This window comes from Leptosomus discolor, chromosome 11 (assembly GCF_034619465.1).
Source record: "Leptosomus discolor isolate bLepDis1 chromosome 11, bLepDis1.hap2, whole genome shotgun sequence".
NCBI classification, from domain to species: domain Eukaryota; kingdom Metazoa; phylum Chordata; class Aves; order Leptosomiformes; family Leptosomidae; genus Leptosomus; species Leptosomus discolor.
In genome coordinates, this window is record NC_141401.1 from 17880217 (window position 1) to 17949403 (window position 69187).

The 69187-nt window shown below is 51.1% G+C and overlaps 2 protein-coding genes and 3 non-coding genes across 7 annotated transcripts; 3 read left to right on the plus strand and 2 right to left on the minus strand.

The window, feature by feature from the left end:
- Window positions 1-290: 290 nt before the first annotated feature.
- Window positions 291-19029, plus strand: SHF (Src homology 2 domain containing F). Of its 2 annotated transcripts, XM_086471464.1 has the most exons (7): window positions 291-773; window positions 8167-8296; window positions 9362-9580; window positions 11226-11363; window positions 14481-14652; window positions 15031-15150; window positions 18630-19029. In XM_086471464.1, exons 1-7 carry the CDS (start codon window positions 291-293, stop codon window positions 18814-18816), a joined length of 1449 nt encoding a protein of 482 aa, XP_086327590.1. In that variant the 3' UTR covers window positions 18817-19029. The 2 variants fall into 2 exon arrangements, with proteins under 2 accessions (XP_086327590.1, XP_086327591.1); XM_086471465.1 differs by lacking the exons at window positions 291-773; window positions 11226-11363; window positions 14481-14652; window positions 15031-15150 and having other exon boundaries at window positions 8263-8296; window positions 18630-18688.
- Window positions 19030-28725: 9696 nt separating this feature from the next.
- On the plus strand, window positions 28726-42083 carry LOC147414706 (mitotic-spindle organizing protein 2-like). Of its 2 annotated transcripts, none has more exons than XM_086471350.1 (3): window positions 28726-28877; window positions 28947-29092; window positions 41808-42083. In XM_086471350.1, exons 1-3 carry the CDS (start codon window positions 28726-28728, stop codon window positions 41966-41968), a joined length of 459 nt encoding a protein of 152 aa, XP_086327476.1. In that variant the 3' UTR covers window positions 41969-42083. The 2 variants fall into 2 exon arrangements, with proteins under 2 accessions (XP_086327476.1, XP_086327477.1); XM_086471351.1 differs by lacking the exon at window positions 41808-42083 and adding an exon at window positions 29185-29426 and having other exon boundaries at window positions 28741-28877.
- A 6423-nt stretch (window positions 42084-48506) lies between these two features.
- TRNAM-CAU (transfer RNA methionine (anticodon CAU)) lies at window positions 48507-48578 on the plus strand. The gene has a single exon. It is a non-coding gene; the product is annotated as a tRNA-Met (tRNA).
- A 376-nt stretch (window positions 48579-48954) lies between these two features.
- Window positions 48955-49026, minus strand: TRNAM-CAU (transfer RNA methionine (anticodon CAU)). The gene has a single exon. It is a non-coding gene; the product is annotated as a tRNA-Met (tRNA).
- Window positions 49027-66738: 17712 nt separating this feature from the next.
- TRNAS-AGA (transfer RNA serine (anticodon AGA)) lies at window positions 66739-66820 on the minus strand. Its single transcript has one exon. It is a non-coding gene; the product is annotated as a tRNA-Ser (tRNA).
- Between the last annotated feature and the right edge of the window lie 2367 nt (window positions 66821-69187).

Sequence of the window (69187 nt, forward strand, 5' to 3'; positions counted from 1 at the left end):
GCGGCGGAAGGCGGGCCGGGCGGCGGGGGAGCGGGGCGGGCCCCGGGGGAGGCGGGCCGGGCCGGGCCGGGCCGCGCGGCGGGGAGGCCGTGCTGTGCCGTGCCGTGCCGTGCCGGGGGAAGCGAGTCCAGGGAAGCGGGGCGGGCGGAGCGGGGGGGGGGAAGCCCCGCTCGGAGCAGCCGGCGCGGCGGCTCCGGCAGGTGGCACTGGCCGCCTCCCCCGGCCGCCTCCCCCGCTCCCCCCCCGGCCCGGGCTCCGCCGCCGCCGCCGCGCTCAGTCCGCCAGCGCCGATGCTGCTGAGCGGAGCGGCGGCCGGCTCGGAGCGCGGCGGCGGCGGGGCGGGAGCCGGGGCGGGGGCCGGCGGGGCTCCGCAGTGCGTGGGCACCATGGCCCGCTGGCTCCGCGAGCACCTGGGCTTCCGCAGCGCCAAGCCCGCTCCCCCCGCGCCGCCCAAGCCCGACTACCGCGCCGGGCCGCCGCCGCAGCCGCCCCCGCCGCCCGGGGGCGCCGCCGAGCCGCTGGCCGCCGCCCAGCCCGACATCGTGGCGGCCTACCGGCTGCAGAAGGAGCGCGACTTCGAGGACCCCTACAGCGGGACGCCGCCCCCCGCCGCCCCCGACGGGCCCCGGTACGTCTCGCCCAAGCACCGGCTCATCAAGGTGGAGGCGGTCGAGAAGGTGCCCGCCAGCCCCCCCCCGCCGCCGCTGCTGACGCCCGCCGCCCCCAGCTCGCCCCCGGCCGGCCCTGAGCTGCCCGACGAGCCGCCGCAGGAGGTGAGTGTCCTGGCACGGGCACCCCGCCGCCCTCCCCGGGGTGCCCCATGCCCGTGCCCTGGGTCGCCCCACCGGACCCGCTGCGAGGAGCACGGCCGGGAGCCCTGGGGCAGGTGGAGCCCCGGCGCCGAGGGCTTGCCGCGGCAGAAGCCACGGCCGGGCTCCGCGGGGGCTCCTGCTTGGCGGCCCCTCGCGCCCCGGCAGCACCGACATGCCGGTCACACGTCAGCAGCAGCGGGGGTGGCCCCGGCTTCTCCTCCAGCTCCCGCGGGAGGCAGGTACAGTCCCCAGCAGGAAGCGTCGCTCGCCGAGGTGCGAGAGCGCAGGGCCTGCTGGCCGCCTTCCCCCCTCCCTTCTTGCCATTTCTTTGCAGTCAAGCGCTTGGTGCTCTACAGAGGTGAAGACCTTCTAGCCTGGGAAGGCCCCGTGCGGCACGGGACTGTCTCCGCTGGCCTCCAACGCTATCGTGCTGCTTTGTCAGGGAGCCTCAGCACCTCTTTGTCTGCTGCCTCCGAGCCGGCTTCTCTGGGGGGGTGAGAGCGGAGCCTGGCACTGCCGGTGCCCGAAAGGAGCGAGAAACATCCCCAGTGAGAGGCAGGAGCTGGGGAGAAGCTCCGCGTGGGGAGACAGGCTCTGAGCAGCACAAGAACCCTGTAGAGGAATAAACCGGCCGGGGCTGCGGCTGTCAGTGCCGGGCCTCTTGGCAGAGAGGTTGGTGCGGGGACTGCGCAAATAAAGGCAGGAGGGTTAATTAGTGCCCGCCAGCACTGCCGCCTGCAAGACAGGGCTTGTCGAGCGAACTCGACGGGATTGCAGATCAGGCTGGTGGAGGGAATGGTGGATACAATGATCCCGTCTGTGATCCTGGCGTCACTGGGCAGCATGACGAAATGAGCGCCAGGCAAAATCTGCTCAGGAGTATTTGAAGCAGATAGAAAAACTTGTCACTAATGGATCTTGGAAAGTTGCTCGTACTGACTGTTTTCAGGCGGTTTCTGGAGAGGCCTGGCAGAAACCCCCTTTTGAGCTGAGATCTTGTAAACTGGCCACTGTGGGCAGCAGAGGAGGAGGAGGAGGGCACTGGCAGTGGGGACCAGAGGTGTCGTTGTGGTGATGTGGTTTGCTGAGGCAGGCTGGATGCTTTTTCCTCTGGAACGCGCATGGGATCAGAGGGACCAGGAGTGGGTGGTGGCTATAGGAAGGACTCGGGCTGTGATGTGCCAAGGGGTTAGCAGGAGCTGCAGGAAGCGGGGACTGCCGACAGGTACAGCCAGGGCTGTGTGGGCATCCAAGGGCTGGGGAGAAGCCAGGAAGTTTAGAGGAAAGCCAAAAGCTGGGATACAGTTGGGGAAACCCTGCTAGAATTAGGCCAAAGAAGACCCTTCATCTTATCCAAGGTAGGTGGTGATTAGATTATCTGCTGACCTCCTGCATGCCTCTGTGGGGAGAAGTTTTCTAATTCTTCAGGGCTCCAGTACGTGATGGACACAGGCAGAGCTCTGGAGGCTGGATGACGCTGGAGATAAAGTGGGTGTATTTGATAGTGCGTGCAACTGTCCATTAAAATAGTTTCCCTGGAGGAGCCGGGGAGCATCCACCACGTGGAGCATCTCTTTTGGGCTTGAGTGCCCTTTGCAGTTCCCATCTGCTGGCCTTGACGTTGGGCTGAGTGGTGGGTGGGTTCCCCGGTTGCTGCAAGGTCATGGTGGTTCTTTCTGGAGGTTGTCCAGGAGGGTGGAGGCACCTGCTGAGGGTTGCTGATGCTTGTGGCCCTTGCTCTTAGTGACAATGCCAAGGTGTCCTGGAGCAGGGAAGGCACTCCGGGGCTGGGCTGGAGCCTCTGCTGAGCTCTTCAAGCCAAGATGATGGTTGTGGCAGGGGCGTTCAGTGCTCCCATGCTTAGGAGAGGTGGTGGGCACTGTTCCATACCCGCTGTGGCAACTGGGACTCCAGAAAGCCCACGGGTGTGGGCCTTGAGTTGTGGTGATGCTGGAGATGAAGGGAGAAGTACAATTCTAGGTACAGGCAAGGCTGCTAGAGTAGAGAGCTTTTCTGCTAATGATTGACAGTGAAAGACACTCTAACGTGCAGTCCTTCTGAGCAGGGAGGACAAAGATGGACAGAAGTGGAAGGAGCAGCCACCAGTTCCTGGTTGTCTGGTTTGGCCGAGGCTGTGTGGTTTGCGGTGTGGGTGCTGTGTTGAGGTGGGGACTGACCATGTTCCATGGGAGCCCTGTGCTTGCTGTAGCTGTCCTGCCTGTTCCAGAGAATTGAAGATGAGGCAGGAACATCTTGGCAAAGGCATCCTTCCTGCCTGGGCCACGCAGTGCTTTGCCGTTGTAACGTGAGTTGTCACCTCTTTCTGCCTTGCGTGGGATCTGCAGCTTCTTGTGGGGACGCATTTAGAGTGAGCTCCGCAGTGCCTGCTGCTCTGTTACAAACACTTGCTGGACATAGGGACCAGCACAGATCCTTCTCCATCTGCTTGGTCTGGGCACTCGTTTCCCTACAGCAGTGGACAACGGACTGGGCCCTATACGGCTTGCCTGAGCAAGGTGGATGCCCTGGAGATGTCTCCTCTACCGTGTTCGGGTTAGGCATGAGGAGCAATACCACCAGGATGCCGTGGGGAGAGAGGCAGTGAGGGACCTTTCCACGTGGGGATGCCTGCACTCAGGGCACAGTGTGCTTGGGGATGGGTTGGGGATCTGCCTTGGGACATCTTTGTCTCGTGCCTGCTGGGACTGGTTGCTGGTGTTTTTGCTGGGAGCACAGGGTCAGTGCCGCGGGGTGGGGGAACGGCTGGCCAGGAAGCTCTTGGGCGTGTGTCTTTCCTGCGAGAGCCTCCCCGAACTGAGTCATCCTGCACGATGCTGTGCTGTCCGCCCCGTGCTCCCTTCTCCTGTGCCACGGGTGCAGCTGTAGGCTCCTCCTCTGGCCCGGGCATCCCCCGTGGGCTGTGGGCTGGACCCTTCTTGGAAGGCCAGCATTTGGTTTGCTTTTGGGTTTGGCTTTGGCATCCACCAAAAGCCAAGCTGGAAGATGCGTAAAACTGGGGAAATTTTGCACATGACAGAGAAAATGAACTGAGTTTGGTTACAACTCAGAGTGGCTCCAGTGTTAAACCCAGCAATCTTCTGAGGGGACCCCAAACACTCTTTATCTCCAGGGCAAGAAACTTTATAAATAAGTGAAGGATCTCCCCAGGTATCCTCTGGGGACCATCTTGCTGCAGCAAAAGGTGGTGGCAGGTAGGATGTTTGTAGGTAAGATGGGGTGAAGAGCCCCAGCTCTGCCTTGGGATCTCTGTGTCTGAACTGTGAATGCTCTTGGAGAGCCACCATTTGTTGCCTTCTCTGGTGAGCAGCATAAAAACTATTTTACAGTGAGAACACAGTGATGATCTGGTCCTTCACCTTAATTTTCTTTTGATTTTCTTCTTTTCTTACAGTTGGCATATATAATAGAGCGAGACCAGCCTCAGGACTGTGGCAGGGATGTGGGTGTGCATTGCCACATCAGATAAACACGTGAAAAACACTCACGTGCAAAAGAGCATGTGTGTCCAAGTGCCATCAGTGCCTGGCTGCTCTCTGAAGGACTGGGCTGCACTGAGAGCTGCCCTGGGACAGTGGCTTTGCATGTCAGGTTTTTGCTTTGCACCTGAATTATTTCAAATCCAGCAAAGCTTGTGCCGTATAAGAACGTGCGATGCCTTGGTACCCAGGCATCTGAGCGGTGCGCTGGGATCGGCCGAGTGGTGAGCAGCTCCCTCTGCAACGTGGGAGGTGAGCGAAGCATGGAAATGCCTGGCCTTTGACCAAACTGGTGTCGGGGGGTGTCTGGGGCACCCCTAGGAGCTGCCCTGCCAGCAGCTGTAACCTCCGCCCCTGCACTGGGGGAGCGGTTGCATGCACCGTGGCTGCTGCAAAGAGCCCTGTGTGGCTTGTAAAGTCTAGTGCTGGGATTAGGAAATGTCAGAGATACAGTTTCCCAGGCAACCTTAATTCGGCCTCACGTGCAAGGGCATTAGGATGCAATCAGTAATTGTGTGATCCCCACCGTTTGCCCTCTAAGAGTTCTGTCCCATTCCCAGCACTGGCTGGAGCCTCCAGCCCCTCCAGCCTCTAGGCTCAGGGTACCCTTCTCGTTTGCTGGATTGTGCATCCTGATGTTGCAGTGCTCCTGGAGGCAGGTAGGAGTTGCCTTCCCAGTTTTTCCGTGGCTCTGCACTGTAATGTCTGACCATTTAAAAACCAAATGGGTTTACTTTCTCAGCACCCTATGGTGGGGAGACTTCACTCCTATGAAGAGGCATCCTTGAGATAGTGGAGGAGTAAAGCCAGTGTGGTAAAAAACCCAGCAAACCTAGGAGGCTCAGAGACACAAGTCCCTGATCTGAGCCATTTGCTCTGGGTCTGAGCTAAGCTCAGCAAATCATGTCTTGCCTGCATAGAGCCTGTCTAATTGCTGCTGAGTGCCTCTGCCCCCCTCTGCAAGCAAAATACCTAGTGTTAGGGGTCTCAGCAGAGATGTGTTAGGATTCTTCACCATGCTCTGCTTTCTGGACCTGGAACTGGAGGCATCTCAGCAGGGGCCACTCTATGAGCTTGCTGAAGCCTTTGTGTCCCTCCCTGGGAGACCAAGACCCAAGCGATGAGGAAATATGGAGAGGGCTTTCTTCCAGTTGGGAAGTGTGATCGCCGCATGCAGAGGAGCCTTTTGGCTGCTGAGCTGCTGTGCTGGTGCCCTGTCTTGTCTGAAGCTGCTCTGTGATTATGGGGTGAGCGAGGGAGGCTCCAGGACTGGTGCCAGCAGCAAGCTGGCTCTATGTCTGTTTAGCAAAATGCATCTAGGAAATGGTGTTTGTGGCAGGTTTGAATGCGGGTAGGTTGGGCTTGGGGCAGGAGGAACCAGCAGGCAACCCCTTTCGGAGCCCAGGAGGGTCAGCAAACTGCGTTTCACAGCCCCGCAGCACACTTGGAGCCACGAGAGCTCTTTGCAAAGGGTGAGCATCGGGCACGGCGCTGCCCGTCCGACTGCCTCACAGGCGCTCGCTTGTCGAGCCTGTGCACTTGTGCATGTCGGGGTGCCTGCCCGCCTGCTCCTGCCTCCCCTGGTACTAGCGCAAGGGCGAATGAGGTGTCGCTGGCGTGGGGCTGTGCTCTGCGCTTGTCCTTGCAGCAGAGCAAAAGCCTCTTTGCGGCTTTCTGAGGCATGGGTGCAGCCCATGGGATCTCCTGGCTGTTCGGAGCGGCGGGCGCTGATCTGCCCTCGGGATCTCGCAGGCAGCCGGTGGGAAGTGCCCGCCTGCTGCAGGCTGAACGCCTCTTTGCCTTGGAGAGGAACAGGGTGTTTAGAAAACAGAGGGGCTTCCCGCAGTGAATTTGCAGTCACTGTCGCTCATCTCCCTGCCCTGTGGATGTTATGTCAGGTCCCAGCGGCCGAGCAGCTGCAAAAGTCACCGGTGACTTGGATTTCCCGGAGGGGTTTTGCCCCAGCAGTGGCAAGTGAAGGGCTGCAGCCCCTGAGCTCAGCGTTGCCCCTTGGTGTCCCTGGTGCGCAGCGGGGCCTGAGTGATGCCACATCTCCCTCGGATGATGGAGGCGAGAGCAAATTTCCTGTCTCCCGCTGCAAAGCCAGGGGCTGGCTGCTCCTCCGGCCCTGTCCCGGCTTGCTGGCACCAGGCCCTGCCTGCAGAGCCAGTGGGAGGTTTCACTCTTTCCCTCTCATCCGGCAGAGGCCCATACCCCGAGCAGCCATCTGTCCTGCTGCTGCCTTGCTGAGGGGTGAGACTGTCTGCCTTGCTCCCATGTTTGAACCACCCTTGTGCTCACCCGGGGTGGCTGCGTGCCCTGTGGCTGGCAGGGTTTGCTCCAGGGATGATGCTCTGCTGCTCGCTCGTGCCCCGGTACGGAGGGGCTGGGCTTGGAGAGCTGCCCTGGATCCCCACTGCATCAGCAGCCCTGGAAGCCCAGAGCTGGGACGTTTACAGAGGAGGTGGTGAGCCAGGGCATGGGAAGCGGCATTCCTCCCGCAACTCAGAGGGATGCGAAGGCAAGGGGCGCGCAGAGGTGTTTACAGCTCCAGTTCCTGTTCCCTTTTCCTGCTGGGTTTTGCTGCTCGAGGCTATTGTCGGGGCATTTTGCACAGGAAGGAGGAAGAAGTGTTTTGTTTTAAGCCGATTATTTGATCCGGAGAGGAATGTGTGAGCAGCCCTGGTCCCCAAGGCTGGCCAGGAGCGGGGACTGTGTGGCAGTGAGGACAGAGCCTGGTGCCGGGTGGGATTAGGCTGTTGCCACACTGTGCTTGGGCTGTTTGGTCCTTGCTGTGGGCGCTCTGCAGAGCTGGAGTTGTGGTGTCAAAACCCATCTTGCCGGATGGTTTAGTCTGGGATTTGCAGCCTGGTGGGTGAGCAGATGCCAGCAAAGGTGATTGGATGCACTCAGACCCTGCTGGAAATACTGCCTGGCCCCATTTTGGGACCAGGCTTTGGGGCTGGAGGTGGGATGTACAGCTCCAGGCTTGCAAGGGACTGCGGCATCGTGCCATGGGATGCTCCAGCCAGGAAGCTGCTGAGGTGCTGGCACAGGTGTGTGGCTCCAGCGCTGGAGGGGATTGAGCTCTGGAACATGCCCCATATCCTACTACAGGATCATCTCCTTTTTGCTAGTAAGGGCGAACCTTGGGTATTTTGTGCTGTCTCTGTGACACGGCACTTGAGAGGCTTCTGGTCCTGCTTCCCGGTGACTCCTGATTGCATGGAGGAGCCCTGTCTTGTGTTACTTGGGGTGCACATGGGAATGCTCTGCGGGCCTGTGAGTGGAGAGGAAGCCATAGGCTGTTCTTAGCCCTGTTGTTAAGAAACATCTTCAAACAAGCCTGCAGGAACGCTGGAAAATAACCAGTGAGTTACCAGTTCTGCCAGTGCCAGCTGACACCCCTGTACTGTGATCTGCACCCCTTCTCCACCTTGGGCGAGGAAATGTGGCTACGTGCAGGGAGAGCATCTGCGTGCCGTGAGGTGGATGGCGCCGCCGTCAGCCCTGCGCCGCGGTGGGAGCCTTGCTGGGGCATCTGCGTGGGCTCTGGCAGCGCTGAGCCCATGGTGAGGGAGGAGGCCGGGCCGCCTTCTGCTCTGCTTGGCTCTGTCCCAGCTTTCGGGACAAAGGCTGGAGCGTTTCCACGGCTGAGCGCTGGTGCCTGGAAAGCCGTCGGCTGCCAGCACCTGCTCTGCGGGGCTGCCGTGATGCAGGCTTGGGGTCCCGGCTGCCACTCTGGCTGCTGCTAGTAGAGCTCATGGTGAGGTTTCAAGGGGCTTCAACTGGTCCCTGACTGCCCCCAAAAAGGCAGGGAGTACCCTAAACCTTCTCCTACCCTTCCCCTCTTCCAGCTGGCTGTCCTGGAGGACTACGCAGATCCCTTCGATGCGGCGCAGGTGGCTGGTAGCCAGGCAGGGCTGGAGAAGGTGATGGAGAACGATGGATACATGGAGCCCTATGAAGCCCAGAAGATGATGGCTGGTAAGGTGGAAGGCTCTGTGCAAAGGCCACTCTTTGTGCCTCTGGTTTCAATTTGGTGGCCACTCTACTCTGTCCCTTGCAGCCTGTGACAGCACCGGTTCCTTCAGACGAGGAAAACCTGGGCAATCACTGGTGGTGTACAGCCACTTTGCAGCCAAATTTTCACAGCTTTAGCCGTGTGCGATGGGCTTGCTGTAGCCAGAGCACTCACAAACGCTGCCTGAGCAATAAAGGCACCTTGATATTTCTCCCTGTGATGCTGCCCCCCAGGACCACAGTGCCTGCTTCCCAGGCTGAGCCAGGAGAGACTTGACATTCGATGCATCTGGTGTAAAACTAAGACGGATGTGGGAGCTATTTAATTTGGTTAGGACTGGGGCAGAGCATGCCGTTGTCTGCTGCAGCAGTGCGGTCCCCAGTGGGCTTGTTTATGGCTGGAAAGCAGGCGAGGTGAAAGCGCGTGCTCCCGAAGGCATCGCTCCTACCGCTGCAGCACACACAGGGTCACCATGTCTGCTTGCGCGCTCCAGGCGCTGGCTCTGCTTTGCAGTTCCATGGTTTTCCTGGAGCGAGTGGTTTCTGGAAAGCTCATGCAGCTTTTTGGACTAGACCATTGCATTTCTTGGAAAAATCAGCAAGCAGCAAATAGGCTGCTTGTGTCTGTTGGAGAGACTTTTGCTTTGCTCGATGGACAGGGATTTTATTAAACTAGCCACACTGGATGTCTGGGGAAGAAACCCCGCCTTGCTGCTTGCAGAGAATCAGGCTCTGGGATGCTCTGTCCCTATGGACCCCGCTTTGCTGAGCTGCCCGAGAGTGGGGATATTGTACTCTGAGGAGAGAAGGCATCTTGGTGCTGTGGACTGCTCAGGACCCAGCTGCCCAGCAGCTCCCCCGCTTCTGGCAAGTGCTTGCTGGAGGTTTAGGGGGTCTCCGTTGCTGATGCTCCTTACCCCACAATGCCCTCGGGTGAAATTGAGCCCTTTCATCGAGCAGGGCTTTGGGGATCATGGCTGGGCTGTGTTGGGCAAAAAGCTCATGTTATTTTTCCTCTTCTCCTGCTAGAGATCCGCCAGAAGGGCTTACGGGAGGCACCTGCCCGGCCGCTGCACCTCTATGACACTCCCTACGAGCCTGTGCTTGGAGGGCTGGACATGGACGGTGACCGCCTGGTTTGCCCCAGGCCCAGGGAGTCCCGGCTGCCTGAGGACGACGAGCGGCCGCCGGAGGAGTATGACCAGCCCTGGGAGTGGAAGAAGGAGCGGATCTCCAAAGCCTTTGCAGGTGAGTGATGAGATCAGCCATAACGGACCGATAGCCACCATAGAGCAACTGAGGCTGCATTGCATTTTACAGGGAGGGGAAGCTGGCTCCTTGAGGTTCCTTTGTCTTTTGGGGGTCAGTAGTGTTGGCCACTGCATTTCCGTGGCCTGGGAAGCTCTTGTGCACTTGCAGAGGTTATTTCTCTTCAGCAGGGAGCCAGGCTTAGTGGAGTGGTGGATGGACCTGCCTTGGCAACCCATCCAGTGCCCGTCTCTCGTTGCCTCTTCCCCGCTCTGACTGATCACAGCCTCTGGTGCAACCCCCCCCGACCTCAAATTGCAGCGGAGGGGCTCAACCCTGCGCTCAAGCAGATCCCTCCTTCCTTGGGGCAGGAGGAAAGCTGGGTGCTCCCCCAGGAGCCTTTGGCCAGGCAATTGTCCAGCCCCCTGACCTATTTATCTGTGCTGCGGGATCGATTGTGTTTGTGTTTGTTAATGAGGAAATCTATGCTGGGCATTAGCGCTGGCTCCTCCGCCGGTGCTGGCTAATTGCCATGCTCTTATCTAGGATGCATTTTAATTGCAGCATTGTGCGTCTGCGCTGCAGCTGGCGTGCAAAAGGCGCTCGAGCCGGCGGTTGTCGGCGCTGCGCAGGGATGCTGGCAGAGAGAGGCATGGAGATTTGGGCTTAGAAGTTGTTTACCTTGGTTTGGGCTCTGTGAGCTGGAGATGTGTGTGCGGGGCTCGACGCCACGGCGTCTGCTCATGCCTGGGGTTGCACTCGTGACATTGGGACTCGGCTGGGCGCGGGGCTGGTGCCTGCAGCACACTGTGCAGAGGATTCGGTTTGTTGGGCTCCGTCATGAAATGCGGTGTACTGCTGGGCTGGGTTTGTGCTGAGGCGTCTGTGGTCCGGATCGGGGCGGACGAGATGCCTTGCTCGATGTCCCTCGGTGGAGGTGGCGTGTTTACAGGTCTGGCTTGTGCACGGATGCACACAGGCACTCACCAGGGTGCTTCAGGCTTGCTCTGAGTCCAGAGGGAGTCATGTTGCCATGCCCTGGGCCATGTTAGGACCTACTGCCTGTTTTCTTCCAGAGCCAGAGCAGGGCCTGTGTGGCTCACAGGGCGTTTCTCCTCTCCTGCGATGGTGGAATCTCTCTGCTGGCTCATTCCCCCTTCAAGGGTCTTGTGAGACCCCTGCTGATAGGCAGCTGGTACTGTCATGAGGCAGCTACCCACTGGTGCCTGGCAGGGGAATGTGGATGGGGTGGCTGCGAAGCGCCCAGGGCAAGACGGATGCACGGGCAGGACAGATGGCAATGGGACACGGCCAAAGTCCCCCGGACAGACGTGCACATGGGACAGGAGCGATCGCAGGCTCTCCCTCACCCCAGAGAGGGTTGGCTGGGAAAGCTGATGGAGGAGCAGGGTTTCTCCATCAGGACTGTGCCCCACATCAGGCCTGTTTCCACTTGGTGCTGGGGAGGGGATGAGATGGCCAAGCTGGCATAGGGCTTCTGGGAATTTAATCCTCAGGTCTTTCTCCCCACAACTACTCTCCTTCTTCATGGGCATGGTGTTGCTGACGGTGTTTTCTAAGCCCTTTCTTTCTCTCTTTCTCTTTCTCTTTCTCTCTCTCCCCCACCCCCCCGCCCCCCATCCAGTTGAAATCAAGGTCATTAAAGACCTGCCATGGCCACCGCCGGTGGGACAGCTCGACAGCAGTGAAAGCCCCCCGGACGGTGAGGCCGGTGCCTCCGTCCCTCCGCAGCACAGCCAACCCGGCTACGAAGACGCCAACGGTGGGTCTTGCGTGACAGCGGGGTGTCCAGGGGGACTGCGGCAGGTGCTTGCCGTGACCCTGCCTTGCTGCCCCACCAGCACGGAGGTGCTGCCACGCCTCAGGCCTGGCAGGGCTCTGCCAGACATCCACCCTCCTCCTCTGCCTTCCTCCAGCTCCTCCTGGCCCCTTCAGTTGTCCTGCGCTGGACACCAGACGTTCATCCTTGCCTTTTCTGCATCTTCTCTAGCTCCACGATGCCTCTTTGCATGCAGCAGTTGAGCTGCACCAGGGGATTATTCGGTGGCAGAGTTATTACCTTTTCTTTTGTTCTCTCCTCTTTGCCTCCAAATTCGCGATGTTTGATGGCTGCTTTTATGGTCTTCTCGACAACTGCTCTGAGCATTTAGCTGATGTTTTCTTGTGACTCTTAATACCCAGGTCCCTTACAGGTGTGGTAGCAGCTAATTCAGATCCCACCGCTGAAGTTGGCGTTGTTCTTTCCCCATGCGCCTCGCTTCGTTATTTAGCACTGCTCTGTTTCCTCCACTACTTTATTACCTTGCTGCTCAGTGGCGGGAGGTCCCTCTGGATTCTTCGCTCTCATTTTTGCTATCCTGAATAGCTAAATCTCCCAGGTAAACTTTGTCATCTCAGGTTTGCCTTGTTGTGAAGTCTTTTGTGTGTGTGCCGAGCAGCAGAGCCCCTGTGTAAATCCCCCTTGGACTCTGCTGGCAGTCTCGCTTATGAAAGCCAAATATTGCTGCTTCTCTTTTAACCCATTAGTAATACTTTAAGGACTTTGCTCTTACGCTGTGGTGGATTAGGGTTTTGCCAAGAGCATCAGGTGGGTGGGGGGTTGTTGAAAGCCACCCAGGCTTTCGGGGTTGGACTGTCGCTCTTGCGGAGAACAGGGACGGATCTGCGAGGTGTGACTTTTTCTCTGCAAAGCGGCAGCTGCGTCGGGCCCGGCGTGCCGCGTCTGCCCGTGCGTCGCTTAGCGCTGCTCCTGGTAGACGCTGCGATGTGCCAGGTGCAGATGTCTGATTTCCTTATCTGCAGTTACCCAGATCCCTGCAGAGCTTCGTAAAGAAAAACCAATATGGCTTTTGTTGCCTCCCAGGTGGGTTTGAGCATGAGGTTGATGACAGCAGCTGATTTTACTGCCTGTTGTAGGGGCGCTCCAGTGCAACGCGGCTGCTCTGCCGGGGCTGTGTCGGGGTTCTGTCCCAAACCCATAGGGATACTACAGGCTGAGATCAGTCCTGAAAAAGAAACGAGATGGCAAGGGAAACTTCCTGGTCCTCTTCCTACAATGAATGCAGGTGTCAAGAAAAATTAATTTCTTTGCTATGCAGCCTCTTCTCTTCCCCCATCATTTTTTTATCCTTGCAGTCGCTCTGACATGCATTCTGCTCCTGATGAACACGTTGGTTCGTCATTTTTCCTGGTTTTAGCAACACAGTCTCTTTTTTTTCATGACTTGCTTTGTTGTGTTAAGTTTATCTTGCCAGAATTTAGTCTCTTTTTCTACTTCTGCTGTCTAGGGGTGACTTGAACTTCTTGGAAGGATGTCTTCTTGCTCCTAGGGGCTTGTTTTTAATATCCTGTTTAATCATGCATATGCCTCTGCCTTTCTCTGACAGGTGCAATGCATTTCTTCTGAGCCTCTAACACTATGACTTTGTGCCGCCAGCAAACACTTTGGTGTTTTGATTGCCTGGCTTTTTAACGATCAACCCATTTTTTTAAGGTGATGAGCTGAAATTGAAGCCTGGATGTTATGTTCAAGGGCAAGCCTGGCCGGTGCAAAGCCAGACTGCTGCAGAGGCAGGACTTGTCAAGCCCTAACACTGAGCACCTCCTCCCCAAGCTCTTTCTCAGGGGGGTTTTAAGCCAAGCTAAGCTGCAGATGATTTTGGTTGGGTTTCATTTTGGCTACCTTCCTTTCTTCCCAGTGGTGGGGGGGCTGGAGACCGGCTCGCCTGTGTAGGTCCCAGACATGGTGTCCCTCAAATAGCCCCCTTAGGGGATGCCCTGCTAGAGAGAAAACATCCCTCTCTGGGTATTTTTGCCTCTGCCCCGCAGCAGCATGGCCTCAGCATTGCCCTGCTTTTGCCTTCCCCTCCAGCAGCCAGGGAGTATGGGAAGCGGGGAAGCTGCCCAGCCTGGGACATCCCACTCGTCCTGGGAGCTGCCGTGTCCCAGGCTTGGCCATCTCCGGGGCAACTGTGCCTCCGCGGGTGTCCCGGGCTTGGCCACCTCCGGGGCAACTGTGCCTCCGCGGCATCAGCCACCGGCAGCCTCGTGTCAAGGCAGCTCTGCCCGATCGATAAGTAATTTGTGCGAGGGGGCTCGTGTTGCAGGGGAGCAATAATGAACTCGCTGGAGGAGGGAGAAACAGTATTGTTAATGCTGAAATCATCCCGCACAGAAATAACAGTCGGCGGGAGGCTGGCTCCCTGGGGCACGTCTCGGTTAATGCCCTGCCGCTCGCTGGGTGGGACGTATCGGGCTGCCGTGCTTTGTCGGTGCGCGGGGGCCTGTGGCTGGGCTGGTGCCAGGCAGGCGGCTGTGTTGGGGAGGCACCTTGTTGTCAAAATGTCCCCTTCCCACCTCGGGGAGTTATTTTTTTCACCCCAGGAGGTTTATTTGTGCCAGCAGAAATGTGTCCGTCATTTCCAAATTGACTGCTCCCTTTAGCTCCATCTAATACCTCCTCTTTTTATTTGAATTAAAATTTTATTTGTTTTTTCAGGATTGGAGAGCCTGTCCTTACTGCTTTTCGCTTAACTATATGCTGCAACCGCTGAATCTCTGGTTGCATTAGCAAAACCTCTCTGAGGTTTTGAAACCTCCCTGGAAAATATTTCCAGAGTCTTGGGTGCTAAGAGGACCCCAGTCCTGGCACAGTGGGGGCCCAACCTTGTCTATCCTGGGGCGCTGCAGTGAGCAGCAGTCCAAGAGCTGCCCTGCCCTGCCCTTGCTTAGAGCAGGGGGATGGGGCAGTGTGAGGGGACCCAGCATGATGTGTCATGGCTCTGGCCCGTTCTGTGGGCTCCCTCCGCAGCGGGAAAGCTGGGAGCCCAGGCTGTCCGCCTGTCCCTGCCACCGGCTACGACCTGTGTCTGTCTTGCAGGTCCTTCAGAGGGGCTGGGGTATGGCCGCACCTCGCCCTGCAGGGAGGAGAAGACCAGGGCTGCCCTCAGGCATGGCTCCAGCAGCCTCAAGAGCACGAAGACGCTGATCGCCGAGCCTGGCCCCTTCGTTGGGGAAAGGATTGACCCTGCCCTGCCTCTGGAGAGCCAGTGGTGAGTCCTGCCTGGCCCGAGTGGCTGCCCGACCCCTCTGCCAGCGCCAGGATCCCTGTGGCCCCGCCACAAGGAGCCCTGGTGCAGACCTGCTTCTTCCTCTTTTCCCTGGCCCCACATTTCTGCTTGCTTGGCCCTGCCACCCGTCTCTTGGTTGTGGTGTCCCCGTATGCCCTCTGCACCCCCCTGAGCAGCCTGGTGGAAGCCCTGTCCTTTGTCCCCCAACCCCAGCGGTGCCACCCACATCCTTCTCCCTGAACGTGGCTGCTGTCCCTGGGGAGGTGCCAGGGGTGCTGGCATTGCTGCTGCCCCAGGGCAGACTCCTTCCTGGGGTGTCCGCGCTCTGCCTGGCACAGCCAGTCCCTCTCCCGCCTCCAGCTGGTACCACGGGGCCATCAGCCGGACGGACGCGGAGACGCTGCTGCGGCTGTGCAAGGAGGCCAGCTACTTGGTGCGCAACAGCGAGACCAGCAAGAACGACTTCTCCCTCTCCTTGAAGTGAGTGAGCCTGGACGGGGGCGGGGGGGGGGGTGACCCAATGCCATGGGTGGGTGCACTATGTGAATGTGTGCCAGTGCCGATGGGGTAACTGAGATGACCACAGGGGTGGTGAGAAATGGCTGGAATACAAAGTCTGCCCTTCTCTGTGATGTGGCACAGGCTTCTGGCTTGTTGTCTGGCAAAAGCATCTCTCGGGAAGGCTCATCTGTCTGGAAGCACGCTGCTCTTCCCTTGGCAGTGCTAGTAATCCCTCAGATGGATAAAACTATGTGCCTCACTGCTCACTTGAATGCGTCTGGTTACAGCTTCCAGCTCTGGCTTCTTGTTACCCCGTTTTTTTGTAGATTAGTTTCATGGGAAAAGAAAGTTTGTGCAATCCCGTTGTTGATGGAAATGCGGGTGCCCACTCCTGCCTCCCCAGCCTGTGTAATCATTGAAGCCGTTGCTCAGCTGCACTGTAGGGAGGCCATTACCATCCTTTGGTTTCCCAGCAGGGCAACCTCACTGCCCACAGCACGGCTTGGTTTCTGCTTGGGTTTTTGGGGGGCATCTTTGCAGCCTCCCCAAGTTTTCCAGATTGCCTGAACGCCAAAACTGCATGAAGCATAGCCGCACGCGTCCTGCCAGGGAGGAGCTGCCCATAGCTCCTCATCAAGCTCCTTCATGACTCTTGGGGCAGCCTGAACCCATGAAATCAAAGGTGTTACTGTCCTGAAGATGATGATGGATTAGCAAATACCTTCTTGCCTTTATGTTGGACCATTGTATTAGCTCTGTTCCTGGCAGATGTGAAAAAAGTATTTATTGAGCACTTCAGTCATCTCTACCCAACAACAGGCCATACACTTTTCTCAACATATTTTACGTTTCCCCAGTGGTCTCTGTACCTGCATTGCTCCCTGGTGGTTTCAGTCTCCCTTGTTTATTTCCAAGTGACACAACTGTGAATTAAATTGCTCTGTCTCTCTCTCTTTTTTTTTCCCTTCACTTTTTTGCTGCCTTCAGCACCAAACCAGGGCAGAATTTTGGCTGAAAATATTCTTTCTTCCTTCTGCACTCGTAGCTTTCAGCTCAGACAACAAACCTTTCTGGAAAGACTCCCTCCTTTTGTTTTTGGGGGGTTTTTTTTGGTCAATTCTTACTGATCTTTGTTTTTCTCAGTATTTTTTCCTCTCCCTGGCTTACGAGCAATTTTGAAGCAACAGCTTCTGCTGGTTGATGAGTCATATTCAAGGCTGTGAGAGGTGCTCTCAGCCATCACCTTGTGGGTGGCATTAGCCAGCATGTGTGTTGGAGAGCCTAGGATGTGGCGTTGGGGTTGCTGATGGGGTTTCCTCCCTCGCCAGCATGGGTGCCCCTTTCCATCACCTCTCTGCGAGCCAGTCACCCATCTCTGGGTTTTTCCCCTTAATTCTTACTGCCCATCCTTAGCCTCGTAGCCATAATGGCCAAATCCTCTTCTCAAACAGGATGTGTGGTTAGGCCGTGGCCTTGCAGCAGCGTGCCACTGCCCAGAGGAGACCGCAGCCCATCCAGGAGCTGCTCGGGCATTGCCTGTCCACCGGCTGTGCTTGCAGAGAGCCCACAGCCTCCGGAGCACGATTTTTACTCCTTTCTCTGTAAAGCCTTTTCAAGGAAAATCCCCTGGGATGCTTTTTATATAGCTGTAAGCTGGCTGTCTGCATCTCTCTCTCTATTTTTTCCCCTTCTTTTTTTTTTTTTTTTTTTTTCTTGAGGAAGGAGGTGCAGCTGAGGACATGGTCTGAAGAGAGCTCCTGGTCTGAAAGAGAGCTCCCTTGCTGACCTAAAGCCCTTTTGTGCTGCTTTAAAAGAAAATATGCCCAACAGAGAGCAGCAGGAGCAGCTGTACCCATAGCATGTCAGGTAGCCGGAAGGATTTAACCCTGTCGTGGCAGTCCTGCCTGGTCCAGGCTAGGCAGCCCCAGGGTGCCTGTTGTGGACAGGGTTGTAGTGTCATTACCTCAAACGCTCCCTCAGATAATGAGTCCCTCCTGGCTTGAACCTCTGTGAGAGTGCCTGAGGCCACGCTGCGAAGGTTTGTGTCCTTCCTCACCTCTGTAAGGTGCTTGGCAGGAGCAGCACCTGCCTCTTGTCCTTGTCCTGTCCCTGCTGTTGGGTTTGCAGCATGCTCCCTCGGGTGTCTCTCTGGGGGTCCAATCTCCGTCATGTCCCTGAGCTTGTGACAAAGACCGGTGGAGCGATTTGGGCAAAACCGATCTCTGTGGACCCATGTGGCAGCACTCCGGCTCTGGACTGGCATTGATCCTGCACAGGGCTCCTGCGCATCTGTCCTCTGCCAGCACCAGGGAAGGGCTGGGTCTGTCAGCAGACAGGGTGCAGTGCTGAGGCCAGCACCCGTGGGCAGCTCTGCACGTGAGCAGTGCGACCATGTGTGTGTGTGCAGGATAAACCCGTGCACCTTCACGGGGTGCCATGCCTGGTTCAGCCCCCGCAGCTCTTCCCTGCGCCCTGCCATTGGGACACAGGATGCAGCCAGATAGCGTTTTTCCTCGGCCCCTGGTAGGGGGCCGCAGCTCTCCCCCCTGCCCTCCCCTGGGGCAGCCAGCTCCTTGCCTCTAAATGGATTGCAAACCCATTCTGCTAATGCAGCCGGGCTGTCCATTATGGGCACCGTCTCCAGCCGGGGGGATGGGACCGGCCTGCGTAGCGCTGGAAGCGGCTCAGCATTGCTGATGAGGTCCTGTCTGCTTTTAAGTCATCAATATTTTGCTGTAATGTGCATTCCAGACACTGCAGACAGGCTGTGGCTCTCCTCAGAGACACAAATTAATAGCAACAGGGCCATTAGCCTGTCACTTGGAATCAGTGCTCGTGGCAGGATCTGCCTGCGCAGCCTTGCGTGGCTTGCTGCCCGTGCTGTGCCGGGAAATGGCCTCGCTATGCTGAGTAGGTTTTATGGAGCCCACAGCGATGGCACGGGGGAGGGGGGGGCAACACGCTGTAGGCCAAAGGAGAAAATCCTGCTTTGCCACGGTGAGGCTGGAGATACGTGAGCTGAAGTCCTCCCCTGTGAGCCGGGGCAGTTGCAAAAGGGGCTTTGCCACATGCGAGCGGTGAAAGCCACTGCCCCTGTGTCACCCTGCAGTGAGAGCCCGTGCTGCTCCTGCCTGGGATATGCCCTCGCCTCCCTGCCTGCACACACCTACCCCAGCGTTGGCACTGTCCTTGTCCCCAGATAGACCCCTCACACCCCACTGTATGGCCGTGCTCCCCAGGGGAGACACAGCGCAGTGTGGCCGGCCATGTACCTCCCTTTCGCCGTGGGCTTCATCTTGAGTTAGCCAAGAGCGGGACGGTGTGGGCAGGACCTTGGCTGGTGACAGGAGCCAGCAGTGTTCCCTGCAGCTGGACCCCTGTCTCTGGGGCGGGTCAGGAGCCGACAGGAGGCTGGGGCCAGCTGCACCCCCTAACCCTGCCTTCATCTCTCCTTGCAGGAGCAGCCAGGGCTTCATGCACATGAAACTGTCCCGGACCCAAGAGAACAAGTATGTGCTGGGTCAGCACAGCCCACCCTTCGACAGCGTGCCGGAGATCATTCATCACTACGCCAGCCGCAAGCTGCCCATCAAGGGGGCTGAGCACATGTCCTTGCTTTACCCGGTGGCTATCCGTACCCTATAGTACTCACCTCCCATGAGCCAGGGTCGAGGCCGGGTGCACCCGAAACTGGCCCATCTGCAGCGCTGAGCGCCGCCGTGCTGAGGACAGGCTCCAGACTGGCAGCCCACGAGCAGCTTGCTGGGCACGGCTGGCGCTGTTGGGGATTGCTGCAGCTGGACCCCTCGTCCTGCTCTCTTGGGGGGCTCCTGGGTGCTGGTTTGCCCGCTGGGACAGTGCTTGGGGGACCACCTGTGCGAGGAGCTGAGTGGGGCTCGCCGGCTGCCGGCTGCCCTCACCTGCCTCCGGGCAGAGCTCGGGACGTGTGGACTGGAGCTGGGGCCTTGGAGAGGCCGGGGAGGGGGGTGATGTGCAGGAAAATAGGGAGAAATCATCCAGTAGCAGGCCTGAGGTGCCTCTGTGAGGGTGCCTGGTTCTGCCCAAGGGAGATGAAATGGCTGTGCCAGCAGGCAAGGAAGCTGGCAGGGGGCGAGCACGGGCCTGCCTGGGGCTAGCAAGGCGTGGAGGGGCCAGGCAGGCTGCTAGTGGCCCCCACCCACACGGGTGCTCTGTACTCGCTGCTATCCTTTGCCAAATGTAAATAGTGACTGGTCTTGGCTGCGCGTGCAGCACCACTGCCTAATAAAGCGGTGCATGGTCGCTTCCTGCTCCATGGTGACCACCATGCATCCCATCACCTTGAGTGAGGGGGGATCGGTGTGGTAAAACAACAGGGAGGGGGATTTTATTGCACAAAAGCTCTAAGCGAACTGATTTTTCCTTCACTCACGTATACACCGACACCCGTGTGCCCAAACAGTCCAGCCAGCTCACTCGTCTGAGACACGGGGGACAAGAGACGCTGGTGGTCGTGTCCCTGCTATGTCTTTGGGGCCCTTCGTGGGCAGCAATGAGCTGATTTTGGACTTGCCTGTTATTCCCTGTAGAAGTAGGTGCTCTTTGGGAATTTTTGCCTCCTTGTTTTCCTTCACCTCTCATAAGTGATCTCCTTCTATGATCAGGTGACCCTCCCTAGTCGATGAGGGGAAGGCTGTGGATGTGATTTGCCTGGACTTTAGCAAAGCCTTTGACACCGTCTCCCACAGCATTCTCCTAGGAAAGCTGGGGGCTCATGGCCTAGACAGGTGCACATTGAGCTGGGTTAAAAACTGGCTGGACGGCCGAGCGCAGAGAGCGGGGGTGAATGGAGTTCAATCCAGCTGGCGGCCGGTCACAAGTGGTGTCCCCCAGGGCTCGGTATTGGGACCAGTCCTGTTTAACATCTTTATTGATGATCTGGATGAGGGGATTGAGTGCTCCCTCAGTAAGTTTGCAGATGACACGTTGGTCTGCTCGAGGGTAAGGAGGCTCTGAGAGGGATCTGGACAGGCTGGATCAATGGGCCGAGGCCAATGCTATGAGGTTTAATAAGGCCAAGTGCCAGGTCCTGCCCTTGGGTAACACCAACCCCATGCAATGCTACAGGCTTGGGAATGAGTGGCTGGAAAGCTGCCCAGCAGAAAAGGACCTGGGGGTGCTGGTCGACAGCCGGCTGAATATGAGCCAGCAGTGTGCCCAGGTGGCCAAGAAAGCCAACAGCATCCTGGCCTGTGTCAGGAATAGTGTGGCCAGCAGGAGCACGGAGGTGATAGTGCCCCTGTACTTAGCACTGGTGAGGCTGCACCTTGAATCCTGTGTGCAGTTTTGGTCCCCTCACTACAGGAAAGACATTTTGCTGCTGGAGCGTCTCCAGAGAAGGGCAATGAAGCTGGTGAAGGGCCTGGAGAACAGGTCTGTGAGGAGTGGCTGAGGGAACTGGGGGTGTTTAGTCTGGAGAAGAGGAGGCTGAGGCTGAGACACCTTATTGCTGTCTGCAACTACCTGAAAGGAGGCTGTAGTGAGGTGGGGGTTGGTCTCTCCCAAGTAACAAGCAATAGGACAAGAGGAAATGGCCTCAAGTTGCGCCAGGAGAGGTTTAGGTTGGATATTAGGAAAAATTTCTTTATGGAAAGAGTAGTCAAACATTGGAACAGGCTGTCCAAGGAAGTGGTGGAGTCACTGTCCCTGGAGGTGTAAAAAAAAACGTGTAGATATGGCACTTCAGGACATGGTTTAGTGGGCATGGTGGTATTACATCAATGGTTGGACTTGATCTCAAAGGTCTCTTCCAACCTAATGATTCTATGATTCTAAGTCTTAAGCAAAATCCCTAAATTTCACAGATCTCCTCCTCCTCCAAATATTTACTGGCTCCAGTCCTGTTCTTCATCTTCCTGACACCTTGTCTTTGGGCCAGCTTGCTCCTTCTCGTTCTTTGGCTGAAGCTACATCTGGTGTGCTGTAGCATTTAATGCATACCTTGCCTTTTAACCTTGTTCCTGGTGTTGCTTGCCACTGTACCCACACGCGTACGTTTCCTCCATCCATGCTTCAGACTAAGCTCAGTCTCGCTGTTACTCCCCTGCAGCACGTTCCCTTTCCCCTCTGCTCCCTGGATGGTCCTGCTGTCCTCAGCAGAGGGGATGGCAGCAGCAAATTCGCTGCTGGACCAGCAAAACCTTTTGCATCAGCAGAGCAAAGTGCTTGGGGCATTGGTAGGATGTGTTAGCAGTGGCTTGATGAAGGCTTTGTGAAAAAGCATCATCCTCCCGACTGCCTGCTCCCAGGAAGGAGCTGGTCCTGCTGGTTTGCTGGAGGGGATGGAGGTGATTGCTGGAACCCTAGGCACCATGTGTGGCTGAGTGCCCCAGCCACAGGAGGAACCCTGCTCCGGGGCTTTGGGGTGTTCCAGGCTCAATCTGTAGCCAGGGAAATCACTGTCCTGGCTGCCTGTCACGGCTGTGAGCTGCTGTGGGGACCATCGGGCTCGGCCAGCGTGGTCCCTGAGTGCACGCAGTGGTTGGGAGCCAGCAGAAACGGCAGTGGTTTGTTCCAGGATGCCTCAGCCTCTGCCGCTCCTTAAAAGGCAGCAATTTGAGCTCATCGGGCGCCCCGTGTCTCCTTACAGCCCTGCTTGGCTGCTGGCAGCTCCCCTGATGCCTCTCTCCATCCCAAGGAGGCGCCTTGTCCGGCAGGGATGGAGGCGACTGCAGCTGGAGGGTTTTTCTCCTAGCAGTGCCACACCAGAGCCTGCAGAAAAGGCTGAAGATGTAGAGATGCTCTTGGATGCCTTTGCTGCATTTAAAATGTTTCAAGGGCCCTTTGCAGCCCTGCTGTGCCCTTACGGGATACTCTGCCTTCTCCGTGGCCACGGCTGGGAAAGCAGAGGCTTCTTGGGTCTGTGTGGCTGGGGAACAAGGGCACAGGAGAGGGTTTTTTCCTAGAGAAGCTGTGCCAGGGAGCAAACTGCCTGGCAACCAGTGCTGGCTGTATCAGCAAGCTCACAGCCTGATGGTGAAATCTGCCCGAGCAGCCTGGCTCCATCTCAGGGGCAACTCCACTGAGTGCTAAGAGGTGAGAGAGATCTGTGTGCATTGTGTCAGCTCCCCAGAAACAGTCATGGACCAGCTGGACTGCTCTGGAGCTGGGCTTTGTGTCCAAGTGCTTCAGCTAAGCAGCTCTCAATCATCCCTGTGGCAATTACATCCCTCCTCAGCCCTCTCTTCTCTGGGCTAAAAAAATCCCAACTCCTCAAGCATCTCCTTGTACATGTTCTCCAGCCTTGACCATCCTAGCAACCCTCTGCAGCACTTTCTCTTTGTACTTGGGGTCAAAAACGGGACACAGTGTCCAGGCATGGCCTCACCAGTGCCAAATAAAGGGAAATAACCACTTCTTTTGACCTGGCTACACTCATATGGTATCTTGGGTTGAAAGGGACCTCAGGAGGTCTCTAGTCCACTCTTCTGCTCCAAGCAGTGTTAGTGCTGACAAGAGTCCAGAAGAGCTTTTTTTTGGAGGGAAGGTGAACTGCCCTAAGCCCAGCGAGGTTTTTTTCCCCCCTCTTCATAGCATTACCAGGAGAGACTGTACAGCAGTGACAGAGAGCTGCAAATTCATTGCAACCTGAGGGCAATGTCTCCAGCCCAATGGAGCCTCCAGCTCCATGTGGGCCCTCACATGGTGTAAGAGGTCCAACAAGAAAGATGCAGGAGCAGGGTGCAGGACTCAGAGCCATAGCAAAGAGCCAGCCCACAGCTCTTCTCAAATGCTGCAGATCCAAGCAGGTCCTGGGTCCTGTTTCGACCCAGGGGGTCTCATTTTGGGATTCCCATGGAAAGTATATGGCTCTGGGTCTGGCTGGTGCATTGCTTCCTCTGTTTGTGACGGGAACTGATCAGGAGCTCCCCAGAAAATCTGAATTGAATCTCTCTTGCAAGGGTATTTTAGTGCTCCCTTTGCCATCCCACGACTGAAGTGACTGTTCTTTGGGAATGGGGTGGGTGGGGGCAGCCATGCAACAGGGCTAGAGCAGTGACGGGGGATCCCCATTCATCAGGATGCTAATCCCCAGGACAGACAAGGGCCTGAGCAACCTGATGTGGCTTTGAGGTTAAACCTGTTGGGAGCATGAAGGCTGACCAGAGACCCTTGTCTGTAGCAATTCCCAATCCACTTGTCCCTGCAATCCCCTGTGTCCTCCCATCTGCCTCTGTTCTCTGTCCCTCCTCCCTGCAAGTGAAACAGCTCTGTCATTCATTGCCTGATCTCTAGTCCCTTGCTAAGCCCTCCATAATCGCTGAGCTGTTTTAGCATGCTGCAGGCCCTGATAATGAAGGAAGGAAGTTTGTTTTGTAATTGGATTAGCACTGCTGGGAACATGCTCTTGCACGGCGGTCAGGGCTGAGCTGGCGCAGCCCCCGAGCCCCGTGCTGCTCCGCCTGGTTGTGGGCCAGCTTGGGGCTGTGCTTACTCCTGCATAGGACTTCAGTGGCCAAAAGATGCAGTCTTGCAGGAGGAAGGCAACCAAGAGGGATGAAAGGCTAATCCAGGGCAGAATTTGAGCTTGCCCTCCTTGGAAACTGGGGTGTGTTTGCTGAAACTCTGTCATAGTCCCTAATGTCTCCCACCTGCTGGAAATTAAGCACTTTTGTTAGTGTCAAGCATGACATCAGCCTCATCACCCACCCCAGCTCATCAGCCTCATCACTGGCCCCAGCACAAGCTATCAAAGCTCCTGGACACCTCAGAGGCTGGAAGGCACCACCAGTACCACTGATCCTTGTGGGACTGGGTAAAACCCCTCTGTAGGGTGTGGTCCATCACCCATGCCTCCTTCTTGCCTCTCTGGCCTGGAGAAGCTCCTTTAAGCCCAAGCCTAGTGATTAGTTTAAAACCCCAGCCCTAGCAGTGATGCCCAAGTTGCTTGAATAGCACTGAAAACACAGTGCCCTGTATTGTGTCTCCAACCACAGCAATCTGCAGAAGGATCAAATAACCCAACAGCTCAGCTGCCAAAGTTTATAGCAAAGGAGAGAAATTTGTTCCTGATCCCTGCAGGCTACCAGCAAAACGTGCAGTGTAGCACATACATAGCACACGCATGCATGTGGCACACACATGGTCCAGCTGAACTGCCTCCTCTCAAATCTTCTCGTAAAGACCAGAATATTTGACAGAAGGGGCAACTTTCAGCTCCTAACTCAGAGACCCCCGTTTCTCAGTCCCTTTGGTATGCTTCCCCAGCATCCTCTCAAACCAGTTACTTGCTCCTGGTCCCCTGTTTGAAAATTGTCTCAAAACACCCATGCTTGGATGCCTCCACCTCATTTTCAGTCTATGCTTGTGAGCAGTTCTCTCTTTTTCCTTGCACAATTTTGCAGGCCTGTCTCCAAAACAGCATGCTCGGGCAGATCATCTGGGTCAGATCTTCCCAGTGCCTTGCTAGTGATGTGGCTGTGTCCCTCCCAGAAACACATCCCAGACATGACCGCTCCACACTCCCAGCCCCTGCACTGCTTGCTGTTAGCATTGGTGGGGTCATCCCAAGACTGGGGTGGAGGAACAGTGCTAGAAGCACCTCTTTGCTCAGAGACACCCCTTTTAATACAACACATCATTTACTTGATTAGCTTGTTCCTCTTCTGCTATATTCTTAACCATGACTTCCAGGACTGGAAACTGGTTCATACTGGGTGCAAATCAAATTCCTTCCTTAAGTCTAACCACCCTGACTGTGCTGCATCACCTTGATTAGGTTAATTATCAAAGAAAAATCATTACGTTACACTGAGACAATTTATCTGTGGTAAATTGTTTCCATTTGCTTTCCTATCTTGAAGCTGTGTTTCCTTCAAAAAACCCTCAGAAAGGTATGAAAGTCTAGATATGTTTTCATCCCTCTTTTCCCTTTTCTGGATGTGGGATGCACATTTGCTGCATTTGTTTGCTATTTGAGCCATATCCAGGTTGTCCAAAATCTGGTCCTTCCTTCACAGCAAGGTGACCTTGCTCCTTTCCTCCCCGATCTCATACAGCACCTCCTGGTTGACCCCTCATCTCTTGCATTCAAAGTGTGTCCTCAGCTGGTGGTTGTGCCTCAGGCATTCTCTGTCCTTCACATCTTGCTCAGTTTGATGACCTGTGCAGCTACAAGTCTTTCTCTTAACTTCCAGGATAAATGTATGCATGCTGAATTTTTTTCCATTAAGTGGCAGTGCACAGCAAGTCCTGATCTGTGCTGGCGTGGGACCGATGGGCTCTCTGCACATGCGTGTCCTCTCTCACGGTTCCTGTACGGGGTAGCCCTGCTGCGCATGTCCAGTGCACTGTGATTTACTGTCCCAATGCAGCATTACCGCCTCTCTGTGCATGCACAGCGTGTCCTGATTTACTGCACGCATTACGGGTTACCTCACCGCAAATTCACAGCACGTCTGGTTTTAGCATGCTCTCTCTGACCGTGCACAGCGTGTCCTGATTTACGGGAAGGCTCTTGCATCTCTCTGCCTCTGTGGAGAGCATCTTGAGTCACTGCTCACACATGCTGCTGCCTGTCTCCAAGGGGAACAGTCTGTCTGATTTGTCCCTTGTACATGCGGCCGTCTTGGATTTGCTGCATGTTCAATGGGCGGGCACTCCGTGTGGTGCAGCGCAGCCTCCATGTGCTCACGACATCCCAATTGATTGCACGTGCCGTTCGCTGCTTTCCCACGCAGATGCCTTGTGGGCTCTGGACAGGTGCATCGCAGCGGTGCTTTCTGCACGCGTGCAAGGCACTAGCATTGTGTCCTGGTGTCTGAGCAACCCCCAGCTCTAGCTGGTACCTTACGGTAAAGACTACAGGCTCTGTGCTGCACCTAATTCCTTTTTCCTTCCGCACATGCAGGCTGTCTGAGCCTCCTCTGCCCCTGTCCGCTCAGACCCTCTTGTAACTGTGTCTTACAAGGGCTGACATGCAGCCTGGCACCACCATCCTGGGCTGTCCTGGCTCATGTCCTGCTCTGGAATCGGTGGGCTGTGTGGTGACTAGGTGTTTAAGTCCTGCCAGAGGTAATGGAGGGTGTCTCTGGTGGGCAGCAAGACCCAGTGTCCTGCTGAATGTCATTTAAGCCAAAGTCCCAGGTTATACCCAGATTGGGGTAACTGAAGGCTTCTCAGGGGATGTTTATGGAATCCCAATGACTTCTACTGACCTGTTGGCTTAGGAAAGCAAAACGGAAAACTTATCAGAGACCCCAGAAATTATTCAGAGGGACCATGCAGTCCAGAGGAGAGTATTGTGACTCAAAGAAGTTGCAGAGTATGCCCACCCAGGCCTACACCAAGAAAGGTGAGGAAGGCATGACCCACAGCCATGGCCTACAGCGGCCCATGAAGGAAGCACGGGAAAGGCAGAGTCTCCCATCCCTTGCCCTAGGAAGGTCTGCAGCCCTATTTGTGATTCTGGTGACAAGAACATGCAGGGAGAGCTGCCAGCTGGAGCTGGCTGGGGCTGGGAAGGAGCAGGTACAAGCTGAGACTTCTGTTTGTTGCAGGGAAGGTGGTTTCTGGTTGTCTTCTTTTTTTTTCCAGAGGGGCTGAGCTAAAAAACATTGTGCCCTCTTCTGCTGTGACTTGTAGCTGAGCTCCCAGATGCTATGCTGGGAGAAGTGGTCCAGGTGGGACCAGGAAGGCCTGGAGAGCACATGACCTGTGTGGTGAGGGCTCTTACTCTTGTGTTTGACTTTCAGCCAGTCGCAAAGGAAGCAGCACATCATAGACCAGAGCAGGCAAGATGGCAAGCGCAGGGATGCTGCCCGGTCCCCTCTACATCGCAGACCCCACACTACCCCACTCAGCTGAAAGTCCAGCGTTCAAGGCGACCTCAGGCTTTGTGGCTCTGGCACTGTTGGCCACACAGACAGCATGGTAATGCGCACTGGCAGCAGCTGCTCCCGCTATCAGCACTGCGATAATTGTCCCTGCAGGGCTGGTCCCGCTTGGGGCCATTAGCAGCAAGATCCTTCTTTTATCATTGTACATCTCATTCACGTCTCGGCAGCTGCAGTAAATGTCTGTCTGTTAGTGAGGCCGAACGCCTGTCAGGACGCAAGGTCAGGTTGCCCTGTGACGGGTGATGATTTTGACACACTTGCAGGTTGCTTGGGGGTGGACTGAGAGCATCTCTCTCCCATGGATTGATGCAGGGATGGGACAGGGTCTCTTGTGGTGGTGCTGGAGGGGAAAATTGCTGCATCGCACCACCCAGTTTGCTGCCCATTCAAGCAGTGCAGCTGGTCTGTCCATGGTCAATGTGTGTGTCAGGATGGGGGGAAGCAGGGACAGGTGATCCCTCCCTGATGGCAGAGGCAGTGCTCATTTCCATTTAGATAGAGAAATTTCAATCTTGGCTTGACGTCTCCTCACTATGGTGTGACTCAAGACCCAAATTTCCAATTTTCTTCCCCATGGAATGCCAGATGCTCTCTGCTGACTTGGGAACTGAAGTGCATTAGAGATGCTGCAGCCCAGCAGAGGCGGACAGTTGAGTGCGTGAGCATGGATGATTATCTGCATGTAGTCCCACGAGACAGCTGGCACACGTGGCTTTTTCACACCCAAATCTGCTTCACTGCCTGCAGCCCAAAGCGCTCCTATTGCCTCTTACCAGCTCCCTTCCCTACCCCTGTCCAGGGACAGGAGATTAAAACCAGCATTCAGAGTTGGCCCTCGTGATACAGCATCTGGATCACTTGGGGGACAGAGGATGGACACACAAGGAGAGGTCACCCAGATGACTGCAGCAATGAAGACAACCAGCTATGTCTGTGTCCCAGGGGTAAGAATGCAAGAAGAAATGCAGCAAGGGGGTGAGCGTGTCCTTGTTTGCTGCCTACATTGAGTATACGTTCACCTGCTCAGAGATGGGTGGATGCAGGGAAGCTTGTGATCCTCAATGTGGTCTCCTCCACCGTGTACTTAGTGTGCCTGTTCCCACGGGAACAGAACCACCACAGTTTCGCTCAGCTGAAAACGTGACAGCTTATGGAAAAGAAGCTGGAGAGGGTTGGTGGGGGAGCCACAACATCATGGGTGATGACTGAAGACTCGTTTGGAGGTCCAAGCCAAGTGTCTGCTTTGAGAAAGGAGGTTGGCTTAACAGAACCGAGAGGTAAGGGGGGCCCACAAGAGGCTCCTTCCAGCGAGCTGAGGGCACGTAAGCTCGGAGGAGGCACACGCAGGCCGGCAGTAAGGCAGCCCACCATGAATCTGAAGGGCAGCCTGGGGAAGACATCCCGAAATCACCGCCAGTGCCGCTTTACGGGCCTGGGGAGCGGGACGCCGGCCCGTGGGGCGGGAGAGGAGCCCTCGGGGGGGTGGCGGGAAACTGGAGGGTGAGGGTGGAGGAGGCCCCAGGGCCCCGCCAAGCACCCCCCCACCGCCGGGGCGGGCAGGCCTCGGCCGCGGCTGGAGCGCGGCTGCCACCTGGCGGGCCCGGGCGGGAGGAGCCGGGCCTGGCCGGGGCCGAGCCCGCCGCGCTCACGGTGAGGCAGCGCGGGGCGGGGCGCCGCCATGTCGGAGGCGGCGGCGGCGGTAGCGGGGATGGCGGCGGCGGCGATGGCGGAGGCGCGGCTGCGGCGAAAGCAGCTGCTGAGCGCGGAGGAGGCGGAGCTGTTCGAGCTGGCGCAGGCGGCAGGCAGCGGGCTGGACCCGGAGGTGTTCCGGTGAGCGGCGGGGACGGCCGCTGGTCCCCCCGGTGCCGCCGGCTCTGCCGCTGACGGGTGTCCCCGCAGGGTGCTGCTGGACCTGCTGCGCATGAACGTGGCCCCGCTCGCCGTCTTCCAGGTGCTCAAGTCCATGTGCGCCGGGCAGCGGCTGCCGCTGGGACCCGAGGGCGGACCCCCCGCCGCGCCGGCGCCGCTCCCTGCCGACACCCGAGGTAGGCGGGGGGCGGGCGGGCGGGTGGGTGGGGGGGGGGGGGGGGGGGGCGGCGGCGACGGCGGGCCCTAATCCCCGTGTTTCCCCGCGCAGAGCCCCCCGAGGACGGCCGGGTCCCCGCCCCGCTCCCCACCGCCTCCGCCCTGCGGCCGCCGCGGCTAGGGGGCCGCCCGCCGCTCTCACGAGGCGCCGCCGCGGCCTGCCTGCTGCCCCGCGCCCTCCCCGCGCCCCCCGCCGGCCGCGCCGCCCGCCCCGCCGCGGGGAGGGGGCCGCGGGCTGGGCGGCCGGGCCCGAGGGGGGGCTCGGCCGGCCCCCGGGGGGCCCGCTCGGTGTGAGCCGCGGGGTCGGGCCCGGCGGGGGCTTCGCGGGTGGAGAAGGAGCCTCGTCACCCCCGGGCCGCCGCGCCTCCTGCTTAATTTGCTCAGTTATTCTTTTTAGGCAGCGTAGGGGGCCGGGTGCGGAGGAGCAGTGTGGTATGTCGGGGGCGAGGAGGTAGCTGCAGTCCCATGTGCTGGGTTTTGTAGCCTCCTGGCTCTGCCTTCCAAGCCTCGCACAAAACCACCCAAACCCATAATATTACACAATATTACACGATGCTGCTTCACTTATATCTGACTCAAAAAAGAGTAAAGTTTCTGGTGCATTAGGAATCCCCGGAAAAGGAGGGGAGTGGCGATGCTTCCTCTGGTCCATCCCCATGCTGCTGCTCTGCCAGCGGTTTCTGTGCCTGACGGACGGTATTTAGGTGGGAACATGAAATGGGAGGCCATGTGGGCTTGTCAGCTAAAATAGCGACTGCTTTTGAATGTATTTGTCATTGCTTTAATGTTGGTGGACAGTAACAAATACAGATCTGAAATTGTGCCATATATATCTTTTATTTTATTCCAAACCAGCTCTAATAAAACTTTTACTTACTACCTGAACTTCCTGAAGTGACCTTTGGCTGGTAGCTTGCAACCTCTGTGGATTACTTGAACATGAGCTGGCAACGTGGCGAAGAAGCCAACAGCATCCTGGCCTGTATCAGCAAGTGTGGCCAGCAGGAGTAGGGAGGTGATCGTGCCCCTGTACTCAGCACTGGTGAGAACACACCTTGAGTACCGTGTCCAGTTTTGGGCGCCACGGTATAAGACGTCGAGGTGCTGGAGCAGTTCCAGAGAAGGGCCTGGAGAACAGGTCTTACGAGGAGTGCCTGAGGGACCTGGGGTTGTTTAGCCTAGCGAAGAGGAGGCTAAAGGAAGTTGTAGTGAGGCCGGTGTTGGTCTCTTCTCCCAAGTAACTAATGACAGGACAAGAGGTAATGGCTCAAGCTGCGCCAGGGGAAATTTAGATTGGATATTAGGAAAAAATTCTTTTCTGAAAGAGTGGTTAGGCATTGGAACAGGCTGCCCAGGGAAGTGGTGGAGTCACCATCTCTGGAGGTGTTCAAAAGATGTACAGATGGGGTGCTCAGGGACATGGTTTAGTGAGGGCGTGGTAGTGTTAGAATAATGGTTAGACTTGATGATCTTAAAGGTCTTTTCCAGCCAAAATGATTCTATGATTCTATAAGATAAGTGTGCTGTCACTAAGTTTGAATTCACTGTGAAAAGGCTGTAATTTCTCTTGTGTGCAAAACTGTAGTAGAAAGGGACAGTGGCTAAACAGCAAGGTTTTGTGATCATTGTCTGTGGTTGCCAAGAACAAACCTGCAAGCCGAAAGCTCGTCTTGCTGCATGCCTCAGCGCTGCCATACCAGTAACATCGGTGCGCTTGTTCCCCCAGCGGGAGCCTAGAAATGGATGAGGTCAAGTTGAATTGTATTGTCGTGTCCTGTTCTCCCTTCTTTCTCTCTGTTTCAGGGTGAAAACTGTTGTAGATGATGGGTCTCTGTTGACCCATGATGAGTTTTGAGGCCAGACTTTAAAATAAAACTGTCAGCAAGGTCTGTGCTGGGAACACAGAGAATGGGGCAAGAAAGAAAAACTTTGTTGGCATAGGTAACCGGAGCAGGGTAGGGGGAAAGTTAAGGTTTCCCTGTTGTGATAACGTACTACTGCTTAGCGTAGTCTTGCTGCTGAGGCTGACTTGGTGGTAGAGGGTGTTTGTTGTCGTGGCTGTGCTTGCAAGTCTGGTAGTAAGGCCTATAGAAAGTGAAGTTGAAAGGCAAGATTCGTTTGACCAACTATAAGCAGTCAGTTTTAGGGTAAGGGCAATTGCGCCACAATCTTGAGGCACCTTCACAGTAGCAGAGCCTGCTGCTTCTGGCGTGGATTCCCGCATGGTAAGTGGGTGAGAATCACCTTATTGAGCTGAGGGTGGCTGTACAGAGACAAAGGAAGTTTGCTAGAGCCCAAATGGGAATTGGGAGTGTGCAGATAAAGTGTCTGGGACTCCATGGACTTTACTGTGAACATGTTCCCCTTTCTCAAGAGATGCTCTTGATTAAGAATTTCCTGCAGAGAAGTTGGTTGCGGTGAAGAGAACAGTCTCACGTGTGATTGTGAAGTGACTCTAAGTATGTACAGAGGAAAAAGAAGACACCTGGCTGACTATTTCCTGAGCAAAATGAGAGAGGTACAACACTTAGATATTTTAAGTAAGAAGCAGTGTGCTATTCCAGTACGGTGTTGAGAGAAAACATCTCAAAAAAGCAGCAATGTTGAACAGAAGATGCTGTTAAATTTTGCTCTCTCTTCTCCTCCTATGTTGGTGCTTCAGGTGTGATGGGCCACTCAAACTATGAAGGAACTTTGGTAAGGTTTTTGTTTCTGTCTGTCTTAATCTGGAGTAGCTTTTGTTCTCTCATGTATGCTGTTTGTGTGGTACTTCCTGTAAAAATTAGACTTTTCCTAGCACTGGCCCACTGCCACGACCTGGTTCTAGCTAGTAGTAGGCCAGCACAGGTCTGAAATGGTCAGATGGCAACTTGTTAATCAGCATTAAATTTCTCAAGAGGAAAAGCCAGAAGCCCTAAGGTAGAGTTGATATGCTCCTAACAGTTGTCTCCTCCCACCTTGAGGTACTGCAGGTATCTTAGAGAGGCCATGAATTTGCGGGAATTACTGTCTGTCTTGGGAGCTTAATTCGGTTGTGCCTGCGTCATCCCAGGATGCTCATTCTGCATCTTTAGCAGAGCAGCTCCTGGTCCAAGATGGTGCCTGAGCCAGGCTAGTGTGTCCAGCCAGACTTTCTGTAGTTTTCCTTTGAAACTGACGTGCTGATATCCACAAGTGCACTGGGAGAAGCCCTTGGAACTGAGGGGGAACTGTAGTGAAGTTCAGAGATTGCGTTAGTTCTGCACTGCTTGTGGTAAATATTCGTAGTATTAGTTTGGCATTCAGTGTCTCCTGTTGCTGCTTTATTTCACAAGGCTAAAATATATCTTCAGGGGCTAGTTGATACACTGAGATCACTGGATCATACGCAACTTACTGAGACGGGAGGATCGTGCCCATCAAGCCACAGTTTCACTGCAGATGTGGTAAAACACTTGGGTTTGCTGTCTTTGCAAGCTGGTGCTTGGTAAAGGTGATAAAGGGGCACTTCAGACTCCTCTCTCTTGTTGCACGCAGTCCTGACCAAATTCTGATGGGCAGCAATTGCACGTCTTGCCAGAAGGTTTGGTCTTCCCAACTACGTCGGGTCTTTTTTTGTTTTCTAGGAGCTTGTATTTTATTAGAGCCGTAACTCACTTTGAATGAAAACTTCTCTTTTTACTTTCTGTCAGCCCAAGTGACTGCTGTCACCCAGCACCCACTGACATCAGCTAATTCCTTTGTGACTAAAATCACCATTGAAAAGCTAACTCTCTCGGAAAAATCTTTGAGCAGTACTTGAGCTTGGTGACAGCTTATCACAACCTTAGTCCTGCATCTTCATTTCTGTGAGTATAAATAGTCCTGGTAAGATCTCATTAGTATCAAGAAGTGGACATGTTTTGTCCATCTCTCTTGGTGAGGACACATTTCTGTAGCCAGATACCTGTGCTCGCTGCGATTTGGTCAAAGGAGGGACTATGTTAGCTCAGTGCCCAGCATGACTTAAGATGGGCATCAAGTGCAAGTGAACAAGCTTCTGCAGCTTTAATTGCAGCTTTGTGCAAATTTTGGCTAGCTTATGTCTGACTCTGCAGTGTGGACACCTGGAGCAATGTGCCTGGAGTGTCTGAGGAGGATGTGTAGGACTCTGGGTTGAAGGTCTTGAAAACAAGCAGTGTCCAGAGAGATCTCTCAATTCATGGAAGTTGGTAACAATCTAAAGCAGAACGAGGCCATCAGTGCCAGCCTTGTCTGTGTATTACTGGACCACCTTAAGCTGAATTAGGATTTGAACTACCTAGTTCAAGACAGGAGCTTGTTTTACTGAACCCCTTGGGGGATAGTGTATTGCTGATTTAAAGATCCCATGAAAATCAGCATAATTTTCTCTTCTTAAACTCAAGAAACAACCAGGTAGCTTATATTGAAGAGGAGGAGGAATCACTCCTCATTCACTGAGCTCTCTGGTTCTGGACACAGTCCAAGTACATCGTTCAGGAGTTGGGTAAGTGTTAATAGGGTGACTGGGGGTGTCCTTTGAGCTGGATCTGTTCTGCAGGAGCGTTTGGCTTGCCTTGCCTCCTTTCCCTTTAGGAGCTGCTGCGGGGAAGGGGAGCCAGAGCTGTTTCTGCTCTTGGCATCTCTTGTTGGAAGATGCTGCTTCTGTTTAAGAAGAGGGTGGTGTGGCTTCCATGCAGCACCAGGCATTTGGAGGTGGGAGATACCTCCTCTGCATAGCTGGGACTTGTGTCTGCTGATAAAACCAGAGCTCCTTGCGCTAATACCAAGAACAGCGATTGTCCTATATAAGCTTGCCAAGCTGCTTCGCACAGCTCTGCCTCTCTGCTCTTTCTCCCATGCTTCCTCCTTTGTCAGAAGACAGACAAGTGGCTGAAGTAATCCAGGTCTCACAAAAGATTTGCAAAGACTGCTCTGCTTGAGCTTTATGGGTACGATGAGATACTTCGGCTTTGCAGCCCATCGTGTTGCAGGGAGGTTTTTTAAAGCAGCTAAAAAAAAGACTGTTGGAGCATTTCTGAACAACACTATTGGCAGGGCAGGGCGTGCTCCCTGGTAGTTATTTCAGGGTTTTTTACATCTAAAGCAACAGGGAGTCTAATATGAATGACTTTATTTTGCATTTCCCCATAGAATATAGTCATGGTGTTCTGCATGGTTGCTGATAACTGAGTTTATGATAGCTGGCTCCAAATTACTGTGTTTGAGTATTGGAGCTTCCATCTGGCATATTTAGCTAGGTAGAACTTCATGCAAGCTGCATTCGAACCAGTTCTTCAGCTGTTGTAATTTGGGAGGGAAAGAACTGATTTTAAACAGAAAGGATATCTGGGCAATTTCTTTCTCTGTGTGTGAGGAGGTGTGCATACCCATTAGGACAGTGCTGTTGGTTTTGGCTAGACTAGGTATGTGTATAGTTTACCTTCGTGTAGTTAAATATGCCATTTTCTTACATAATATTTCTGTGCTTTCTGTTCTCATCAGCCAACTCTCAAGCCCCTGATGGTTTCACTGCTGTTTTCTACCTCTCTATTAACATGCATATGTCGATGTCCTGCTCTTTTCTAGGCTGATTAATATTCCTTGATGCTTCTCTCACTCAGTGCACTCCAACTGGTTTTTCCACATTTCCCGCTTCCCCAGCCCAGTGTCTTCCGTACAGTTAGTTTCCAGAGCTTTGCCCCAGCTGATTTCTTGTACTAAATGTGTTGTTAACATAGCTTGCTTTTCAAAATCTTGTCTCTGTTGTGGGCCTGGTCTGTGGATTTTAAGTCTGCAAGGAACCATTACAGCCTCCCGTTCTGCATAGCAGGGGTCAAAATGCTTTCCTAGCCTGTGAAACTCTGTCACACTTCGGTGCCTGTTGGAAAAGCCGCTGAGCCCACCACCAGCCATGAGCTTGGTGAAGGGTTCACGGGGTGTGTTTTCCTTGTTTGTGTGGAAAAATATGCTTTTGAGAATCATAAGTCCTTTTCTGCCCCTGCATTTGTAACTGATTTCTTCCTGTGTAAATACTTAGATATGATCAAGGTCTCTTCTAAGTGTTGCTCTTTGATTATTTCCTAAATATCCCTTGACCTGCTATTCAGCTTGTTGCCAGCTTCGTCCTGCCTGTGTGTTCCTCTTGCCATCCTTGTGTTTTGTAGCCTTCCCTGTTCATCCCTTTTTCTCACTTCTTATTTCTTGCACTTTCTCTGTCTTTAGCTGTGGTCAGCCCTTTGGGATGATGACTGTTGCTGCAAGGGCCCACGGTGGCTGCCATGGCTCTTGGGTACTGTTGGCTTACCACGCTAGCTGCTTTGCATTCCTCTTATACTCACCCTCCACTTACCCATTGTCTCAGGGTTCCCCTTGTTGTGGGATTTGTAATGCAGACTGCTGTATTAAGGAGATAAGGTAGGATAATGCTAATGTGGAGCTCTGAAACAGTGGAGAGAATTGCCCCCAGAAATGGTAAGGATTTTTCTTAAATTTATTTAATCTGTTTTCAGTACATCACACAATGAATTTTCCTGTTGATTATACTGGCTATTATGCTTTAATTGTAGATTAAATATAACCATGGGATCTAAGTGATGACAATATGTTCTTAATTGTGCCATACACCTGTAAAAGTTGTACGCGGACACTTCGTTGTCTTTCCTGATAAAGAATGTGTAGAATGAGCTATAGGTGAGTTACAGGACTAATCAAAGGACATACAGTCCCCATCATGGTTTTCTTAGTTGCTTCACTCATACTCAAATTTTTTTCAGTATTTCATTAATACCACTCTAGTAAGTGGATTTCCTAAATTTGCTAAAGAGCAGTTAGATTGCCTTCCAGATCTTTGTCCTGCAACTCTGACTCCCTCTAACTCTTTCTACCATAAGCAGAAGAGTTCAAGCCTTATGAGTTAGAGGCCTTTATTTGTGTTTTGTGAAGTCATGGGTGTGGTAATCACAGGAGGCAAGAAGTTTTGTTTATAGAGCATTGCTGATGTGGAGTTGTTGCTTTCCCTTCTCCTTCCCCCAGACTCTTATTCCAGGATGCATTTTTTTTATTTTAACTTTTCTGAATTGTAGGCATTTCTTTAGTCTGTCAGCAACTGAATAGCTTCAACATATAGACCTTGTTCATCTTGTGATACAGAATGACGATAAAGTATTTTCTGGATTGCAGGTGCTGGTGTCAGTCATTTTACAACTGATTAAAAAAATTCTCAGCTGTTCTGTGCTTTCTTGGATGGTTGAAAGTCCCTTGGTTAAAAGTTCTAACTCCTTTCCTCTCCTGGGAAGTTATAATAAATTTTGATGCTCTCAAAATACAGGTGGTGGGTAGTGAAGTCATCTTTTCTACTTCAGCAGAAACAGCAGACAAACAGCTTTTATTTCTTTTTCTTATCCCAGGAATAACTTGCAAAAAGTCTAGGCTGGAATGCCCCAAACCTGCCACGGATCTAGTCCCAAAAGAATATGTGGCTTCGTTGTTCCTGTGAAAATATAGTTTTCTCTGGGTGATATACTTGGAAAACTGAAGTCTAGACAAACTTGTAATTTTATGGAATCTTCACCTTTTGAATAAGGAAAAAGCTGTATTGGATGCTGTAATGCAACCTGCGCTACTGTCTTCTGGGAGGGAATCTGTTAAAGAGGTCCTCCCATCCAAGTAACTTTAAGGGAAGGGAAAAAAAAAAAGCGTTATCTAAGAGGCATAGCCTTCTCCCACACTCTCTTTCTTTTAGGTGGCTGTGTTCTTTGCAGTGCTCTGTGTACGGTGGGAGCCTGTTGCAACTTTGCCAAATGATTTAGCTACAAGTATGTGGCTGTGTCCAGTGGAAAGGCTGGTGGCTTTTGAATGGGCAGCAGTTCAAGAGGAAACACTGGGTGCCGATGTATTCCCTGAAGGTACTGGGATCCCTTTGGTAGCCTTGATGGTTCTGTGTAATGTGTGTATGCTGTAGGTGTGATGGACGTGGATGGGCGAGTTAATGTGGATGGATGGCTAAAACCAGGACTCGGGTGGCTTTGGCAGCGCTGGCAATGTAAGCAGGTAGCAGAGAGGACTGGCGATCTCGGGCCAGTGTAGGTCTTTCTCCTGTCACGCTTACCCTGCAGAAGTTCCCAGGTTTACCTGAGGCTGTGAGCCTTCCTCTCTGTTGGGTGTTTGAGCTAAACACTGCACCGGGATAACTTTTTTTTAGTATATCTTTTCAGGCTGATTTTCAGGCTTTTTTTTTTTTTTTTTTTCTCATGCTTTGTGAGTCGAGAATGGACAGAAAGAAAAGGGGTTTAGAAGAATGCTGTAGATGCCAGACTGGTCACATGTGGCTTTGTGGTGAAGTAATGAGATGCGCGTTCATGAGTGGCAACTAATTCATTCTTCCCCTGCAACCAACCAGACTCACTCAAAATTATCTTGTAGATTGAATAGAGTTCTGAGAAAAATGACCTCTTCTCCATCTTCTCTTTCTGTAATCCACATGCAAGAGAAGGGGAGGAAATGAGACTATCCCGAGTGTGGTGGTGAAAACTAGTAAAATGGGGAGCAACCTGGGACATGTGAGGATTTGTAGGGAAGAGGCTGATGTGTTTCATGTTGACCAGTGGGTGGAAGAGGAGCTCCTGTGGCTCTGCTGAGCAGCCTTGAAGGGAGACATCTCTCAAGAGAGTGGGAGAGGTGAGTGAAAACCTTGTCTTTGGTAAACCAGACACTTCATGGGTGCTGGAGTTGGCAGCCTCCGAAGGTGGCATGGATACTAGAGTAAGGGAGAATCCATCCATCGTGGAGACGAGAATGAAGTATTATTTCAGAGAGTTGCCTTGAAAAAGGACTGTCAGATTGATCAGACTAATGCAGACCTCTGCTCTGGGAGGGGGGAGTTGCTCTGTACCTTAACCCACCTTCAAACATGTCATTTAGAGGCTTCTTACCCGATGTGTTAAACTGAAATGTTTGAGCACCTAAGGAGGCTTGTCAGTATCTTGACTGGGATCTGGGACTTTGTTAATGTAAGCTTGCTTTTGCAGTGATATAATGCAGTTGAATACCTAACCTGTTAGGAAGAAACAGGCTTGCTGGAGAAGAGAGGAAGGTATAAGTTCTGTGCAGGTGATTTTTGGGCTTGTGTAGGTCTCCACTTATTTTGTGTTCTCTTCTTTCTCCAAATCCTCATCTTCAGATAAGTGTTTTCAAGAGAAAACATGGGCTTAAATAATGACCCTCTTCTCAGTGCATACTTAAGGTCTTAGTTAACTACTTTGGAAAGTGTATTTGAAAACCATCTTATTTTTTTCCCTCTTCCTCTGTTTCAAAACAATTCAGCTGAATTTGTTGGGATATATTTTACAAGTCTTACTTGCCTGCTTCGCTCTGTCTTCTCAAGGAGGCTGCTTTAGCAGGGGTGATGTTTTGACTCTGGAGAGAGTCCAGTGTGTGTATTAGCTGTTAAGGCTATGGCCGCACGTTTGAAGACCTGAGAACCTGCCAGTTTGTGTTGCAGAGGAGGACTACTTGTGATGTTTACATAGGGATGTGAGCAAGACTCTGCAGGGCAAACCTGGCAGTCTGGCAAGTGATTGAGTATAATGAGCCACAGTAGCACACTGGGACTGCTTTGGGGAGCAAAGTCTAGCTGTGCCTGAGATTTTTCCATGGTCAGGAGGTGATCAGATTTGAAGTGAGTCCCATCACTGTGCACGCTTGTGGTGATTGGGCAAAAGGTGTCTCTTTAGTTCTCTAGGTAACAGGTAGTGATTGCAAAAAGGAGGGACTTCTGCTCTTAGAAGGTTTTTTTTAATTCACACCTAAAACTGAGTCTTTGTTTGTCTAGAAAGGCCAGCTGGTTTACTGTGCCTGGTGTAAGCCCTACTGTGAGATAGAAACAGGAGCAGGATTTTGGGGAATTTAAAAGTACTCTCGCAGTTGCTCTAGCCCGTAGTCACTGCCAGCATGCACTACAGGAGATGTTTTGAGATTGTTGCAGCCCTGATATCCCTGACTCTGTTATAAAGTAAATGTACTAATAGCAATTAATTCATTTATTTTTTTTACCAGCAGGAGGAAAATCTAAGACAGGAAAGGATCCCCTGGGGAAAGCAGTAGATTGAGTAGAGAGGTAGAGAAGAGCTTTAGATTTCCACTTCTGAAAGCATATTTGGGGTTGGGGTTCCTTTCCTAAATCTGATCGGTCTTCACTTACCTTCTGCTTGACACAAGAAGGTGCTGCTTTCTCCCTCTACTTAAGGCTTTCTCTACTTGCTCTGTGCCACTCTGCAGACTCCTCCCTCAGTATCTGGTGGCAGTCCTCTCCTAGAGGTGGCTATAGCCTTTTGGCCTTGGGTTCTGATAGAGATGATCAGCATTAATGTGTCCAGTGAGCAGCCTGATTGCAGTGGGCACTGCTGTTTTTAATTGGGGGGAGCTAGCAGTCAGAGGTAGGCAGGGCACATTTCTGCCACTGCTTGCATGGATGTACCATTCTTCTCACACTGTGTCTGGCTCCAGAGGAGATAAACATGGGCAGCTGCTTCCTTCAGAGTCATCTGTTTGATTAGGCTCTCTTTTGGCTTTTCTCTTGCATCTGTAGCTATTTGTGCTGCAGTTGTTCTGTGATAGCCAGACACATCAAAGATAAGGACATCTTGCGTCACCAAGGAAAATGTCAGTGGAATCCTTTTGTTCATCTGTAGTACTTGAACAACCACAAACTCTGTAATTCAACTTTTTAATGCTTTGTGATAATTTGATCTATTATCTCTGATAGTGTTTTAACTAGCAGAAGTGCACAAACTATGCCTGTCCTTGGCCATTCTTGACTGGTTCATGGGTCAAGATAGGATGCTTCCAAAGATACAGTTGTTTTTTGTGCTGTTGAAGTAACTGTTTTACTGTGATTTCGAGGCTAAGAGGATGGAGGGCGGGTGCTTTGTCAAAGCACAGCTTCCCTTCAATAAAGTGATTCTTTTTCCCCGAGCTGTTTCAGCTAGGTCAGAAGATCAAGGTCCTGATTCCCAGTAGTGCTTAATGGTGCAGTTGTTTGTGTGTGCGCATGGTTGGAGTTGTTGTGCACAGGTTGAGGACCTGCACTCTTACTGGTAGATGCATCTGAGAAAGGGGAGGGCATTTACCTGTAGAGATGTCCTGGGCTGATAAAAGCATCATGGTGAACTATAATGGTTTTTATTCCTGCCACTTTTTCTCTCAAATACCATGAGATCATGTATTGCCTTCGTGCAATTTGTTTGTTTTCATGGGCAATACTTGCATTAGTGAAACTGCTTAAAGTGCTTGAGCTACAAAGAAAGATTGCAAGGCTGGTTGGCTGGCTTGGGGTGATAATTGCTGGCACGTCACTAGTGTGGTTTACAATAACAGACTTTTTTTAAGAGCACTTGGCTGGAATAAGCGAATGTATTTTTTTTGCCACTCTAGTCTGTCAAATTTACAGATATGAAGGGGCCACATACTCTTATTTGGAAGTTCTCAGGTTGTCTTTCTGGTGCTGCAAGGTGTTAACTTGTGGTATTGACGTGAGTCCTGTTCTCAGACAGCTGCTCCAAGGAGACAGGATGGTTTGGTAAGTAAAGCAGATGTATCTCCAGTCCTTTGCACAAATGATCCAAGACGATGATTTCCAAACCATACCTGTGGAGACTCCAGTGTGTGGAGTAGCTGTTGGTATTCTGGAAGTTGCTCTGGTAACGGTTGCTAAAATGTCACTCGTCATTTTAATTGCATGCCTGTAGCTACAGTAACTATAGCTCACTGTATTCCTGTGGGTTTTTTCCTCCTTGCTATGACTAATTTTTTATTGTGCTTCTTGGGGCTTGCTATCTTTAGTAAAAGCTTTGACCCTTTTGACTCATGTTTCTTTTATTTTTATTATCTTTTCTAATGCGAGTGCTACTTCTCATATGGAGTAGTTCTCTCCAGTGCCAGGAAAAGTTAGTCTCCCTCGCTTATCCCCTCCTGTCTTTTGTTTGCAGCACACCTTAAGTCTGTGACTCTCTCCTCTGGTCGAATCCAGCAGGGTGCGCTGCATGCCCCTTGCCTCCCTCGACTTCTACCTTTCTACCCATTGCTTCTCTCTGCTGTTGTGTTGCTTTGTAGAGATGATCAGTTGTGCCTACAGAAGAATAACGCTTCTGAACACAGTAAGAAAATCTGTGAGTAGGTCCTGTGTTAAGAGTCTGAGCTCCTGGAAACCCCAGAAAATGATAGGAAATCCAAACTTGGTCATGAAGTCAGAAGTGACATGAAGAGAAGGGTTTCTGATCTGGTAATGTGACTGCGGGCTTCAGAAACTGGTGGACACTGGCACATTGGTTCACTTATCCCAGCCGTGAGGTGTCAGATGTTCTTCATGTTCTTCTTGGAGTGCTGTTTGCAGTGCTGGTGTTCCTGTGCCAAATGAAAGCAAGTGTTTAAAGAACAAAGTGGCTGGTTACTCTGTAGATTAAACCTCATGAAAGTTAAGAACGCTCCCACTGCAGCTTGTTTTGATTTTGTGGCCCTGATACCTGTTGAGCTGAATTCACGAACTCGCTTTCTGTGCTGGATGCTGGATACATTTGCGACATCTAATCCAGTTTTGCCTTTTGCATGATTCCTTAAGGAGCGCTTGCAGCTTAGATGCTGTGTGGGTGGCAGGTAGGGTTGGGACTCGAAAATTAATGCACATATTTCTTTATGCAGGGAGAAATAAAACCAGTTCTGCTGTCAGCGGGACCCAGGTTCTAGCTGAAAGGAGCAGCCGGGAAGGATCTGCACAGAGGATGCCTCGGCAACCGAGTGCAAGCCGGCTGCAGAAAGCAGGAGCTTCTGGAAAGAACAGTGGAGGAGGCAACAGTACCTAAATAAGGCCTTGGAACCAGTGTATTTTGATGCTTGACAATGTATATAAACTGTGCTTGTTAAAATTGCTTGTGTCGTGTGTATTAACCTGACAAACATGATTTGTAATACATGGAACAGAGCTGTTGTTGCTGTTGTTTCTTATTTCCAAAACTCCCTTTGGCAATGAAGGCTACTAGGGATTACGTGAAGGCACATGGGACAAAGAAAGAGACATGAAGCCTAGAAAAGCCTGGCATAGTGCTCAAGTTGCTCCAGAGAAGTCATGACACATCTTACAAGGCTAAGCTTCTTGCTACCGCTTTCCCTAAAATCCATTTTGTCATGTTCATGCTAGTTGTAGCAGGAGAAGGTCTGGTTGACTGAATTATGAGGTGAATAGTGCTGAGGTAGGTCAAATATTAGTATCACTGAGCCCTGCAGTGAAGGTAGTTTGCACTGGAGGCCTGCCTGTCTTTGGGGATATGTTCTTGTACTTAACTGGTGATTGCCCTGTTCCCTCCATGTGTATGTTTGCGTGGGTTTTAGCACCTCAATCTGAAAACCAGTTTGACCTCTCACAGCATAAACACACAACATTTAGTCCTTCCAATGATGCTAATGTGATTATTCATTTATAAAGTGTTACGGAACCCTTTGCCTAATAAGCCAGGTTAAATGAGGAGATGATGCGAGGTAAGGGAGAGGATAGCTTCATCACTTAGTGTAAGATACGTGCAAGTAGCTAAAACAGGTAAGTGGCTGTGTTGCAGCTTGTGTTGCCATTGATCATTCCAGAGCTGATCCAGGCAGTGCATGTGCCTGCTCTGGCCTTGGTAGCTCAGGGACTATTAGTGAAATCCATTTCCCTAATTAGGAGAAAGTGCCTCCATTCTTTGTGGGGGATAGATGGCGTTTCCTCAGCTCAAGGAGATCTCGTGAACCTGGGTCAACAGGTGCTAAAATCTCTTACTGGCCAAGAGGAAAAAATGCTGGAGAGTACAATATTCTTTAGAACTAGCTTTTGTGCAAAATCTTAATGATGCTCAGATAACCAGCTTTGCTGATTGCTCAGCTGAGGCCAACCCTGCATCACTCCTCCCCCTCCGACCTGCTGTGTAAACCTGATACACCCATCTATGGAGTATCAGAGACTTTTTCAAGGATGAGTTAGAAATGGGAGTCAAGTAGCTCATGGCTTGCAGTAACACACCTTGAAGCTGTGCTGCAGGAAAGGTGTTCAAATGAGATAGCTTCCAAGATACTTTTTTTTGGTTTGTTTTGCATTTTCAAGGACTGGGTATCTCCTGCTCTGATCTTGTAAGTAGGTGCACCTACTCCCCCCCTCTTTCCCACGCCCTGCAAAAAGCCCAGAGCTCAAACTACGACACCATCTGGGAAGCTGGTGAAAAAGAGTAGCTGAAGGGCTGCTTTTTCTCTGTGAAGCATCATTATTGGTGCTCTTTGTCCCTAGAACAGGGATGAGAAGACTTGAGATGCGACTGAAACCTCTGTGCTGTGTACTGACCTTTCTTGAGAATAAAACTACCTAACAAATATGGGTGTTGTCTGCATGCTCACTGCCTCCCCTCTTTTTAGCCAGTTCCCTACTTGCATTTCTTTAATTTATCCCTCTGCAGCTTGGGATACCTCCTGTATTGTACCTACCCACCCATCTCCAAGCCCCCACCCCATCCCCCTGGGCTCTGCTGCACACTCCTCAGCCTGCAGATCGGTGCTCCTCTTCTGATGTCCAGTTTTCCTTGGCAGGCTGTCCTGGTCTCCTTTCCCAGCTACCTAGCTGAATAAAAGTGCTCCGTGCATGCTTTTATATCCTGCTCCTTCAAGAGATCTGCAGCAGGTGAGGCACCCCTGGAGCCAGTCTTGTGTTTGAGCTTTTGGAGCACCTTGATCTAAGGGGTTCTCCACTGTGCTTTTTTGCCCAGCCTGCTGTAAGAACGGAGACCATTGAATTTTATGGTTGTCTCAGACTTTGTATCTGGGTGGTTTTGAAGAGGAAGTAGAGACTGAAGTCGCCATAAGAACAGCACACTGCCTCGATGGCGCTTCGCCTCGAGGCCGGACGTGGCTTCTTGGAAGAACACCTGTTTTGTACATTGCCTCAGGGACACACGTGGTCTATGACTTTGGGCTAGATGGCATGGTTTCTTGGTCTCACTTGCTTTGAAATATTTGCTTGTTGCTATGCTGTAACAGCTAAAGGCACGACCTTTTTTTGGCTAATGCGCTAAAGCTTGCAAGCTGTGTAGTGAAGGTTGCATAGACTGCTGGCTTGTGATCGGCGCGTGGAAGCAGCATGCTGCTCTTGGGTTGGATCTCATTGCTTGACCGCAGCACGTCGTCATCGGATTGGTCTGAGACTATGGCATAAATGGGACTCTTGGCAGCCTCTTGGGGGGTCTGTCTGGGACTGCACCACCACTTGATGGAAAAGACCACACGACTGGAATGGCAGGACACTGCAGATTCCCAGTGGTGACTTGCTGTGCTCCCTTTCTCTCTCTCCCTGCCTCTTTCTCTGCCCCACCCCCCTGCCCCCCTTTTTCTAAATAAACATTTGTAGTGGTATTGACAATATTTGGCCTCGTTTGTGCCCTAATCTCTTGGCGGGTATCCAAATCGGCAGTCGCAGTACGAGTTTACCTCTTCCAGACTGTAACACCTGCCCACTTTCTGTGGTGCAATAACTGGCTTGGTGGATGATGTAAGAACAGTGGAAGTCATTTTCCTGTACTTCAGGAAGCCTTTCAGTGTCGTCTCCCAGAGTGACCCTGCAGCCTCACTGAGGAGATTGGCCTGGAGTGGACTAGAGAATGAATGGAAAATTGGCTAAGTTGAGAGTGCAGCTAACTGATGTGGAAGGGTGTAAAGAAGGGGACCTTATCTTGGTTCAGACCAGCCTAAATCTCAGATGGTGACGCAGCACAGGGCCCATTCTCCAGCAGGTGTTGGAGCAGCTGTCTCTGCCAGGGCAGAGGCTTAACCCAGACAGTTTTGGATGGTAGATAAAGCCCTGCAAGTCCCAGGTGGCAGGAAGTGCCTGGGGCCTCCCCCTGAGGCTGGCAGAGATGGTTGTCTCTGTTGGAGGTGTGGTAGTGTTGAAGACCTGAGTTACTAAGTGGAGTAGTTATAGGAGGAAGTCAGCAGGCTAAGCAGCATCAGAAAGAGATAGACAGGATCTTCTCAGACCCTGCACTTCAAGATCCCTGGACCTCAACTGCAGTGGGGCAACAGGCAGAGTCTGTAGCAGATCATGAGTGGAAACTACGAGGAAGGCAAGGGCTGGAAGCTGGTGACTTCTGGCACTGAGGGGAAGGCTCCTGGTCCGCCTGAAGGCTTGCAACAATGGGACAGGTTCACTGTCCTCAAAGCTGAGGAGGAGGCAGGTATGCTTTCAAATGAACCATTTGGGCTAACTGACCCAAACCATGCAAGACCACCAGGAGGAAGCAGCAAGTGATAGTAGTGGGTGACTCACTAGTGCAGGGTAAGTCTTGTCTAGAGAAATGTGCTTCTTGCTGTGGGCCCAGATCTGGGTTGTTGTGGGGAGACTACCAAAGCTTGTCTGACCCTCTCACTGCTACCCCCTGCTCTTCTTCCATGTGGGTACCGGTGATACTCCCAAGGGCAACCTGAAGAGAGTCGAACTTGACTACAGAGCTCAGGGGGTCATAGGCAGGGGCATGGGAATGGTAGACAGGGCTGACAAACGAAGCGTCTAGGGTGATGTGAATGAAAGGGAACACAAAACAAGGCTTAATAGGGGTCACCTTCAGCACTTGCATGCATGCAAGAAAGTGCCTAAAAGGTACCACCATGGAGAAATTCCCCAAACCATTTCTGGGCAATTAGCATGCTCGGCTGCCTCTGTCATGCCTGTAAGCTAATGCACGCAGCACGGGGAGTAAAGACGAGGAACTGGAGATCTGTGTGCAGTTGCAGGGCTCTGATCTTGGTGGCATCACAGAGGTGGTGGGATGGCTCATGTGACTGGGGTGTTGCAATGGAGGGACACAGGCTCTTTAGGAAGGACAGCCAGGAGGACAAGGAGGGGGAGTTGTCCTTTATGTGAGGCAGCAGCTGGGCTGCCTGGAGCTCTGCCTGGGGATGGGTGAGCAGCCAACTGAGAACTTACAGGTCAGGATTAAAGAGGTGGCCAGTATGGGTGACATTGTAGTGGGTGTCCACTAGAGGCCACCTGACCAGGAAGAACAAGTGGATGAGGCTGCCTACAGACAGCTAGAAGCAGCCTCACATTCACAGACCCTGGTCCTCATGGAGGACTTCAGCCACCCTGATATGTGCTAGTAGGACAAGCCAACAGGGCATAAACCATGCAGGAGGTTCCTGGACAGCATTGCTGATGACTTCCTGAGCCAAGTGATAGGGAAGCCAGCGAGGAGAGGTGCGCTGCCGGACCTCGTGCTCATCAGTAAGGAAGGGCTCACTGAGAATCTGAAGGTCAAAGGCAGCCTTGGCTGCAGTGACCATGAGATGGTGGAGTTCAGGGTCCTGAGGGGAGGTAGCCGGGCAAAAATCAAGATCACAACACTGGACTTCAGGAGAGTAGACTTCGGCCTCTTTAGGGATCTGCTTGAAGCAGTCTCATGGGATAAGGCCCTGGAGGGAAGAGGGGACCAAGAAAGGAGGTTGATATTCAAGGATCACTTCCATGCTCAAGAGCAGTCCATCCCTACAACTCAGAGCTGCATTCCATGCCTGAGCTCCAACTGCATCCCTGACACCCCCTCTTGGAGCCACATTCCCATGTCTGACACCCCCAAGCTCATGTCCAACCCCTTGCACAACCTCATCCTCATTTCCACCAGGCCCTGCAGTGCTGAAGATGCTCCTGTGGTGTTGCAGCAAGGTGCAGCAGCTGGGGCCTGGCTGAGGTGCAGCATCCTGGGGCAGGGGCAGTCTACCACGGCAACTCGGCCTCAGGGTCCTGGGGTACCAGGGGCTGCGGTGGTGCCAGCCCTGGCAGGGCTGGGGGCTGTGGGTCCCCTGAGGCTGGTGCAAGGGGCACCCTGGATGGGACAGGCCAGGATGTGGGATGGGATGGGAGGTGTCAGGGTCAGCCAGGACTGTTATGGCTGGCATGGAGAGGAGCAAGAGATGTCAGGGCTGGTAGAGACAGGGGCTAATGCTGCCCTGGTTCCCTCCCAAAACTGCTACAGTGGGGCGGGAGAGGGAGGGACCAGACCTGGCTTTGTTGCAGAAAGAAGGCACACTTTTCCTGTCGGAAGAGTTTCTGTGGGGTGGCTCTTGGAGACCATCCTCCATAGGCTTCTCCCTTGGGGCTGGTGGATGCAGGCAGGCTTCCCCCCATGAGCATCCCCCAGGGCTGGGGTGCAGCCACCCCCCACCCCCCTACTGTGAGACAGCATTAGGTTGTGTGATTAAAGGCTCATCTCCATGAATGGAGAGGAGCAGAGGAACAGCAAGAGGTGGAGGAACACTGGGAACGTACACAGTGCCAGGGGTTGCCCGAGCCAGCTGCTCCCAGGGCTGTCCATGGGCCAGGAGGTGGCACCCGTCATGATGGTCAACTAGGGCAGCTCTCCAGATCACCTCTTGGACTGAGGAGGTGACTGCCTAGGGGTGAGGGACATATTATGGGATGCAGGGGTATTTGGGGATTGTATGAGACTTATTATGGGATGTTCAGGGTGAGAAACCAAAGGTGGGGAAAAGGAGGGATCAAGGTGGTTTGAGGAGCCATGAATGTGGGGAGAGAGGGATAAAGATGTGAAAGAGGCTGTGTATCATCTATCGAACTACTGATCTACCAGTTTGAGGTGTATATGTGTCTGTGCCTCCTGGAGATGGATGTTCAGCCTTGCTGCTGGCTGAAGCTGGGCACATGGAGCCATGGCAGCCTCAGCTGTGCTGGGCTGCTGGATTTGGCAACACCTAAACAGAGCATCCCACAGCTGTTACACAAAGGGTGCTGGTGCAGGCTCGCAGGCACAAAGGACTACTAGCAGTGTCTGTAGCTGGTGGCATACATTTGCTCTAACGATAAACATTTATAATGGGCAAAAACATAAAAAGGGAGAGAGAGAGACAAAGGGGGGAAAGGGAAACCTCTCCCCAGAGACCAGCTGGTGTGAGAAGAAGCACTGAGCTCCCAGTTGAGCAGCAACCTTGTTCTCCCCTCCAGTGCAGCGTGCTGATGGTGGTGATGATGTATTTTGTGTATTTTGCTTGATCCCATTTGTGACGCTACCAGGGTGCTCAATCAGATGCACGTGTTGTACGCTGACCGGTCGCTGACTTGCTGCGCGAAGCTGTTTATCGACAATTCGTCTCTATTCAACTGGGCGCGACTGGCTACCGCATGCCCTGAACTTTGTCCTCGAATATGAACGAGAACCTGCCAAAGCGGGAGCAGGGGAAGAGTGAGGGGAGACCAGAGTTGCGAGGCTTTCCCAGGGGAGCATATCTCAGGGCTGGGGTGCAGCCAGGACCCCAAATTGCTGGCAGGGAGGGCGGCGTGAGTGCCTGTAAGCGACAGCACGGAGAGAGTGTAACAGGAGCAGAGTGGCGCAGCGGAAGCGTGCTGGGCCCATAACCCAGAGGTCGATGGATCGAAACCATCCTCTGCTAGACAAACTGTTTATTCTTTTTTTTTTTGCTTTTCCCAGGTTTTGGGGTTTTTTTCCGACCTGTCTGCTCGGACGCCCCGGGTTGCGCGGCCCCGGCGAGGGCCCTGCGGGGCCCTTCACCATCGCTGCCTGGCGCTGGGCGAGGCAAAACGGGGGGCCGGAGGAGGGCAGTAAAAAAAATAACCCACCCACCCCCAATATTAAGCCGGCCCGTATGGGTATACGGACCCGCAGCCTTGGCGTGTATTAGCGCCACGCTCTGACCCACTGAAGTAACCGGCCGTAGTGGATGTAGAAACCCGCACCGTGCCCTACTGCGCTGGAGCGCGGGAGCCGCCCCGCTGCGCGGGAAAAGGCGCAGGACAGGCAAAAGAAGGTAGCAGAGGATGGTTTCGATCCATCGACCTCTGGGTTATGGGCCCAGCACGCTTCCGCTGCGCCACTCTGCTGTGGCTGGGGCCGCGAGTTGCGCATCCTCGCCCCATCTCTCCACCCCAAACTTGGGGGCTACTCTCTTGAGGGGCTCGGCCTGCAGCCCAGCTCTGGGGCATGCTGCAACGGGGGCGGTTCCCGAGGGGCTGGGTGACCAGCGGCAGTACCCTCACCCCAGCAGCACCCACATCCCGTGCGAGGTGGCGTTGGCAGCCCTGCCGCCCCCCCAAACTGGGTGATGTAGATTGGCAGATACGTCAGGAAGAGAAGAGAATCCAGTTCAGGGCCATTCCCAAATCTCAGGAGGATGAACACTGTAACAACCGTTTTGTTTTTCCTCTCTTGCTTTGTCATAACTTTTGTTCTAGTGGTAAAATAGGAAATCTTAGCACCAATGAAGACCTTGACAGTTAAGACTCCCATAATGTAAGTTTCTTCACAGAATAGAGAAGCAAAGAGTAAAAAAGCCTTTGCATTATTAGACCTGCTACCTGATTTCTATAAAGATTTTCTAGACGAGGAATAGACACTTCTCAGACAGAGAACAGACTCACATACTAAGAATCACATTACTTATTACTACACATACTGAGAAGAGCACCTAAAACTGAAGTAATGCCCATGCTGCTGCTTTTCTGGCAAACGGGTGCTTTCTAACAGGTTTCCAGTCTGTGCAAGCAAATTAAAAATCAATTTTTTTCATTAGATGCAGTCACTATTTTTGCCATATTCCTTGTTGTGAAATAAAGAACTGTGTGGTCTGATTGCTCTAGTAGTAACATAGCCATATTTCCACTGCTAATATATTTTGATGCTTATTATATATTTGCTATATATAAGTATGTAGCATGACCTTTAATGGGGACATTTTGCTTATTTGAAGGAGGCTGATAAAGAATCCAGCTTCCACCAATAAAAATAAGTATGGACGTCTATACCATCCTCAACATGTTTTCGCCCTGCCAAAACCCCCCACCAAATATACACATAAAAGCAACTTTCAGGTGTCTATGGGTAGAATGAAGGATTCCAGATTTAAGTGTAATTTACCCTAAACCAGACAGAATGAATCATCTTGTGAAAGTACATATTTCTTGTCACTGAGAACCCACAAAGAGTTCAGTTGCCAGACCCTTAACCAGCAGAATACACTTTAGATAAAGCCTACTGCTTGTCATAGTGCTCTTTTTTATTTTCCTCTCGTGTGTACTGAATCACCTCATTCTCTAGATTTCCTTACAAATCCCATTTTCCAAAACTCCTGAGGCTTTGGCCGATCTTTTCTGGACTTGTTTAGTACAAAAATACTGAAAAAAAAAAAAAAAATTTTGGTGGCCAAAACTAGACACAATACTGTGGTTAAGGATATACTGACAAAGGAACTGAACAGAAAAATCTCCTTTTTTCTTCTGTACAGGCTCTTCTTGTCAGCTCTGCTTTTATCCAGGTTTGCGTGGAATTAGGAGAGGTATTTTTGTTAATGGGGTGCATTTTTCAAGCCCATGCACCTGGCAACACAAATTCCAGCCGTGACTCTTCACAGACTGGGAGGGACAATCTTCAGCCCCAGGGTTCCCTAAACACATCTTCTATTACAAATACAATTTTAATGGGGTTTTTTCAGCACAATGCCTTCCCAGATCTAGCAAATCTAGCAGCGCCTATTTGAATCATCTTCAGCGGGATTAATGTCACATAACTTGGAACATCTGCACCTAAGGCACTCACCTCAGACTCCTCTTATAGTCTACAGAGAGAAAGTGAGCACTTCGGACTGTAAGCCATACAATATGTTTTATATATCTACTTTCTACGAGCTTAATCATCTAAGGAAATTATATTTCTTTCTATTCACAATAGCAGGAGTTTAGATATTAGCTCAGAAGTCAGCTTCTGCCATGCAGATTGCACCTCGTTTTTGATGTTGCTCATGACATGTAGGCACTAGAGGGAGGTGACCAGGCACTATAGCAGTGAAGGCTATATAAGGACACCCATCCAATAACTTACATCAGGACCACTTACGATAGCATAACTTTGTAAGATTTACATATTTCTTTTCACAGATCTAAGTTTAAATTTTTCTTTAAGCTCTTATTTATTCAAAACCCAAATATTTTCAGATGATTTGCCAAAATCTGACAGCTGAAAATGTTGGAAATATGTCCCGTTTCTCTGTCAATCAACAAACCTTTCAGACTAACGCTGTTTCTTACCTGAAACCACATGAACATTGAAATCCAATTAAAAAATCTTTCACTTCTCAAGGTTTTGTATTCATTTTTATTTTCTTTAAGAGCCTGATTTTCTCATGAATAATAAAAAATAGAATTAGAGCTCCTTGTTTGGCAAACATACCCCCCGCCCCCAATAATTTCCATCTTTTCCTCTTTTTAGCCAACTGAATATACCAACTCTACTTTTCCATTCTTCAGGTGGAGAGTGTTCCTCTCTTCACCTCACTCCTTGAAAACCTTTTCAGAGCTGAGATTAATGAAACATCCTAGGGGATACTCAAGCAAACAAAAGCCTTGGAGAGGCTGTCATCAGTCACATGTGCATATAAATAACCATTCCTTTCCTGTACACCCTGGTCAGAATTAACATTTTCTTAGCCTACATTTTGATTATTTTCGGGCCTGGATGGAATTATGTTGATAGATAGGATGACAACTGAGTGAAAGATTACTATGATGATCATCATTGCTACCAAGCCAGCACTGGGTCCTACAGATGTGTTGAAATCTAAAACTGACTGGGGCCTGGATTAAATGGCAGGTAGCTACCTGAGTGCCAACTATTTCCAGCCATCCCCTGGAGATGCTTTTCAATCTTCTTCTTCTGCAGGGTGCCTGCGTGCCTAGCTGTGGTATCACAAATAAGTGAGATGATTGTTGCAGGTCCTGGTGGCTAATCAGGTCCTGGTTTTTAATCTTGGCTTCCTAGCTTGCATTTAAGAAGGCCAGGTAGACTGTAATTTGTAGGTCAATGTCCAGACTGGTTAGTCCAAGGCTAGACAGAAACGGCTTGATGGATAACTATCTCTTAGCAAAACACAACTTCATAAGAACACGGGGAAAGTCAAAGACCAAGTGACAAAAGTGAAGTACCAAAAAAAACCAGAAGGGGAAGTCGTATAATGCAAACACCGCTAGATGGGAGTGTAGTCAAAACAATCTGAAACATCAGTTTCTATTACAGTGACTTTGGCTTGTGCAGGTGCAGAGCTGGTCCTAGTTGAACTGCAGTGACTTAGTGTCATTCATTTTTATTGCCAACATGAGATGGAATAAATCTGTCTTAAAAATACAAAATCTACATGTTGACTTTCACATGGGGTATCCTTAGTTTCCCACCCAGTAGCTGCTCTGTCAATTCCATGACAGAAATAGAATGCTTGTGTTCAACCAGACAGTCTCAGCTACATCATTGCCATGGTCTCTGTGTGTGAGTGTCATCTAGAAGCTTTCGTTTGGAAGACAAGGCACAACAGAAGACAAGTCTCTATCCTTGGTGCCAGAAAGTCTTTGTATAATTCATTCACACACTATTAATTTGTACGTAGCCTCGGGTAGTTATTTACAAACTCCATCTGGAAAGTGAAGAGAGAATAGGCAATGTGAGTCTTCCAATACCAAAACTGTCACCTGAAGAGGCTATGGAAACTCTTAAAAGTGTCTTTCTCTCTCTTCACTGAGAACACTCCACTGAGTATCTAGTTGGTTTACCTGACTTTATCAGAAGTCCTGGTCAACAGGGGAGGTCCCAGATGACTGGAGGCATGCCAATGTGACGCCCATCTACAAGGAGGGCTGGAAGGAGGATCCAGGGAACTACAGGCCCGTCAGCCTGACCTTGGTGCCAGAGAAGGTTTTAGAGCAGTTAATCTTGAGGGCTCTCACATGGCAGGCAAAGGACAACCAGGGACTCAGGCCCAGGCAGCATGGGTTCATGAAAGGCAGGTCCTGTTTAACCAACTTGATGTCCTTCTATGACCAGGTGACCCCCCCCCAGTCGATGAGGGGGAAAATGTGGATGTGATCTACCCGGACTTTAGCAAAGCCTTTGACACCATCTCCCACAGCATTCTCCTAGGAAAGCTGGGGGCTCATGGCCTAGACAGGTGCACATTGAGCTGGGTTAAAAACTGGCTGGACGGCCGAGCGCAGAGAGCGGGGGTGAATGGAGTTCAATCCAGCTGGCGGCCGGTCACAAGTGGTGTCCCCCAGGGCTCGGTATTGGGACCAGTCTTGTTTAACATCTTTATTGATGATCTGAATGAGGGGATTGAGTGCTCCCTCAGTAAGTTTGCAGATGACACGTTGATCTGCTCGAGGGTAAGGAGGCTCTGCAGAGGGATCTGGACAGGCTGGATCAATGGGCCGAGGCCAATGCTATGAGGTTTAATAAAGCCAAGTGCCAGGTCCTGCTCTTGGGTCACAACAACTTTTTTCTGTTTCAGGTGAGTTTGTTTATCCTACAGGTAAGTCCCTAACATGTCCAATACAGCACAAAGTCCTGAGATTGTTTTACTTGGGCAGGTAGGCACAGCTATTTCTAGCTTACAATATAGACTGCAAATTCTACTAGGCCAGTAGTTTTCTCTGTACATTCAATGCGATGAGAATTAATATTGATGAATACAAGTAATGAAAAAACAGTTGCTTCAAAAATATTTCTTGTAAAGAGGTTAAAACCTGTATAGATACATTGCGTAGTCTTTCTTGTCCATTCTGTTGTACTATATACTTCTATTGAAAATAGGTGATTTTGGAAAGTCATTATGATACAGCTGCAGCCCAGTAACTTTTTTCTCATACTTCTTTAGCTTATGATTTCAGCATTAGAATAGTAAACAAACCAAAAACTTCTAAACTGATTTCATAATAAAAGCACTTGAGCATGTAGCCTGAAGGTAATTTATGCACATATGCATCTGCTTTAAGAACTTGACCGTATTTCTCCGAAAATACTTCTAGTCAGATCCTTGAACAAACTCTGTTGGAAACATTAGCTTTGATAATATCAGAGACTTATCAAAATTTTAGCCAGCCACCTGCATTTGAAGAGGTATAGATGCAATTCTAATGTTAAGAACCTTGCTGAAATATGAGTGCAAAGACTTTGCCTGCTGAAGCTTGCCTATTCTTCCAACCATGTAAATCACATAATACAGAAAAGATAATTCTGCACAAACCTCACCTCACTATCGAACAGCATTTTTTCACTGTAGTTGGGCCCTCTGACAGCAAGCCAGGAAGCAAAGCTGAGGACAAACCAAAGATCGTCTAGTTCCAAATTCCTACCGTGGGCAGGGATACCTTGCACTGGACCAGGTTGCTCAAAGCGCCATCCAACCTGGCCTTGAACACTGCCAGGGAGGGGGCAGCCACAGCTTCTCTGGGCAACCTGTCCCCGCGTCTCACCATCCCCACAGAAACCAATTTCTTCCTTACATGTAATCTAAATCTAACTGCTTTCAGTTTGAAACCGTTCTCTCTCATCCTATCACCACACTCCCTGATAAAGAGTCCCTCCCTACCTTTCCTGTAGGCTCCCTTTAGGCACTGGAAAGCCACTGAAAGGTCTCCCCGGAGCCTTCTCTTCTCCAGGTGGAACAGCCCCAACTCTCTCAACCTGCTCCAACAGGTCTATGTCTTTCTTACGCTAGGGGCCCAGAGCTGGACGCAGGCAGGGTGTCACCAGAGCAGAGTAGAGGGGGAGAATCACCTCCCTTGACCTGCTGGCCACACATCTCTTGATGCAGACCACGATGTAATCGGCTTTCTGGGCTGTGAGCGCACGTCGCTGGCTCATACTCAGTCTTTCATCCACCAGCACCCCGAAGTCTTTCTCTGCAGGACTGCTCTCGATCCACTCATCGCCCAGCCTGTATCCGTGCTTGGGATTGCCCCAACCCAGCTGCAGGACATTGCACTTGACCTTGTTGAACTCCATGAGGTTTGCACGGTCCCACCTCTCCAGCCTGTCAAGGTCCCTCTGGATGGGCTCCCTTCCCTCTAGCTTGTTGACCGCCCCGCACAGCTTGGTGTCATCCATAAACTTGCTGAGGGTGCACCCGATCCCGTTGTCCATGTCCTCAATAAAGATGTTAAATAATACTGGTCCCAATACAGACCCCTGAGGAATGCCGGTCGTCACTGGTCTCCTCTTGGACATTGAGCTGTTGACCGCAACTCTTTTGAGTGCGGCCATCCAGCCAATTCCTTATCCACCGAGTGCTCCATCTGTCAAATCCACATCTCTCCAATTTAGAGACAAGGAAGTCGTGCGAGACAGTGTGAAATGCGTTGCACGAGTCCAAGTAGATGACATCAGTTGTTCTTCCCTTATCCACAAACACTGTATGTTTCCCCTTTTCCAGTCAGTGGGAACTTCAATCGACTGCTGCCACTTCTCAAGTATGATGGATACCAATTTTTACTCACAGACACACAGGTCCTACCAGTAGCTGAGAAAAGATTTAATAAGAAGATACAAGATGATGGGACAGACTGTAGAGATGAGGCGCAGGGCTCAGCCAGACAAGTGCATGGACTGACCCTGTCTTACATGTGACCAGCCTATTTTATACCCTTTTCTGTCTACCTTCCCTTTATTCCTCCCTGTTTCCCCTTCACTGGGTCACTGATTGACAGAGTTTGGTTTACTTCACTGTCTGCCTTATCATTTGTCCGTCACATTTGTGTCCCTGTAAGCTCTTTTTCATCACTTCCTTCCTTATCGTACCTTGCTGCACTGGACAAGGTCCTTGACCAGGTACCCCTAAAGGAGCAGACACTGCCCTTCCACATATCCTTATGAAGGTGTTCAGTTTTTTCACCATACAGGCTACGCCTACACTGCCTTTGCTAGCTTTGTTTAATGGCCCATGACTACTCACTGTGTTGGGGGGAGAAATTCACACTGTCCAAACGAGAACCAAAGTGTCAGGGGGTGTGGGATGGGGTCCCATGTCTTCAGACTCCACGCCAGCAGGACACCACAAACAGGAGCTTTGGGAGTATATGTTTCAGCTGAAGACATTTTTATAGAAGCACAAACTGTTTACACAACACAGAAGTAAAAGTGGAAAATGGTTTGTATGAGGGAGTGGCTTAACTGCAAAATGTCGGGTGACTCAGTTTACTCTTAAATTTTCTGCAACTGTATGAGCATCCTACCTCTTGCCCACTCCCCTCTCCAGTGAGGAGAAAAACAAAGGGAATTGAATAGACTCGTGGATCAAGGTAACGACAGTTTAATAAGGAGAGCAAAAGCCGTACACACAAGTGAACAAGGAATTAATTCACTACTTCCCGTTGTCAGGCACATGTCCAGCCAATTCCTAGAAAGCTGGGGCTCAGCAGGCCTAACTGTTGCTTGTGAAGACAAACACGTTAACCATGAACATGTCTCCTTCCTCCTCCATTCCCTGCATCATATGGTATGCAATATCCCATTGGCATTTTGGGTCAGGTGTCCCGGATCTTTCCCCCAAAGCCCCTTCCGTACCCCCACCCTGCTGATCCTTGGATGTGGTGGGACTAGAGAGAAAGTACTGTTCAGGAAGAGCCAAACTGTTGGTGTTTGAGCCACAAATGCAAAGCACACACCATACAGGCTGCTATGAAGAAAGTTGACTTCATTCCAGCCAGACACACAGCACCATCTCCACCACTTACTCCATACCATCTGCATCATGCTCAGGTCCAACATTTAGCTGATACATTCAAGTATGTTCTGCCCATCCCATTCACACATTGCTTCATTTCTACAGCCTAGTCAAACCTTTTCGCTTACCTAACCCACACTGCATTAAAATCTTTCATCTTTCTAGCACATACCTTCCTTTTTATTTCCCATTTTATCCGTTTCTTATTCTTCAAGTCCCCTCTTACCAACACTCGTAACTTACACTACTGTGGTGGGTGGACCTTGGACTGTAGCAGCCAGACTCCCAACCAGCCGTTCTCTCATGCCCCCTCCTTGACAAGACAGGACAGGACAGGAGGAAAAAATAAGATGGAAAAGCTCTTAAGAACTGGAAGATAATTGACTGATTACCATCATGGGCAAAACAGGCTGATTGGGGAGAATTAATTTAATTTATTGCCAGTTAAAATAGAATGGATGGTAGGAAACAAAGACAAAACTAAAACACCTCCCCCCCCTCCCACCCCTCCTTCCCTCCCCGGCTCAACCTCACTCCTTCATTCCCAAATCTTCTACCTCCTCCTATCCCCAAGCTGCACAGGGGGTATGAGAAATGGGTAGTTGTGGTCAGTTCCTAACAGTTTGTCTCTGTTGCTCCTTCTTCCTCACGCTTTTCCCCTGGTCCAGTGTCAGTCCTCTCTGCTGTCCTGCAGATAAAGTCTGCTGTCCTGCAGATAAAGACTGCAGTCCTTCAGGATAAACCTTTCCATGAGCTGCTGTTCCCCACTGCCAAAACCTCACCACATAAGCCCAATATGTAAGGAATTGTACAGTTGCCCTTTTGTGTTTGTAGTAGAGGGCCTTCTGGACTAAGAGACAGTGATGTAAATTAGGTAATAATCAGAAATATTGGAAGAGAAAATGCTGCTCAGACATGAGCAAGACCAGAATTGGGGTTGAAGTTAGATCAAAATAAGCAGAGAGGAAATAAAACAGGTCACATTTCACTTTAACGAACAATCCATCTGGCAAGCCAGAAAAAGTATCAGACAGAAAGTATCAGCTTCAATGAGTCAAGAAAACATTTCCTCCCTTAGCTTGCTTTCAGCCTACATGAGAAGGGAATTAATTAATATAAAACTACTGCAGCTAGCTGGCAGTGTTTCAGTTTACCCTTTCTGGTTTGAATTGAGCAAGTTACTAGCTAGTTTTGGAAAGAGATCTTTGTTCTGAGAGGAAAAAAAATCAGGTCAAGTCTAGACTTGAACCCAGTCCCTCCCATCAGTAGGAAAGGCTCTCCCAGCAGACACAGCTCCTCCCCTTCAATTGTAAGGTACTAACTTGTTTCTTAACTTGTTATTGAGGAGGTTTTTTTTGGGGGGGAGGGAAGAGTTCCAGGCTATCACTTTTCTTTTGATGGAGGAGGAAAACAACCTTTTTTTTTTTTCCAAACTACAGACATTTTGTACTTACGGAGATAAAGGTAGACTGATCGAGGGGATAGGAATTTTATAATCTACTTCTGTAACATTCCTACACTGAGTCAGGTTTACTTACTTGTTTGCAAGGCCAGATGTGCAACCACAACAATATATTCTAATACGCCAAATAAAACAGGCCAGATATGTTAGGATTGCTAAAATAGCACAAATAATTTCGAAAGCCATTACACTTCATTCATAAATTCCATTTTTTTTTTACTAGGGAAACACTTATGTTCTGTGCAGCTACAAAGAATCCATCAGTTGGATGGAGAAAAAACAGCCATCTGTTTCCTAAGTAAGCACTTGTCAATGCATCTCCTCAGGCTTTTGTTGATTCCTGATTCCTCAAGCTGCAGATGATCGTGTTGAGCGTGGAGGTGACTACTGTGTAAGGTAGGGAAACCATTTTCTTCATGTTGGATGAGAGGCTGGACTTGGGTCGTAGGTGAATGATGCCGGTGGTGCTGTAGAAAAGAGTGACTACCACCAGGTGAGCTGCACAAGTGGAAAAGGCTCACCTCTGGCCCACAACCAAGGGTATCTGAAGAACAGCATGGATAATGTGAAGGTAAGAGATGTCTATCAGAGAAAAGGGAATCATCACTATTATGACAATAGCAATAAAACCCAATAGTTCAAACAAGTCTGTGTCTGCACACAGCAGGTTCAACACAGGAGAAACATCACAAAAGAAATTATCAGCTGCATTCCTCCCACAGAAGGGCAGGGTAAATAACTATGTGGTGTAGCTCAGAGCCACAGGGACACCAGACAGCCAAGACCAAATAGCTATCTTGAAGCAGCAATCCCTGTTCATCATGGTGGCATAATGCAATGGATGGCATACTGCCACTTATGACTTGCCGGTCATAAGCTATTGCATGTAAGAGGAAACACAGCTGATGAAAAGAATAACACAGTTCAGCTGCACGGTGCAAGATATGAAGGAAACAATTTTTCTCTCCCCCAGCAGAATCACAAGCATCTTGGGACAATGCTCACACTGTAGCAGATCTCTGTAAAGGCAAGATTCTTTAGGAAGTAGTACATGGACTTGTGTAGGACAGGGTCAATGGTTGTGATTGCAACAATTAGAGAGTTCCCTATCAAGATGGCCAGAAACATGACAGAAATCACCATGAAAAATAGGAGCTGCATCTTACTATGGAAGGCAAATCCTAAAAGTAAGAAATGAGTGGTGATGGTTTGGTTTCCTGGCTTCATTTCCTCAACAGGTTCCATCCTAAAAGACCAAAAAAAACCCCTGCACTGCAAAAGGATTAGAAGCTTGTGACAAAATTGTGGTCTCAGAAATAGTTACAGTTGTTAAGTAAAATGGGGTTTAAAACATGAGATGAAGCTTGTATTGGATATGACAGTAACCCCAGTGTAAAAAAATCTTAGCTGGGAAACCTATACAAGATCATCTTTGAGAGTCACAGGCTGGGCTTCATCTTCTGTGAATTAGGTGAATAGAAGATAGACAGACAGATTTCAAATAATTGTTCTGCATTTATTTTATATAGAAAGAAATGGATATGTCCAAAGGGTAAGTCACCTTAGTGTAAGAGGGGTGTCTATGATGAGACAGGAGAATTTCACTTTGGATGGGCTGGATGTCTCTCAGTTAACTTTGGCATCTAAATGTCTATAGACATCTACAAGTGAGCCAGTCACCTTAGAATCACTTTATATTTAGTGATGACAAATATAGCACAAGAAAGAAGCACAATTTCTTTCCTTCTGAAATGGATGTCCAAGGATACCAGGATTTGCTGTATCATTAATAATGAAGTGAGTATACGATGATCAAATTTTTGGATAGCTGGAATTAATTGGAATTCGTTTCATTATTGGTGCTCTAAGCTAGGTGACATGGAGGTCCTGTAGCTTTCCACCTACTGGTTTGACTCAAGCAGAAGTGATCTACATACATTATTTTCACTGTAACCCTGCACAAGTACAATCCAAACCTAAACAAGTTTAAATTAATAAAAGTGTTCATGCATTTACGGTCATTTCATCAAGTCATGTGAAATCCATATTCTGAGTTTTCATTTAAGATAAACTCTGGGGAGTAACAAGATGCAGCATACAAACAGCTGCCCACATAAAAGTGATCGCCAGCATCTACACCTTGTTATATTTTTCTGGGAATTTATCATCTCATTTGGTCTGCTAACAGAGTTATTTGTCTGGGAAACTTCCTGGGCTGTTTCAGCCAAAAAATACTTGGCTGATTTTTGAAAGACACATAAAGACAATAATAGAATAATTGTTTTCCCCCCTGTATTTACACCATTGAGATTGAGATTGAGATAATGCGGCCCACAAGATCTGGAGTTTAGTTTTACTCTAAGGGATCAAAGGGTTAAGATTTTCTCTTCAAAATTCACATGCACAGGATGAGAATATATGCATATATATATGTGCATATAGGAAAATTCCAAACTAATAATGAGAAATAAGTTGCTTAGACTCCCATGAAGATATCTGTATGTCCAGTGGGATTTTGGCTTCCATCCACAGATGAAGGAACACTCTTGCTACTCACACAGCAGTCAAACTGTATCACTAATAACAGCAAAGTAGCTTAAGATTTTGGAGTGTTTGGGTTTTCCTGAGTTCTAAAAATTCCTTTTTCTTTTCCTTAGCAAGGATGAAAGAGGAAATGAGGAGATGAGAAAGTATAGACACTGTGATTCATTTGTTCAACATATATATCAGCAAAATAGGCAGCTACAGTTGCCAAAGTTTTCTATAGACAACAGAAACAAGCAAGCATACTGTCAGTATGATTAATGTTTCTCCACATCTAAAATAATGCAAAATGCTGATGCCACGGAGGTTCTTATTTCTGTCGAATGAATGAGTAATTCAGATATAAAAATCTGCATTGTCGGTGCCTAAATATAGATGGAATAGATTTCTCTTGTATATCTAATTGGAGCCCTAGGCTCCAGTTAGAAAATAAACCACGGAAACACACTTATGTTTTGGTTTTGCCTTAGGAACCAACTGAGAATGAGGAATAGAAATTGAAATATTACCTTATGATATTAAAACTGGTAGTTTTCTCTCACTCTTCAGTAGGGTCAATAATTCCAAAGGCAGAGAGGAACAGAAATTATGAATAGAGAGAAAAAAAAGAAAAGAAAAATCCCTTTGTTTTCCTCCGTAGGAGGCAGCATGTCCTCTCTGGTTCCAAAGGCTCCTACAGCTAATGGGTGGAAGTATCTGAATTTTCATGTGCTCCCAGCAGAATCACGTCTCCAGACAGCAACATTCTGGTGTGATTAAATCGTATGTAAAATGGTCTCTTTTTATGCATAATCTATATAAATATGCAGTATATTTTAGAACATAATAGCTGTCTAAGTATAGTATAAGCAAAGATTCATTCCACATACGATGTATACTCGTACATATAATTGTTAACATAATAATAGGATATTCTCTTATTCTTTTTCTTATCTAGCTTATTAATAGTAGGGAAAAAAAAAATAATTTGACATATGTTGGTTTCCCAGTAGCTGAAGAGAATTTCAAGAGACAATAAAAAATACTTGATTAGCAGTGGCGTTATGAATACAGAGCATTTGCAGTATGATACCAATGTATTACATAGCCCTAAATAATGGTAAGAAATAGTACAATGACAGCTTATCTTATAGACCTTTTTTTTTAAAAAAAAAAAACCTATTTTTGTCTACTTTATTCTGGAAATGGTAGATTTCTTTTGGTAAATGTCTGCTGGTCATCTGAAGTTCTCTCCATGCTGGTGTGGTAACTCAGTGTGAGACACAGGTGAAAAATTAAGTGATGTGAATTCAAGACTGAAGTATTTAACACTTAATTCCAGCAGTGTCAAGGTTTATATCCTGAAAAATCTAGAAAGACAAGTCAAACAAGTGGAACAAAAAGAAAGCTGTTGTACCAGTGCATCACAGTTGGGATGGCACAGAGCAGTCATTGACATTCTCCTGTTGCAAAAAGTTTGACTTGAGTCCAGGCTCCCTGACTGTACACCACGCAGATGTTATCCTACCTCTGGTCTGCCTTGATTTACGTGGCTTTCTCATTTGTGTGCATTGTCTCATTCGCTCATTTGTGTGAATGCTAGTATCTTTAGCCAGGTGTAGTGACCTGGCTTTGGCCAGCTGCCAAGCTCCCACCCAGATGCTCTCTCACTCCACCTCCTCAACAGGGCAGGACAGGGAGAGAAAGTAAGATGAAAAACTTGAGGGTCAGGTTAAAGACAGTGAGATCATATACCAATTACCATCATGGATGAAACAGACTGGACTTAGGAAAATTTAACTTATTGCCAAGTAGAATAGATTGGATGGTGAGAAACAAAGACAAAACCTGAAACATCTTCCCCCCCCACCTTCCCCTTTTTCCTGGGCTTGACTTCATTTCTTCATGATAGCTTTATCAATAATCTGGATGAGGGGATCAAGTGCACCCTCAATAAGTTTGCAGGTGACACCAAGTTGGGCAAGAGTGTTGATCTGCTTGAGGGTAGGAAGGTTCTATAGAGGGATTTGGACAGGCTGAATTGATAGGCCGATTACAATTGTATGAGGTTCAACAAGGCCAAGTGCCAGGTCCTGCACTTGGGTCACAAGAACCCCACGCAGCGCTACAGGCTTGGGGAAGAGCGACTGGAAAGCTGCCTGGCGGAAAAGGACCTGGGGGTGCTGGTCAGCAGCCAGCTGAGTATGAGCCAGCAGTGTGCCCAGGTGGCCAAGGCAGCCAATAGCATCCCGGCCTGTGTCAGAAACAGTGTGGCCAGCAGGAGTAGAGAAGTCGTCATCCTCCTGTACATGACACTGGTGAGGCTGGACCTCAAATACTATGTGTTCTGTTTTGGGTCCCTCATTCCAAGAAAAATGTCAAGGTGCTGGAGTGTGTCCAAAGATCAATGAAGCTGGTGAAGGGTTTAGTGCACAAGTCTTATGAGGAGCAGCTGAGGGAAGTGGGGTTGTTTAGTCTGGAGAAAAAGAGGCTGAGGGGAGACCTTATCGCTCTCTACAACTACCTGAAAGGAGCCTGTAGTGAGGTGGGGGTCGATCTTTTCTTCCAAGTAACAAGTGAAAGGACAAGAGCAAATGGCCTCAAGTTGCTCCAGGGGAGGTTTAGATTGGATATTAGGAAAAATTTATTTACTGAAAAGTTTATCAAGCATTGGAACAGGCTACCCAGGGAAGATCTTATCATGCTTATGCCTCACCATCCCTGGAGGTATTTAAAAGATGTGTAGATGTGGCACTTAGGGACATGGTTTAGTGGTGGACTTGGTAGTGCTAGGTTAACAGTTGGACTTGATGATTTTAAAGGTCCTTTCCAACATAAATGATTCTATGATTCTATGATTCATTCCCAAATCATCTACCTTCTCCCTCTCTGAGCGGTGGACGGTTGTGGTCAGTTCATTACAGTTTGCCTTTGCTGCTCCTTTTTCCTCACACTTTTCCCCTGCTCCAGTGTGTATCCTCTTTGGGGGCTGCAGTCCTTGAGGATAACCCTGCTCCAGCATGGGCTGTCCCCATGCTGCAGTTCTTTTGGGGAACAATCCACTTTGGGGGCTGAGGTCAGGCAGAATTGTCTCTGACATGTTGGGGTCTACAGCTGTGTGCCTGGACATACATATGCTCAGCTCATCCAGCTCTCACTTATGATGTTGCTGAGCCTGAAAAAGCTTGCTTCCACCCTAATAAATGCACAAGCTATATTACTGTAAGCATAACCCTAAAATTAATTTTGACATGCTCTAGGTCTAAGTGCAACTGGTTGTTACAGTTTTTGCTCATTTGTCAAAATAAACCAAACCCAGACCTTCCAGATTCCTTTCATATAGAGATGATTTTGGTTTCTTTTGCCACAGCTGTGAACAGTTGCTCCATCATCATCCCCGAGCCTCAAGGGCTCCTAGCCTCTGCTTGTTGCTTCAGAACGTTCCTCCAGTGTGTGCTGCGTGTGTATGCATGCATGTGTGTGGGTGGGGATTTTTTGATCAACCACATGGGTATATTCCCTAAAGAGTCTGGCTGGCAGTTTGCATGATAAAATTGCATGAGATAATTAAGAATTATTATTTTTCAACTATTCATGCTCTGCCTGAACATGCAGAGATGCAGTTATAAATGCCAAACTTGAAACAGAACTGAACCTGGCCAGGGATTCAAAGACAACAGAAAGACTTCTGTAGTACATAGATGACAAAAGACAGACTAGGGAAAATGTGGGCCCAGTGCTGAGTGAGTTGGGGGACATGGTGATACAAGACATGGAAAAGGTTAATGTATTGAATGCCTCCTTTGCCTTGGTCTTTAGAAGCAAGAACAGGCTTCAGGAATCCCAGGACCCAGAGATCAGTGGGATAGTCTGGAGCAAGGATGACATATCCTTGGTGAAAGATGATCAGAACAGGGAATATCAGACATGCATAAGTCCATGAATAAGTCCATCTGATAAGATGCTCCCATGAGTGCTGAGAGACCTGACTGACGTCATTGTGAGGACACTCTCAACAAGCTTTGAATGATCATGGTGACTGGGAGAGATGCCTGAGGACTGAAGGAAAGTAAGTATACCTCCTGCCTTTGAAAAGGGAAAGAAAGAGGACCCAGAGAACTACAGACTAGTCAGCCTCACCTTGGTTGCTGGGCAGGTGATAGATAGAACTAATCCTGTGGACGATTTCCAAGCACATGAAGAACATGAATGTGGTCATCAGGAATAGTGAGCATAGATTCACCAAGGGGAAATCATGCTTCACTAAGTTAATAATCTGTGGTGAAAGGACTGATTTGGTCTTTGCCACACCAAGCACTGGGGGAATGTTGTGCTGGTCTCAAGGATCCAGGGTGTGGAAACGGCGCTGGAGAGTCAAGGCAAAAGGACAGGAGCTGCACCAAGCGCTGAGCAAGGACTGAGCTCCGGTTCCTGTGGGGAACAGGCTCACTTACTGCCCAAGGTTCAGAGGAAGGAGGGCACAGCTCTCTCTGGGACTTGTTACTTCATGGAGGGAGCTTGACTGCAGGATACCTCAGGACGACACTAGTCCAAACGCTGGCTCAAAGCAGGGCTAGCTCCAAAGGTAGAGCAGGCTGCTCAGTGCCTGAGCCCCATTGAAACCTGAGCGTGATACCCAGGCAGGGAGAATCCCAAAGTTCTCTGAGCGCCTGCTCCGGTGCTTCAGCACTCCCTGCGAGTGTCTGAAGGATCCAAGGCAGTGCCCTGCAGCCTGCTGTTTCCAGGTGGGCAAAGCACTGTGGGGCCGGGTGAAAGAAAAGCTTGTCTGCGTGGGCCAGGAACCAAACCTGGGTCAACTGCCTGGAAGGCAGCTATGCTCACCACTCTACCACCAACGCACCTCAGGCCTTCATCCCTCCGGCTCCTCCTCTTCCGAGCCTGGGCGGCCTCCTCCTGCCAGGCCCCTGCGCACACACACGACCTCAAGGTGCTTGCCTGTGAGTGCTTTCTCTCTGGGTAACACGGCAGCTAGGGAATCCCGACATGCACTACTCACCGCCTAGGCGAGATCAGCACTGGCGACTGCCCACGCTTGCAGCACCACACGGGACAAACCGGGACTGAACTCCGTGCAGCGACACTGCACACACCGATTCTACAGACCAGGCTTCGGCAGACCTGCTGCTCTGCATGTGGGACGGAAGGTATCCTTGTCCAGCACTGATCTCCCGTCCTAAGCAGCCAGAGGGAAAGAAAACGGTCGGGCCTCTCTCTTGTTCATGCTGCTCGGAGTGCGCGGGCTGCTTCTGGGGGTGCTGCTAATGGAAACGCTCCCCGTCTGTGTTCGTAGCTGTGCCAGCTACGCATGGACCCCGCACTCGTGTGTGCGTTTCTGTGCATGAAGCTGTGGTGGTTTAAGCACCGAGCCAAACACCCACCCAGCTGCTCACTCCTTTCCCCACCTTCAGTGGGGTGCAGGGCACAGAAAACTGGATGAGAAAGTTCATGGGTCAAGACAAACGCAAGGGCATGGCTTAGCAAAACCGTTGTGGACCAGGGAGTGACTGGATATAAAAGTGACGGGCTTTGCACCGAGAAGAGTTTGGACGTAAAGAGATTTATCCTACAGTGGTATATCCCGACTGTGTGCTGTCCAGTCATAAATGCTGCAAGGCATCCCAGGAAGGCTCTGGGGTCTTTTGCGCTGGCAAGGTCTGAGATCCATAAGGTGCCTTCCCTTCATCTTTAGCACTGAGAGAGAGCCATGCTGTGCAGGCTGTCTTTGGAGATGAGCTGCTGAAGTTTCTGTGCTGTGCTGCTTGGGATGTTAGGTGAGATCAGGCTCTTAAGTTCTGCTCAAGAAGCAACAACATTGGACCTCTTCTCATGGCTCATACTCCGTTCTGGTCCCTTCTCTTTCCCCAGCTTGCCTATCTTGTCAAGGGGATGGAGATTGCCCATTCATCGAGGAATTTCTGGGACAGCTTGTGGGGGAGGACAAGTGCTGTGGGCAAGGGGGTTTTACAGTCTCCCTGGGCAGCAGGTACAGTATGGAGGAGCCAAGTCCCACGCAGTTAATTGCAGGCAGCCCAAAAGCAGACTGCACCCCGTAGTTGGCAGGATTCGAACCTGCGCGGGGAAACCCCAATGGATTTCTAGTCCATCGCCTTCACCACTCGGCCACAACTACCTGCTCCAGCCCTCCCTGCCCTGCTCATCCCATGCTGGGAGAACTGACACACGGCTCCCTGGCACTTTCAGGGCCACGCTCCACTCAAAGCCCTGCACTTGGGTGCTGCGCTCAGCGTGCCACGTACCGGGCTCCCAGAGGCCTTGAGAGGCGGAACCCCAGGGGCTACAGCTGCAGCTCCCAGTGCCTTCTCCTCAGACGTCTTGTGGGGTGGGATATTACACCCCGCTTTGCTTCTCAGATTTACCTGAGGAGGACTGCTGTGAGCACTAGGGTGGGCACACTGCTGCCGGGGAGAAGGTGACCTCCTGGCAGCACCTCCAGCCTCTTGGGGATGGAGACTAAACAGCAGCACTGGATATTCCTTTGTGCTTGGCTGCATACTTGCATACAGGAGGCCTTGCTTTACTGCTGAGCAGCTTAGGCGCTTTTTGCCTCCAAAACACCTGTGAGCAGCAAGCTGCACCACCAAAAGGAAAGGAGGCAGAAACCTGACCTCCAAATGCCAGGACTCTGGCTGAGATTCAGGCCCAGAAAGGCAACTTGTCCTTGCCAGTTTCTGAAGGCACCCTGCACAATGCAGCTGAGCACATGTGTCCATTTTTTCCTGCCGCCTCAGGCCGTGTTGTCATCTCAGCCCCGTTCATAAGCCTGCTTCTGTCCTCTGCCAGGGGTTCCTCAGGGCAGGCAGTGAAAAGTCACTGCTTCCTGACCATACATGCAAGACGTGCTGAGTACACTGGCAGAAGAAACGAGATCAGCTCTTGAATGCTTTCAGTGGTGGGACTCCAGGCTGACCCCAAGAGGGATCACAGGGCCATGGTGACAAGGTTAGAGACTCACGCTCTGTATCTGTGAGGATTTTTGCTCTTACTTTTGCCTGCTTACTTATTTTTAGTACTTCGGTAACAGTTCAGGGAGATGTATCCACAACTGGCAGTAAGATGGGCACAGAACACAGTGCTCTTGCTTGCAGAGCGGGTGGCTACCTGAAGGAGGAGGAGGAAGACAAACCAGCACGAGTCTCCAGCTATGCTGCACAAAGTCTTTAATGAGAAGGAACAAATGCAGTGGCACAGAACAGAGACCAAGAAAGACGGCGACAGGGTACAGGGAGGCACAGAGAACGGCCCATTACCCTAGGAGGACAATCTCCACTCAAAGCACTGGCCTTTCCCCATTCTGCTGTACCTGGTGGCAATCCCAGCCCACCGAGAGCAGCCCCTAACTCCAGCACCCTCCCCCCGTCAGCAGGAGGTTCAGCAAAGCAGAAGAGAACGAGCCCTTTCTCGAGGAGCTCAGAGCAAAGCAGAGCCAGGGGAGGCACGGCGAGGCCTGCCGTGCAGCGAGGAGCAGCGGGCACAGGTCCCTCCTGTCGGGTGGGATGAGGACACCCATGCCGTCTGCAAGCCGGAGCTACGCTCCTGCTGCTGCAGAGTCCTCATCTTCCCTCCCGCTCCACAGGGGATGATCCGGCAGGTTCAGCAGTTCAGACCGCAGCGGGGGGGAGGCAGACAGAGCCCAGACCCCCCCAGACCCAGGGAGCCTCCAGAAGAGATGGGGACCCCCCCGGCGCTGAGGGAGCTCCCAACAGCAGCTGACAGAGAGGATCCCACGGCTGTGCTCTGAGGGAAAGAGGTGAGGATGGGGCCTGGCAGGGTCACCACCACCGGCGAGGCCTCGATGAAGACATTCGAGTCAGCGCAGCGGGCGACACAGGGCTCACTGCAGCTGCTTGCAAGTGGGGTTGGGCCACAGGAGCCGCAGGGGCGTGGGGGACAGGGCCTGAAGCAAGACATCTCTCGGAGAGGGAGGCAAAGCTGAAACACAGAGCAGAGGGGAAAAAGGAACCCCGTTATCAGTCAGTCTATCATTTCTGCAGCTCTCTCTGCAGGTACACCTTCCTGCCCTCCATCTCCCTTTCTAGCTCCATGTCCAGAAAGGGCCTCCAGATGAACTTGCCAGCACACACAGGGCGTGACAGCTCACTTCCAAGGTTACATTTGAAGGCCTGGGAGCACCGATGTGCCTTACTGGTTGCTGGTTCCACCAGGACCTCCTCCTGCATTTCCTGGTGCAGTAGCATGAGTGAAGGTGGATGCGGTTATCCCAGCACAAACAGGCTGGAGTGAACAGGCGTCTCAGAAATCCCCTCTGAAAAACACACACTGTGCCTACAGCTCCCACGGCCCTCATCGTGCCTTCCAAGCTGCACAGCACAGGAAGGCTGTCCCACTTGTGGGAAAGGACCAGCACAGTGGGTTTCAAGCCCCTGTGGAAAGAGTGATCACAGCCCACCCCCAGCGCAAGCACTGCTGCATTGAAGAAGGCACTGGATGCACTTGGCCATTTGGTTAGAGTCCATCT

Bases quoted from the DNA above. Each gene is read 5' to 3' on its own strand.
- SHF (XM_086471464.1), top strand. From the start codon at position 291: ATGCTGCTGAGCGGAGCGGCGGCCGGCTCGGAGCGCGGCGGCGGCGGG. The intron at 774-8,166 runs GTGAGTGTCCTG...CCCCTCTTCCAG, and splicing joins CCGACGAGCCGCCGCAGGAG to CTGGCTGTCCTGGAGGACTA. The intron at 8,297-9,361 runs GTAAGGTGGAAG...TTCTCCTGCTAG, and splicing joins AGCCCAGAAGATGATGGCTG to AGATCCGCCAGAAGGGCTTA.
- LOC147414706 (XM_086471351.1), top strand. From the start codon at position 28,756: ATGGCGGCGGCGGCGATGGCGGAGGCGCGGCTGCGGCGAAAGCAGCTG. The intron at 28,878-28,946 runs GTGAGCGGCGGG...GTGTCCCCGCAG, and splicing joins CTGGACCCGGAGGTGTTCCG to GGTGCTGCTGGACCTGCTGC. The intron at 29,093-29,184 runs GTAGGCGGGGGG...TTCCCCGCGCAG, and splicing joins GCTCCCTGCCGACACCCGAG to AGCCCCCCGAGGACGGCCGG.